This window comes from Lycium barbarum, chromosome 8 (genome assembly GCF_019175385.1).
Source record: "Lycium barbarum isolate Lr01 chromosome 8, ASM1917538v2, whole genome shotgun sequence".
Taxonomy (NCBI): Eukaryota; Viridiplantae; Streptophyta; class Magnoliopsida; order Solanales; family Solanaceae; genus Lycium; species Lycium barbarum.
In genome coordinates, this window is record NC_083344.1 from 86,019,965 (window position 1) to 86,092,053 (window position 72,089).

The 72,089-nt window shown below is 38.5% G+C and overlaps 2 protein-coding genes and 1 long non-coding RNA gene across 3 annotated transcripts; 2 read left to right on the forward strand and 1 right to left on the reverse strand.

The window, feature by feature from the left end:
* Positions 1 to 26,172: 26,172 nt before the first annotated feature.
* LOC132607926 (uncharacterized) lies at positions 26,173 to 30,219 on the reverse strand. The gene is made up of 6 exons (XM_060322008.1): positions 30,021 to 30,219; positions 29,435 to 29,661; positions 29,233 to 29,304; positions 28,891 to 29,148; positions 26,599 to 26,697; positions 26,173 to 26,505 (listed from the first exon to the last, which is right to left on the reverse strand). The coding sequence occupies exons 1-6, from the start codon at positions 30,217 to 30,219 to the stop codon at positions 26,173 to 26,175; spliced, it is 1,188 nt and encodes a 395-aa protein (XP_060177991.1).
* Positions 30,220 to 35,974: 5,755 nt separating this feature from the next.
* On the forward strand, positions 35,975 to 40,544 carry LOC132606271 (uncharacterized). Its single transcript, XR_009569656.1, has 2 exons — positions 35,975 to 36,162; positions 36,254 to 40,544. It is a non-coding gene; the product is annotated as an uncharacterized LOC132606271 (long non-coding RNA).
* Positions 40,545 to 53,749: 13,205 nt separating this feature from the next.
* LOC132607927 (uncharacterized) lies at positions 53,750 to 54,229 on the forward strand. Its single transcript, XM_060322009.1, has one exon. It carries the CDS (start codon positions 53,750 to 53,752, stop codon positions 54,227 to 54,229), a length of 480 nt encoding a protein of 159 aa, XP_060177992.1.
* Positions 54,230 to 72,089: the final 17,860 nt, after the last annotated feature.

The following is a 72,089-nucleotide window of genomic DNA, read 5'->3' on the forward strand; positions in this document are numbered from 1 at the left end:
GACCAGATTTGGTCCAGCAACCTACAGAAAAGGTCAAGCTCATACAGGATCGGCTATTGACAACGCAGAGTCGCCGAAAATCTTATACGGATAATCGTCAACGAGATTTAGAGTTTCAAGTGAAAGACTGGATATTCCTAAAGGTGTGGCCAATGAAAAGTGTTATGAGATTTGGAAAAAGGGGCAAGCTTAGTCCCTGATATATTGGGCCTTATGAAATTGTACCCAAGATAGGCCAAGTGGCTTACATATTAAATCTACCTCTTGATTTGGAGTCAGTTCACCCAGTTTTCCATGTATCGATGCTTCATAATTGCATTGGAGACCCTTCCAAAATTGTACCAGTAGATAATGTCCAAGTCACCAAACAATTATCTTATGAAGAAGTTCTCATTGCCATTCTAGATAGGCAAGTACGGTGGCTCAGAACCAAAGATGTAGCTTCAGTTAAAGTTTTATGGGGAAATAATAACAGAGAGGAAATGACCTGAGAGGCGGAAGAAGACATGAAGTTCAGATACCCGCATTTATTTCCACCTCTAGAAGCGACTCAGGCAGAGACGCCAACATCCTTAGGTATGTAATGCTTTTTCTTAATGTTTTCTTGGTTGTGTGTGGCCATGGTTGTTGATGTTGTTGTTGTAGCCCTGTGAGGCGATGTATTTTGGGTTGCTGTGGTAGGTTGGGAGTGCCATATTACAGGACAAACTCTGGCAATTTTTTTATAGAATCCCCAAGCACCTAACATTCGAGAACGAATGTTCCTAAGGGAGGGAGAATGTTATATCTCGAAAATTTTTGGATTGTTGCCTTGTGAGTAGGCTAACGTGAGGTTAGGGTGATTATGAAACCCTTATGATATTAAGGGAAGTATTAGATAGCTTAAAGCGCAAATTATAAGATTTTGAAGTTATATGAATATATGAGCCTAAGTCTGTTGAAGGAAGTGAAATGTAAGTCGTGTCCGGAAAGGTTCTCGCTATAATTGAGCTAATATTTATTTGGTAATGTCTTGAGGGGATGCTATAGGGCCTATTGTATGGTTAATGAAGTGTTACATAAGTGCCAAGAAGGTTCCACGAGGATTGGAAGCTAAACGAGTCGACGAGAATGGAATTTTGAAATTCCAGTTGTACGACCATTTGAACGGACCGTATAAATTATACAGCCCGTATCCATAGATTTCTTCCAGAGAAGGGTGATCCCTTGTAATATTATACGGTCAAATTATACAGACCGTATAAATTATATGGCCCGTATAATCGGGTCGGGTCAGATTTTTATTTTATATACATAGCCGACACTTGCTTCTTTTTCATTTCCCATACTTCCTCCAAGCTCTCCAAAGCTCCAAAACCCTTCTCTAAGCATATTATACTCAAACCCAAGAGATAACAAGGATCAAGAGGCAAGAATCAAGATATCCATGTGATAGAAGTCTTGCTAGGGTTATTAGGCTACAAGAAATTCTTGAGTATTGAAGCTAGGGTTTTCACATAAGTTGATAGCTTCTCCAAAGCTCTTCTTATGAGATAAAGAGGTTAGTTTTCATGTTTATTTCATGTATCAAGAATGTTTAGTTGTTGAACAACTTGGCTAGAAGGAGAAAGTAGAAGATGATGTCTAAATGTAGTTTTCATGATGTTTTTGAGTAGTGAGAAAACTTGAATCATGATTCTTAGGATAATATGGACATAATCTTGTTATGGAAGATAATAATGATGATGAGGAAGTGTTGTATGAAAATGTGCTAAGGTTGTGTGTGAAGTTGTTAGAATAAGTTAAATATGAGAATGAATTTGGAAGACTTAATGGAATATGACTACTTGATTATGATACTGTGAATGTTATTATAGTTGTGTGGGAGTTGTTTGGCGATATGGTGGAAGTCAATAAAATAGGGGAAATGTTGCCCTATTTTCATTAACTCATGAATTATTTAGTTTGGATTTAAGGGTATCATTAAGGCTTAACTATGGTATGAATCCTTGTAAATTTAGATTTCTCAAGCTTCGACGGTGAACGTTAAGTAGATAAGAAGACAACGAGGTATGTAAGGCTAACCCTTCGTTCATTAAGGCAAGGTCCCATTGCTAAATACCTTCATATGAGTTCTATAACGTCTTCCAAATGACTTCATTCCTCGAATCGCTAAGGCTCATGATCCTTGATAAATCTCATAATATCATTAGACTCATCCTATGATAATTTATTCTCTAAGGAAGGATATAATGAAAATAATGATGACGACGATAATGTTGAGAATGTGTATGTACTCCTATGTATACATATTTATGTATTAAAGTATGACTACTAAGAACACCGAGCTTATATGGCCGGGTATGATACCTATCGCGCACATACCACTGCAGTTGGGTACGGATAACACTGAGCCTTGGTAGGGGTAGGTATGTAAAACACCGAACCTTATCACGGTCAGGTATGTAAGACACCGAACCTCTATGGTCGGGTATGATACTACTACCAGTATAAATGTATGAAATGGAAGGTTCCCATTAGAAAAAGGGTAAGTAAATACGATAAACATCGCTAGAGGTATAAATGGCTTCATTATCTCATGACTTCTCTATCCTATGTCATTTCTTATGCTTCTATTATGATGTTGATTATGCTTTACATACTCAGTATATTATTCGTACTGACGTCCTTTTGTTTGCGGACGCTGCGTCATGCCCTCAGGGGGACAGGGAGATAGACTTGATCCTTAGGTTGAATACCCTGGGATTGCTGAGAGGAGCTCCATTTGATTAGGAGCTGCAGCTTGGTTACTATTCGTTTGTGTATATATGGGCATGGCGGGGTCCTATCCCGTCCTTATGATGATGTTTCATACTCTTCTTAGAGGCTCGTAGACAGTCATGTATAGTAGATGTCTTTTTCCTTGTCGACTCATGTTTAGGTATATTGTTTTGTTATCCTCGTCGGCTTGTGTATATGTGTATGGGCATAGTCATTGACGCTGATATATAAAAGTGTTTTAGTCGTTGGAAATGGTATTATTGAGGCATAGAATTGTTAATAGGCCATGTGGCTCACCTAGATATGAGTGTGAATGTACGATGAGAGGTGCCCAGTGGGTTAGTTCCGGGTCCCCGTCGTGGCCCTCCGGTTGGGTCGTGACAAATTAATCAAGTACCATGTATCAAATAGTATCACAAGTTCAACAAGAAGATTATATTAACTTCTTCACTAATTTCACATCACAATATATGTCTCAGCGTATTCCAGTTCACTAGTACGTATGGACTATGAATAATTAGCAATATCAATGTCAAACACTTAAAGGCAAGTTCTACAAAGTGGTGGTTAGACCGACCCTATTGTACGGGGCGGAGTGTTGGCCAGTCAAGAAATTTCACGTTCAAAAGATGAAAGTCGCGGAAATGCGAATGTTGCGGTGGATGTGTGGGCATACTAGGAGGGATAGAATTAGGAATGAAGATATCCGAGACAAGGTGGGAGTGGCATCGGTGGAAGAAAAGATGCGGGAAGCGAGGCTGAGATGGTTTGGGCATGTGAAGAGGAGAGACACAGATGCCCCAGTGCGGAGGTGTGAGAGGTTGGCTATGGATGGTTTCAGGAGAGGCAAAGGTTGGCCAAAGAAGTATTGGGGAGAGGTGATTAGACAGGATATGGCACAGTGTCAGCTCACCGAGGACATGACCTTAGATAGGAGGTTATGGAGGACTCAGATTAGGATAGAAGGCTAGGTGGCCAATCCTTTCACCTTAGTATTTGTAGTTTTGCTCATTTGTTTATTGCCATTTGATTTGTGCATTTGATTGCTGCTTATATTTGTTGGGCCGTTGTACTTTGGTGGCCTTAGTTATCTATAGTAGTTAATGCTCCTTTCTTTTCGAACTGTTCTACCATGACTTTCTCGCTTTTGTTATTCCTTGCTTTCATATTGTTTTCGATATGCTTGATCCTATCTAACCTTTTGTCTTGTTTTCCTCTCTTGTTATCCTCTCTTGAGCCAAGGGTCTTTCGGAAATAGCCGCCCTACCTTTCAAGGTGGGGGTTAGGTCTGTGTACACTCTACCCTCCCCAGACCCCACATGGTGGGATTATACTGGGTTTGTTGTTGTTGTTGTTGTTGTTGTTGTAATGTCAAACACAAGGCATCAAGCCACAAGTCTCCCAAACCATTTCCATCATGTATGAGTGTATGAATACATAAATGAGAGTAAACATGGTAAATCAATGCAAATCAATAAAACAACTGTGAAGGTGCAAGTCACAAAGCCACAAGTCATATAAAGACTTGGATCAACTCAGCCATGAAATAAATCATACAACCCATCTCAACTATTAGTAAAGTCTATGTCCCTCTTTGCTTCCACACGTTGGAAGTACGCCTCACAACTAAGTCTTGTATCACCAAGAAGCTCCACTTTTCTATATTATCATCAACAGTAAATCATACATCAAGTTTTTATCTACGTACCGGCATAAGTTTATATCAAAATTTAAGCCTAAACTCGTTATCCTTCCTTTCTCCGATAATATGTGTCACAATAAGAGAGAACTGAGTACACCACAAATATTTAGGCAATAAGTCTAATCACAATAATAGGGCAACAAGCCACCATCAACAACAATGAACCTAATAGAAATCCATCCTGAATCACTACAGTATGAATACAACTACACCTCATATTTTAGTACATAATGTAATGGTGACGAGCCCACAAAATCAGAAGTCATACCAACCTAGCTAATATCCAACCAAAACACCATGTCCGAAGACCTAACCATGCTTTCTCCCGTCAATTCTACACGATACATACGTTTCGCTAATCAAAGTCTAATTAAAGTAAGCCGTAACCTACCTCTAATACAGAATAGGAGCCACGAGCTACTCCGCACGAGTCTTCTATTTCTGAAGCGCCTCATAATGGTCAAAGACTAACAATATAATGCTAAGTAAGCAGCAAACCATGTATTTAAATATGAACAACAATTTGGGGAAGAAGACCCACTTACTTCTACCTTTTCAATGGATGAAACCATCATTTAATGGTGAATTTATCATAACTTCTATCTTTATAATCATTAACCTTCAAATTCATGGGTTTTCAATCAATTTACCCATTCAAACAGATTTTAGGAAAAAAAATCCATTTTTATTAGAACCCTAAGTGTTATACCCCGTATTTTTATACGTCAAATGATTTGCAAGCAAATCGACTCAAGTTAAAAGACAGGAATATTTTCGGACATGAAAAAGGAACCTTTAATTTTTAATTTTAATTAGAACATAAATTGTTTATAAATTTTATTTAGTGTAGAAATATTATTGGAGATTAGGGATTAATTAATTGTGATTAGATTATTAAATGAGGATTAATGATTTATTAAAATTAATTAATTTAATTATTGAAAGTGGGCCCCACCCGTTTTAAAAAAAAATTAATAACAAGTCAAGAAAACATTTTTGGTGAGTCATCATAGGGGGTAGACGTGTCAACATGTAGAAAACCATATATAAGCAATTGGTTAAGGAGTAATTCAACATTTGGTTTCATTTTCATGAAATTCAAGTTAGAAAAAAAATAAGAACACTCACGGCCAGCCATGGTGTTGGAGAAAAATGTGTATTGTTGAATATTTTGATCAAGATTCGAGTGGTTTGCAAGTTCAAGGGGCTGATAGCAACATTGGATATTAAGTTGGAGAAGAAGAAATTGTAAAATTGGAGCAATTGAGCATAGAAATTCATCCGAGAAAAATTTGGTAAGATTTTCTTATTTTATGGTGTAATTGTGTTAATAGTGTTGGAATAGAATTATAAAAATTGGATTGGACGAAATTGGAAGTAAGAAAACATATGGAATTGTTATTATGTGAAATCGTGGGTTGAAATGGATTTAGAATTGTTATGGGCTGAGTTGTGAGAATTTTATGTGTATATTGCTGTTGTTGGTATTTCTGTGTTAACGGGAGAATAATTGAAAATTCGGGTTAGGCGAATATATAGGGGAAATGCTGCCCGATTTTCGTTAAGTCCTTAAATAATGAAAAACCCTTAACGAGAAAGTATAAGTTAAAGAATAAGTTTTATAAGTGATGAGCTACGGATTTACGAACTAGAAAATATAGTTACTAACGATAACGTTACTTTTATATTAAATAGGCTAAAAGAGCGACAGAGCGAACGGGTTTACGAATAGTCGTTAACAGGTATGTAAAGCTGTCCCTTCTTTCTTTTGGCATGTCTTAGATATAAGTGACGAATGATATGAGCCTTGGGGTAATTCTATTCATAAGTCTCGAGTGTGATTCATGATTCCTATTCACTTCTTGATGTTAGAACTCTTAAAATGATTGAGCTTCCCTCTCAAATTTTCTATGCGTTTGATAGTAGTCGATATATATAAGACTCTATTCTTAGAGAGTGTAGAGATATTTGTATCACTGGCCTCTTATGTTAATGTCCATGATTCCCAGAGACTTTTCATGTTAGCTTCTTATGTCACCAGAAGAGTTCAGAGTATCCTTTTCTGAGTTTTACATGCATGTATATGTATTATATTATATTACATGTGTATCGGGCCGTACGTTCCTCGGCACTAACATATTATATTACATATGGATCGGGTCGTACGTTCCTCGACACTAACATATTATATTATATATATGGATCGGGCCGTACGTTCCTCGGCACTAACATATTATATTATATATATGGATCGGGTCGTATGTTCCTCAGCACTAACATATTATATTATATATGTGGATCGGGCTGTACGTTCCACAACACTAACAGTTACATTATAATCTATGCCAGTCATACGCTGTAGAGTCAGTTTCTGTCCTATAGAGTTATGCAGATATTCTCATATGTTAGCCATAGATGCATTATATTATTGAGGCTGGTTTTCATGATTCATCTGTACTTGATGTTCTTATGCTTTATATACTTAGTACATATTCTGTACTGACCCCCTTTCTTCGGGGGGGGGGGCTGCGTTTCATGCCCGCAGGTACAGACGTTCGATTCGGTGATCCCCCAGCTTAGGATTTCCATCCAGCTGTCTCGGAGAGCTCCGTTGTTCCGGAGCCTAGATTTTTGGTACAGACCTTTTGATGTATATGTATATATCTGTTTGTCCAGTGGTACGACGGGGCCCTGTCCCGTCATATTTCACTATTGATACTCTTAGAGGTCTGTAGACATCTATGTGGGTTGTATATAGATTATGATCAGTCGTGTCTATATAGTTGTTGTGGGTGTTTCTGTTCGTCGTAGCAGCCTTGCCGGCTTGCATATGTTATCAATACTTAGTGGCAGCCTTGTCGGCTTGCGTAGTATATTGATATGTAGTGGCGGCCTCGTCGGCTTGCGTATTTATTACGTTATGATTGATTGGGAACCTTTGGGTCTATGCCGATTCCCATGTTGTCTTTAGTGTCAGTCTGATTATGTCTAACAGGTACATATGGGTGCTCAGCTTGGGAACTAGTCATGGCCCATGGGGCTGGGTCGTGACAAAAGTGGTATCAGAGCAGTTCATCCTCGGAGTGTCTACAGACCGTGTCTAGTAGAGTCTTGTATATCGGTGTGTTGTGCACCACATCTATAAACAGGAAGCTACAGGACATTTAGGATGTCATCTTTCCTTCTTATCCTAGATCGTGTGATAGAGCTATATTATCAGGATAATCCCTTCCTAACAAACTATTATGTTTACAGCTATGCCTCCAAAGAAAGCGACAGCTGCCCAGAAGGGCAAATCGGTAGCAGGGGATACTAGCCAGACTCGGAGGGTTATGTTAAATACCGCATTTTGTGCATTCGGATAATTCACGATGATCGCGGGAAGATTAACAAGCAAGGCCTTATTCTTATTTTGTTTGGCATATGAGTTGTTTATGAAGAATTTAGAAGCGGAAATATTAAGAAAGGCTAGGGGCAAAAAGGTAAATTTACAATATGACTCGTGGAAATATGGAGGAAGGCGAAGGGTAAATTTGGAATTTGGAAAAATTAAAAGTTGTCATGAAGTGCAAAACAAAACACAAAAGAAAAGTGGGCTTGATCTTTTGGGCCAAGGTTGGCCATCCACCCTCCTTATTGGGCTAAGCCCATGTAGAAATTAAATAAATGAGTTTAAAAGATGACTAATTAGTCATCTTATTCATTGAATTCTCTAGAAATTTCAAGACATGAAGAACAAAAGACAGGGAGAAATAAAGACCAAGGCCATTTCGGCCAAGATCAAATCCAACAAGAACCTTGGAGAAAATTTTCTTTAAAAATCATTTTCTACTAATTGAAGGGTCCTTAGCAAGTTGGAGTGGTCATTGAAGCAAGAAAAGCACATATTCATACAAGTTGTGAGTTCTAGCCAAGTGAAAAATTGAAGAAAAAGGTAAGGTTTCATCTCTTTTATGTGTTATGGATGGTTTGTGAGTATTATAATGTGTGAAAATGGATGAAATTCATGAAATATATGCATGTTGGTTGTAGCCGTGTGGGTGGTTGACTTATGTAGAAGTGATGAATTAATTTTACTTAGTACCGTGATTGTTGTGGTTATAAATGGTTCATGCATGTTGTGGTATGTTGAAGTGAATTAAACTCGTGAAAATATGTAGTGTGCATGTGTGGCCGTGTGGTGCTAGAGAGTGAGCAAAATTTATCTTGTATGTTGGTTGTTGTTGTAGTGAAATCTATGGTGGAAAATGGAAGCTTAATAATTTTAGTTTAGGTGGTAATTGTTGGAAACTTATTCTAGAAGTTTATGAAGATTGAATATGATGTTCTTGCATGTATGGCATATAAGGTTGTTAGTATGGTGTTGTTGGAATGTATATTATAAGGTTGTTATTGTTTTTATTGGAGTTGGAAGGTTTTGAAAGAAGTCGTAAATTGATTAAGTTGTTATAATGTATCTTGGATTGAATATGGAAATTGTTGGTGTGGTTGTTGAAATTATGTTGATAGTTTGGCCGGGTTGAATTCCCGGATTGTCGTTGATTAAATTTGCCAAGTTGAATTGTTGGGGGATGGTGTATTTAAAAGGGAAATGCTGCCGAAATTTCGGCAGACAAAGTGTTACTTTAAAGAATCAACTTCTAAACGCTCTAATCAATGTTTGGTAAACTTGACCAAATTGTAGATTTTGGCGGATTTGCAACTTGAATTTGGAGTAGCATAAGGAGCAGAAAAAGGTATGTAAGGCTTTACCCTTCCTTCTATGGCATGTCTTAGACGTAATATGTTGGATATGAACCTCGGGGACAACTCTACCCTCCGGAATCCGCGCCTAAAGTTTCCCCTTTTTCATTCAGTGGAATTGAATTAAAAATTGTGTGAAACGTTGGAAAAACTTCTTGAACCTCTAGAGCTTGCATAAATAGGACCCAACTTCCTTAAAACCCTCACAAGTAACACCATGACATGTAACATATGCAAATTGTGTACGCTACCTCATTCGGCCCGAGGTGGGCCCGTAGCTCCCGGATTTTCCTTATGGCTCCGTTTGACCTATTTTGGAGTAGAATCCAAAGAAAGCTTTTGATCCTTGTTCCGTTTATCCAACGACAAATACTGTACCCATTCTAATGAGAATAATCCTATGATGATAGTGATAACAATAAATGAAGGAAGAGAATATGTCTATGATAAGTATGACAAGAATGATTCCATGACTACGGGTCTTAAGCTAAGGATGCAATATGAGTATGAAAGTATCAAAGTAGTTCTTGACCTTAAATTCTAATCCTTGGTTATGACACCATCTTCTAAAGATTCCAAAGGCATGACCCCCAAGTCGTAAAGTCTCAAACGTTTTTCTTATATCTTCATTACTTGCAAAAGCTATATGTCTATAACTCCAAGGTATAAGTCTTTTCCTAATAGTTCATAATTGTTTCTTTCAAAATGTCCATATTTTCCGAAAGCCAAGTTTTAAGAGATAGGAAGCTCTTATGACTAGGATGATGAATATGGTCTTACGATGACAACGATGAAGTCAAAGACGAGAAAATGTCTATGATAGATATGTTGACGATATGTTCCTACTATGTATATGACAATGTTAAACTATGTCTTGATATCTCAACTCTATTATGGGTAATGACTACTTTAAAGGTTCCGAACATATGAAACGATGCCTCATGACCCTATTTTATATTTTCTCATAATGACACTCTTCATTGATAGTCTCGCCTTATGATACTAGTTCCTTCAAGGTGAGACTAAGCGATCACGGTTATTCCATAATGTAATCGGAGGTCACCGACCTTACGTCACTCCGATGGATACATGATTTTTTTGGGCTCTCCTGCATGCTTATATGACATATGTATATAAGATATGTATATGCACATGGGGTGGGGGAAGGGATACATGGGGGATGGGAAGGGAAACATGTTTCATTGCCACCTGGTCAGCTGGCTTATCATCCCGGACGCGGGATATATGGGCGAGCCGACGTATTTCGGCGCTATGTGGGCGAGCCGACATTGTTCGGTGCTATGACATGACATGATATGATATGACACGACATGATATGACATGACATGCTATGACAAGATATGCTATGACACGACATGACATGACATGATATGATACGATATGATACGATATGAGATGATATGATAAGATATGACATGACATGACCAGATAAGTATGCATGGTATCCGCCCTCAGCGGCACTCATATGTACAGGTTACTCTTTTATTCTATGACATGTTTTATGTTTCCATGCAGTTATTATTCACACGCATATTTCTTACTATGTTACTATTCTTGCCTTACATACTCAGTACATTGCTCGTACTGACCCCTCTTCTTCGGGGGCTGCGTTCATGCCGCGCAGGTACCTCCAAAGGATGCGAAGTTAGCATAGAAGATGTTCCAGCGGAGTTGGTAGGCTCCACTTGTCCTGGAGTGCTGCCACGTCAGAGTATATGTACTATGACGCTATGTTCGAGGTTAGAGACTTTGCAGACAGAGTCGTGGGTATAGAGTGTCAGCTTTGTAGACGGCTTCGCCAGTCGATATGTTATTATGTCTCATGTCACGGGTCCCACATGATTATAGACTTTACTTATGAAAAGAAAAAGAAAAAAAAATTGGAGAGCTTACTATGTATTTATTTCTTAATTGGTTCAAAGGATTATATGTGTAATAAGAGTCAGCGGGTTCGCTCGACTCCGAATGTGGGGTCGAGTGCCCATCACACCCTAGTAAAGTCAGGGTGTGACAGGTTACTAGGGCTCATGCCCAATTTATGCCTGATATTGTGTTCTAGTCCGCGAGTTCTGCTACGCCGCCACTTCCAGAGGAACCTAGGGCAGAGACAGCTCCAGGTCAGGGGGCGGCTCCACCGCCAGCTCCCGCGGTTCCAGTACCTGAGCCTCCAGCTCCTCAGCCAGGGATGGAGGATAGAGCCATGAGAGATGCAGTTCAGTTTCTCACCAGATTAGTGGCAGGACAAGCTCGCAGGCATGGACTAGGGGCTGACCAAACGGATAGACATGACAGTTTGAAAGCCCGTGACTTCCTAAGTTGTAATCCTCCAGAGTGTTTTAGGTCGAAGCCCGAGGATGACCCGCAGGAGTTCGTTCAGCAGATGCAGCGTACATTGAGGATAATTAAGGCTTCTGAGACTGAGTCTGTTGAGTTAGCTTCGTATCGATTGCGGGATGTAGCTGTTAATTGGTATGAGTTGTCTAGGGGCGAGGATGCTCCTACAGCAGTATGGGATGAGTTTGTGGAGGTCTTCCTTGGCCACTTTCTGCCTCCAGAGATGCGACGAGCTAGAGTTGATAGATTCCCACAGCTGAGATAGAATGGCAGGAGCGTTTGAGAGTACAGTCTTGAATTTGACTCATTGGCTAGATATGCACCTACTATTGTAGCTGATATGGCTGATAGAGTGCATCGCTATGTGATGGGTCTGGATCGTTATTTGATTGATGGTTGTATGGCGGTGGCTCTTCAGCCAGGTATGGATATTGCTCGGGTACAGGCATATGCACAGGGGTAGAGGATCGGCACAGAGGACGCCAGCCAGATAGAGATCATGATAGAGGCCAGCATAAGAGGGCCAGATCGGCTGGCTATCTTGGTGAGTTTCGAGGCGGGCAGCCTCAGCAGCATATTAGATATCTGTCCCAGCCAGCACAGAGTGCACCTCCACAATTCACAGGTAGAAGGTTTGACATCACAGGGTATTCAGGAGCCAGTCAGAGCTCCAGGACTTCGGGTTCGCAGTTGAGCAAGGGGTTGAGTCAGTCGAAGCCACCTTTGCCTCGGTGTTCTCGGTGTGGTAAGCATCATTTTGGGGAATGTTATCATGCTGCAGGTGCTTGTTTTTCTTGCGGCCGTCAAGGCCATCTTATGAGAGAGTGTCCATATAGGGGCGGGTCAGGTGGTATGGCTCAGCCTACGGGATCAGTTGCTGGTTCATCTTCTTCTGTGGCTATGCGCCCTATGGGGAAGGGTGTTCAGGTACCAGTAGGCCGTGATAGAGATCGTGGCGGAGTTTCCAATTCTAGCGGTCCTTCGAACCGCATATATGCTTTGGCTAGTAGACAGGATCAGGAGGCGTCACCAAATGTGGTTACAGGTATACTATCAATTTTCTCTCGAGACGTATATGCATTGATAAACCCAGGCTCCACCTTATCGTATATTTCTCCCTTTCTTGCTAGTAGAATTGGGATAAAACCTGAATTGATAGAACCATTTGAGTTAGCTACACCGGTAGGAGATTCTGTTATAGCAAGGCAGATATATAGAGATTGTTCGGTGATTATACATAGTCGTTGCACCAAGGTGGATCTGATAGAGCTAGATATGACTGAGTTTGATGTTATTATGGGTATGGATTGGTTAGCTTCTTGTTATACTAACGTTGATTGGAGAAACAAGATAGTTCGATTTCAGTTCCCAGGAGGGCCAATTATAGAGTGGATGGGAAATACAGCATCACCGAAGGGTAAGTTTATTTCATACCTCAAGGCAAAGAAGATGGTCAGAAAGGGATTATGTAGGAGTAGTGTTTTCCGAAGGATACAGGAGTAGCAAGAGATCCCTCGTGCACAAAATAAAATATGGACATAGACTGGAGAAATGAAAGGAATACTAAAGGAAGCACCCAAGACAGACGTAATGAATTGAGTATGAGTATAGGATAAAAGGGAAATATATACCTACGAACTTAAAGTGTAGTATGACGAGAAGGTGATAAGACAAGACCACTATTAAGACGAAGTTGATATGATTTTAAGTAATTCAGAAGTTAGCGTTGGGTATACAACAAGAATGAAGGAGCATGAGGCATAAAGGAGTACTTCGTGTATGTGACTTCACCTCAGAAAATAGTGAAATCCTTAAAGGATAAGGATTGTAGATTTGCGAGACAACTGATGTATTGTGAGTTTATTAGAAGAAACAGGTGATATCCGTTGGGATAGAGATAGTGTTACAAGAAAGCTTGGGACGTTTATCATTAGAATATAAGTGCTACCAAATGGAGAATTTGAAATGACTATAAGCACTAGCTAATTATTGATCGGAGTAAATGGGATGTGGCTTTGGATAAATTGCTACATTAATTATATTACTCAAGTGCCAACCGTCAGATGAGATTTTGTACTATATGTCGAGAGTTCTCATCGCCTCGTGATTGTGGTAGGGTTTCATACATGGGTAATCTAAATTATAGATGATATAAAGGAAGACATGGATGTGGTGCAGTATACCAAATGTATTAGAAAAGAATCACATGAATTTGAAAATTTGAAAGTGGGTACGCCCTAAAGGGGGGGAAGCGGATGAAAGAGATGCAAGTGTAAGATGAAAACAACCGACACTACAACACGTTTAATGCGAATACTTAAACTTTAAGTAAGATCCCTTGCTGAAACAAGTTAGTGAGATTTGAAGGCCAGCGATAAACGAATAAAATCCAAGATGGTATCTGAGTACAATGAAGATGTTGGCAACGGAGTTGTATGTTAAGGATATTGTGACTTATAAATAGCAAAGAGGAAGAGAAAGGAGTATGACGAAATGGATAGCAAGTTAGTGTTAGTACAATAATATAAGTAAAGCAGAATAAGCCAGGAGAAGGAAAGACTACGACTAAGATTAGATGCACTTTGTACAAATTGTACACGAGTAATTATACAACCTACGAATATTTGATGCTAAGAATGAGACCAAGTAAGTACTTGATAAGAAGGGTAAGAATTTAGTAATAATAATGCGATTGCAATATTTTGGGTACACCAAAGAAAGGTGTAAGATAGTTTGTGGCAAGACTACAGAGATATAATTAGTACTGAGGGCAAAAGCCAGAGTTGAGCCTTGATATCAATTGAAAGATATAAGGGAAGAATATAGGGTCTACATAAGGACTAGCGAGGCAACGCTAAGATATTTTCCGGGCTAATTTGACCACCTACACATACTCTTGTAAAGATTGCAATAGGATGTGTGGTAGGAGAACTAAGAGCAAATTTGAATAAAGGGGCAATAGAAGAGTTTGAATAAAAAATAGAGAAACGACACGAGATAATATGCCTAAAGTATTACCAGTTAGGGTAAGGGAAATTATGAAATGATTTAACCGAGACAATCAGAATAAGCGGGTTACTGGTTACTGGATGGCAGTAAAGTTATAATATGAGGGGACCCTAGCGCTATTTGGTAGCCAACCCTAAAGATTGAGATCAAGAAGTAAAAGCAAGTGATAGTTAAAGACCTTTAAAGGAAAGTCAGAAAGTAACACATGATGCTGAGAATTCCAGAATACGGACTGCGAAGTAAAGAGGAGAGTAAAGGCAATTACGTGGAATTATTACCTCGGGAAGCAACAGAAAGAGGAAATATTAAAGGAATGACTATGTAGAGGCCTAGAATGCATTATAATGAATTATAACGAATCGACAAATGGAAGAGGTATGTGAAGGGCGTAGTTAAATAAGAGAACACTTGAGAAAGTATTGGGAGTTCAGGACCAGTTTAACATTCGAGGACGAATGTTCTAAAGGGGGGAAGGATGTTATACCCCGTATTTTTATACGTCAAATGATTCTCAACCAAATTGACTCAGTTAAAAGACGAGAATATTTTCGGACATGAAATATGAACCTTTAATTTTTAATTTTAATTAGAACATAAATTGTTTATAAATTTTATTTAGTGTAGAAATATTATTGGAGATTAGGGATTAATTAATTGTGATTAGATTATTAAATGAGGATTAATGATTTATTAAAATTAATTAATTTAATTATTGAAACTGGGCCCCACCCGTTTTAAAAAAATAATAATAACAAGTCAAGAAAACATTTTTGGTGAGTCATCATAGGGGGTAGACGTGTCAACTTGTGGAAAACCATATATAAGCAATTGGTTAAGGAGTAATTCAACATTTGGTTTCATTTTCATGAAATTCAAGTTAGAAAAAAAATAAGAACACTCACGGCCAGCCATGGTGTTAGAGAAAAATGTGTATTGTTGAATATTTTGATCAAGATTCAAGTGGTTTGCAAGTTCAAGGGGCTGATAGCAACATTGGATATTAAATTGGAGAAGAGGAAATTGTAAAATTGGAGCAATTGAGCATAGAAATTCATCCGAGAAAAATTTGGTAAGATTTTCTTATTTTATGGTGTAATTGTGTTAATAGTGTTGGAATAGAATTATAAAAATTGGATTGGATGAAATTGGAAGTAAGAAAATACATGGAATTGTTATTATGTGAAATCGTGGGTAGAAATGGATTTAGAATTGTTATGGGCTGAGTTGTGAGAATTTTATGTGTATATCGTTGTTGTTGGTATTTCTGTGTTAACGGGAGAATAATTGAAAATTCGGGTTAGGCGAATATATAGGGGAAATGCTGCCCGATTTTCGTTAAGTCCTTAAATAATGAAAAACCCTTAACGAGAAAGTATAAGTTAAAGAATAAGTTTTATAAGTGATGAGCTACGGATTTACGAACTAGAAAACATAGTTTCTAACGATAACGTTGCTTTTATATTAAATAGGCTAAAAGAGCGACAGAGCGAACGGGTTTACGAATAGTCGTTAACAGGTATGTAAAGATGTCCCTTCTTTCTTTTGGCATGTCTTAGATATAAGTGACGAATGATATGAGCCTTGGGGTAATTCTATTCATAAGTCTCGAGTGTGATTCATGATTCCTATTCACTTCTTGATGTTAGAACTCTTAAAATGATTGAGCTTCCCTCTCAAATTTTCTATGCGTTTGATAGTAGTCGATATATATAAGACTCTATTCTTAGAGAGTGTAGAGATATTTGTATCACTGGCCTCTTATGTTTATGTCCATGATTCCCAGAGACTTTTCATGTTAGCTTCTTATGTCACCAAAAGAGTTCAGAGTATCCTTTTCTGAGTTTTACATGCATGTATATGTATTATATTATATTACATGTGGATTGGGCCGTACGTTCCTCGGCACTAACATATTATATTACATATGGATCGGGTCGTACGCTCCTCGGCACTAACATATTATATTATATATATGGATCGGGTCGTATGTTCCTCGGCACTAACATATTATATTATATATATGGATCGGGCCGTACGTTCCTCGGCACTAACATATTATATTATATTATATTATATATATGGATCGGGCCGTACGTTTCTCGGCACTAACAAATTATATTATATATATGGATCGGGCCGTACATTCCTCGGCACTAACATATTATATTATATATATAGATCGGGCTGTACGTTCCACAACACTAACAGTTACATTATAATCTATGCATGTCATACGCTGTAGAGTCAGTTTCTGTCATATAGAGTTATGCAGATATTCTCAGATGTTAGCCATAGATGCATTATATTATTGAGGCTGGTTTTCATGATTCATCTGTACTTGATGTTCTTATGCTTTATATACTCAGTACATATTCCGTACTGACCCCCTTTCTTCAGGGGGGCTGCGTTTCATGCCCGCAGGTACAAACGTTCGATTCGGTGATCCCCCAGCTTAGGATTTCCATCCAGCTGTCTCGGAGAGCTCCGTTGTTCCGGAGCCTAGATTTTTGGTACAGACCTTTTGATGTATATGTATATATCTGTTTGTCCAGGGGTACGACGGGGCCCTGTCCCGTCATATTTCACTATTGATACTCTTAAAGGTCTGTAGACATCTTTGTGGGTTGTATATAGATTATGATCAGTCGTGTCTATATAGTTGTTGTGGGTGTTTCTGTTCGTTGTAGCAGCCTTGCCGACTTGCATATGTTATCGATACGTAGTGGCAGCCTTGTCGGCTTGCGTAGTATATTGATATGTAGTGGCGGCCTCGACGGCTTGCGTATTTATTACGTTATGATTGATTGGGAACCTTTGGGTCTATGCCGATTCCCATGTTGTCTTTAGTGTCAGTCTGATTATGTCTAACAGGGGTGCTCAGCTTGGGCACTAGTCGTGGCCCACGGGGCTGGGTCGTGACACTAAGTCTCAACATGCAATTTCAACCATACGATATCAAATTCCCTTCCTAGAAAGTGATAATCTATACTCCTAGATGATTAATCAACAACAAATTCAACAACCCACCAATTATTTAAGTGTTTACAAATACTAGGGTTCTAGGATTTTCACCCACCATTGATGGACCTTAAAATAATCATGGAACTTGAAAAAGAAAGGAAAAGGAACAAATAAAGATGGGGACTTACCCTTCAAGATGCTTTCGCCAAACAATGGAATGAATTTTGCCTCTTTCTCTCTTGAAAACTAACTTTTGGGTCTTGGGGGTAATGGTTAGGAGTTGGAGTATAAAAAGAAGACATTATGCCCCATCGGTCACTCACAGCGGTCAGTTGGTCGCTGCGGCGTTCCCGCTATGGCGGCCCTTTGGTTGCTGCCAGCGGACCTGCTGGAACAGTCCGCACTATAATGGTCTAACTCCCTCATTCGGAGGTGAAACACGACGATTCTTGTTTGGTATAGCTTCGTAATTTTGATACGGATCTAATGGTTCAAACCTAACAAACAAAAAGGTCATTTGAGCAATCTGGAGCCATTTCCATCCACAAACCTACGGCGAAAACCTCGAATACGAGCGCGACAAAAACCCAAACCCATCTGAAACTCTTCGGAACCTTACAAAAACTTGTGGACAAGCTCAAAATAATCATATTAACATGTTGCAACTTCCAAAACATTGACACGGGGTCATCCTAACCCGACGTTGACCGTGGCCAACTCTAACTTGCTAACTTAACTAGCTTCTCCATTAATGACTCAATTTACACTCGAACCTTGCGGAAACTAACCCAATGACTTCATTAAGTCATAGATCATACTAACGGGACTTGGGGAAAGGGTCAACAAGGTTAAATGGGTCAAAACACTATAATAACTGAACGGGTCGTTACAATACTGGGCACCGTCTGCTCGACAGGGGAGCTATGCTCGTAGATGCCTCTGTGAAATAGTAGTCAACAAGGGACTGTCGTGTGGCTCTCTTTAGTTGGCTCTCATCTAAGTCATTTAGGTCCAACCCCTTACTATCACCCACAGATCTCGGCTTCTTACCTCTATCTTGGACTAGGGACTCCTCTCTCGACAGGCGCACAACTGGCACCAAGGTCGCCAAATATATCGGCATTGCTGGTTGATGAGGGTCTGCAATCACTCCTCCCTCATTCACTTGTAGCGGAAGGACCTTGCTCTTCAGTTGCTCAATATCGTTTCTTCACCGTCTTCATCCCATTCACTTGCGGCACCTTTTCTAACTCAGGGACTCTCCTCTCAATGCCATCAATTTAGCAATGAATCTGACGGTGTGAGTGGATGATGGACTACCGTAATGGCTCCATCTCCTTCCAGACTACCCGTGCTATTACCCTTTCCAACTCCTCCAGCAAGCTAGCAATCTGCCTGTCAGCTCTGTCCATCTTTGCATAGGAGTCATGGAAGTTTTTACTGTTAAATGGAATAATGACACTCCCATTAAGTGTTGTATATGTGGGGGTGACCCTGCGAGCAGTCAGAACAGTCATGGTAGCAGGCTCAATATAGTAGTCTCAGGGGCTGTAGAAATGGTTGGACCCGATAAGGATGCGAGGACATCTATGGCAGTTGGTGCTTCCATAATGGCAGTCTCGAGATCCTCATAAGTCTTCTCAAGTGTAATACCCTCCTCATCATTTTGGTCAGACTTATACTGCATATGTGTTGGTGCCACTACACCATCTCGGGCTACCAACAATGCAGCTTTAACATCTGGGTCCTTGCTCTTAGTTAAGCTATAGAAATGCTTCGCCTCAACTCTGTGGTCCTAGTAGGGGAAGTTCTGAACCCCTGCCTTTTAACAAAGACCCGTAATCAGGCACGGGAATACCAAAGAAAGCCCAAGCTGGGTAACCCGCTTATGAATCTCATGTACGATCAACTTCCCTATATCTACTACATACCGGGACATGATAGAAGCCACCAGAATTGACCTGTCAATATTAAGCTGATTGTCCGCCTAAGTGAGGAAGATTCTATTCATCAAGATGCTCTACCAGAACTTGACATCAACCAAGAGATCTAACTTTTTGATAGGCACACTAGAGTTGGTACGCCACCCGGGGTATCTCGTTCAATCACCGAAGCTACCTATGGTAACTCATTCAACTGATCAGGTCTGTTTCCCCCTATTCTGTAGTCCAATTCATCAGTATTTACTGGTGGTTCATAGTCATCCAGTAATGCCGGTTGATATCTTTGCTGGAGATGTCAATCCTCAATCCCCTCATCGTTACTTTCTGAAGACGTATTGGTGTCTTAGCCTGTTGGACTAGCCTGTACCGGATGTTTAGCTCTGCTGCATAATTGGCATAAAACTCTCATACAATGGCTAGGATATATATACCAGGTGGGTGGCTAATGAAGTGTCAAGACCCAATTTCACTAAGTCATGCGGGCACCTACCTTTTCTACCTCGGTAGGCGAACTCTTAACCCAATATTCACAAATGATAGAAAATAACGGAAGAAGGTAAAACAACATAAGTCTCACAAATATAATATAAATAAGTGCGGAAGTAAATAAAATCCACCCTAATATCTGTTCTGGTGATACAAGAGCATCTAATCCAATTACTACAAGTCTGAATAATAATACATAAATAGTCTCAGAATCATGTGTCAGAATGGAATGCAAGACATAATAATAGAAAGGGAACATCTTCATGCTCACCCTGAAGAGACTAGAATCGGCAATCCTCGAATATCAGCCACGAGGGGTAGAACTGGATCCAACCTGGTACTATGCATTTATAAAAGAATGCAGCAAGTGCAGGTCAGTACAAACAATAAGTACTGGTAGATATCATAGGCCGACTAAGACTAGCTAACATATATAAAGACAACAAAGCAAGATAAACACGTAAAACAACAAGGTACAAGTCAACACGAATCCATATCCACGGTACAAGTCATCACCTATGTTATAGCATCTAAACCCAACTGTTCCAAGACTTAGTATAACCAATCCGAACCAGTACATCACAATCATATCACAACAAGTGATCACATATGTTATAGCATCTAAACCCAACTGTAACAAGTCTCAGTATAACCAATCTGAACCAGTATATCACAACCATATCTTAGGAAATCAAAAGGTACAATGCAATGCAATAATGTATGAATGATGAATGCAATGCATATGCACCGTACACATGTACTCCGACCAATGGAACATCACATCTCGGTAACACAACCGATGGGGGACCTGCGAAGTCCATGTACCACTCATCCCGGCAACAACCTCGGCGACGAGCACTCTCTCAATCTCGGTAAAAGACCTCGGGCATCGAGCACTCATTCGTTCCCGGCAAGAAACATCGGGCAACGTACACTCATTTCGCTCCGGTAAATTACCTCGGATCACGTACTCTCATCTCTCTTTTACGTTCTCTGGCAAAGACCTCGGAGGCTACACTCTCTCACTTATCATCATCAGTACCATCACCATGCAATATCAATGTATCATGGAAATGAGTATGAATATGATGCAATGTAATATCAACAACCAATTCAATCCCAAACAGTAACACACATGGCACACAAGTAATATCAATAATAAGGCTACACAATAAGCCATAATGAAATCACAATTCTCATCTCAATATCAATCAAGTAAAGTACCACAATATCATAGCCATGATATATCACTAATCACTAATATCCGATGTCTCAATGTGGCAACGTGCCAATAAGTAAATAGAACATGATAGGTCAACAACGCAACAGGGTGGCTAGCCACTAAATCACACAACAAGGCCCAACCTAAGACAATATCCAACCCAACTTCATACCCGAAGGTTTACATACATTCTCCGACAATATTATCTAAACATATGCTTCGCTAATCGAAGTCTCACCATAAGGTAAATCGTAACTGACCTGGAAAGCCAAACATCAAAGTCTCCAATAGTCAAACCTTAGCCTTTCCCTTCCTTTGAGCCTCAAAATAATGGAAGTCTAATCATATCCGAATCATGAAATTAAATCAAGAAGAAACATCATTCAAACCTTACTTCTGTTCAAGACCCAAATCCCAACCTAGGGAATGGGGTTTATGAACTAGAAAATGGAATAAGGAATCTATAGGTCTCAACATGAAATTAATGTTCTAGGTGATCAACTCCCATCAATTATAAGCTAGAAGAACTAACAAATCACTTAAATTAGGATTCTAGGCAAAACCCCCAAATTTGGGTATGAACCCTAACTTCCAATTCCATAAATTATCCACTAATTAGGAAGGAATCATGCAATAATAGATTCTAATCATCGATTCCATGCTTGATGAAGCTAACCCAATTAATAATCCAACATTTAATAGCCTAGAACGAAGAACCCACAAAATCCTCTTTTAATCCTCAAGCACTTAATGAAACTAGCATGTTTAATGGATTCCTAAGGTGAATAATGTAACATGGAATGGAAAGGAAGGTGAAGGAACTTACCACAATGATTTCCTATGAAGAATAGCCTTGAATGCTCCCAAAAAGCTTAAAAATCGGAATGGTAATGAAAGACTTAGGGCTTTTAACACTCATATAATGAATCTAACTGCCCGTCACCTGCTTCCACGCTCAGATTAGCGCTTCAGCGGTCTCGTGACCACTTTCGCAGTCCACCAGAATTACATATGGCCGCTACAGCGGCAGGGCCACCACTTGTGCGGTACCGCTGCCGCGGTCCTGGTGCCGCCATAGCGGGCACCAGATACCAGAAACTCCCAAGTTTCACTAATTCGATCAGAAATCCCGACTATCACCCTAGACCATCTGCTCACAAACCATATATGTGGATATACATAAAAACACGCAACGAACGTACTCGTGGTCTCGAAATTTCCAATAGTGGTCTCGTTGACCGAGCCAACCCCCGATACCTTAAAACTAACTTCCCAACCCAAGTTCTAAAATGCACCTGAGTGCATTGGGAACCGAACCGAATATAAGCACAAGTTCTAAAAGATCATCCGGACCTTTTGAAATCAACGGATTCCTAAAAAAGGTCCGTTTACCCAAAAGTCAACTTTGAGTCAACTCTTTTTGCTTTAAGCCCAAATTTCGTACAAAGTCACCCAAATCATATCCAAAGACCTCAGGAAGCGTGTCAACATTCCCCTTGAGAAATGTGATCGAAACAAGCTTGGGAAAGGGTCAAAAGCATTGAAAAAGTAACAACGACCAAACGGGTTGTTACAGGAAGCCCCATCCATGGTGACCAATGACGGCCTGAATGTTTGGGAAGCGGTCCACCCCATCAAAACCGATTCACCTCTCTTCATAAATGCTTCGGCGGAATCCCTTTCCTCTTTCCTTGGGCTCTAGCCCTTTCTCGTAGATTTTCTTTGACCCCTGCACCGAGAATCGAACAGCATTCTCAGACCTCTCCTTTATTTTATTTTCATTTTGTCTTGCAGCTTCCTCAGAATCAGACTCCTCCGGCCTGTTTCTTGCCTCCTCCTGAGTGGGCAGTTCTGGAGACCTAGATGATTGTTCTCCATCACAATTGGAGTCAGAGTTCTTCGATGAGGTCCCCTCTTCAGAATGGGGGTTTTTCGGAGCTCGGGCTGGTCTTTGCTACCTCGTGAGTCTTGCTAGAGGGGTGCGATCCTCTTCATTTGAAGGATTAGGAGACTGGTCACGAAGTCTTGATCTGATTTGTGGCTGACCTCGTTCCCTGCCCTGTCCTGTTGCTTGGGCAAGACCCCGTTCTCTTCAGTGCTATACATGAGAAGTACATATTAGTATATACAACAATGAAAATACAAACAAGGTTATAATCTTACAAATAAAGAAAGTAATTTTTTAAGAAGTACGGACCCGAAAGATACGGTCCGTAAAAGCTACCGTAAATTAGCAACAATGATGTATTGTTGTGGCAAGGGTATTTTACGCTGAGGCTTTATGGTCCGTAAAATTTCTATGGTCCGTAAAAGCTACTGTAAAATCTGAACAGAAACTTGGGACATGGGAAAACCATTTTACGATACAAGTTACGGTCCGTAAAATTTTTATGGTCCGTAAATTGTATCGTAAAATAAGAACAGTAAGATTTGTTATATATAAGAGCATTTTACGACACAGATTTACGGTCCGTAAATCTACTCAGAAAATACTCTCTATATAACAGTTCAAGAAAAATTCCCAATTTATTTCCCTCGAGTTTCTTGCATTCCATAGTGATCAATTCTTCACCAAACACCACTTTTATTCTCATATTATGTCGGGGTTACTCAGACTTCACCCCAATTCATACTTTTCCTCATTCAAGCATTTAATCGAATAGTTGGTGGGCATAACGAATTGTGACATCAGCTTTGAAATTGACAATCGAAATGCCCACCAACTCGATGGGGGTTTCGATTACTCGTTCCCCATAAGTCCAATGTTTTGCACAACTAAACCAAATTCACGCCCCGACTAAATTCATGATTTGATTCCCCATATGATGAAAACACATAAATTTGCAAGCAAGGTCATAGGAGGACGAATATGTGTTCGTCCACCTCGCCAGTATGCATGACTATGTAACAACTAGGGCATGAAAGAATTAAGAAACCTAGAAGAAGCGTAGTTGGTCAGTTGGAATATTAAAAGTACAAGCAAAAATTAGTTTCCTCAGTTTTTAGTCTTCAACTCAAATGGGTATGGTGTTGTTGGTATAGTATGGTGAAGGTGAGTTGTGATTCTTTTATTTGGGATGAAGAGTTTGTAACGGGTGTAGGTGTTTGAGGTGAAATGGGAATGAGGAATGGCGGTTTGGATTATTAAAACCCTAGCCGTCGTATTTTTTTTTTACGCTGCTTATTTACGACCATAGAATTTTTACGGTGAATTCTATGGTCACTTAACTGGAGTCATATTAATGGCATGGCAACAGATGGGCCTCCTTTACTTACGCTTCCATTTACAGTCCGTAAACAGACCATAAATTCTGGCGTAAATACTGCAACGGTGAGTTCACTTGACGATCCTTGGTTTACGCTTCCATTTTCGGTCTATAAATTTTGTACGGACCGTAAATTATTGCTTAAATCAAGAACAGAGAGATCTCTTTTCTTGCCCATAATCTACGCTTCCAACTATGGTCCATAAAAGTTTTACAGGCCATAGATTCTAGCATAGATCATAAACAGTGAATCCATATTTTTGCTACTTCAATCCACAGTTCCATCTACGGTCTATAAAAAATTTATGGGCTGTAGATTCTGGCGTAAATTGATTCCATGAATTTCTGCAGTTTCTCCACTTCAGCCTTTCTCCAACCTTGGTGAATCCTAGCACACAACAGAACATCTAAATAATCTAAGAATAAAAATTTCGCAAAAAGTGAACATGGGTTACCTCCCAAGAAGTGCTTGGTTTAACGTCGCGGCACGACAGAAGTACCATTTTACTCTGATTCAAGAGTGTATCCTCATGACAGGCGGGAATGCTTCGGGTTAAAATTTGTTCCCAGATGCTTCAACCGGTACCTGTCAACAATCCTATCACCATCAATACAGCCATGGTAGTGCTTCACCCTTTGGCCATTCACCTTAAATGTCTGAGTTCCATCTCCGAACTTCAATTCAATTGCCCCATTGGGAAAAGCACCTACCACCTCTAAAGGTCCAGACCACTTTGATTTCAACTTGCCTGGTAGTAGCTTTAGTCTGGAATTATATAGCAAGACAAAATCGCCCATGTAAAATTCTCGCTTGAGGATCTTTTTGTCATGATAATGTTTCATCCTCTCCTTATACAAAGCTACACTCTCATAAGCCTGGTACCGGAATTCACCCATTTTGTTGAGTTGAAAAAATCAAAGTTTAGTTTCTTCTTCCCAATCCATATTTAGCTTTTTCAAGGCCCACATGGCCTTATGCTCAAGTTCGACTTACAAATGGCACGTCTTCCCAAAAACCAACCTGAATGGAGAAGTCCCGGTTGGAGTTTGGTAAGCAGTCCGATAGGCCCAAAGAGCATTATCATGTTTCGAGGACCAGTTGGTCCTATTTGCATTGACTGTCTTTGCCAAAATACTCCATATTTCTTGATTAAGGACTTGAACCTGCCCACTTTTCTGAGGATGATAAGGGGTTGCCAACCTATACTTCACACCATACTTCTCCATCATCCTTGCAAAGGCTCTATTGCAAAAGTGAGACCCACCATCGCTGATTATAGCCCTCAGAGTACCAAACTGAGTGAATATGTTTTTCTTCAAGAACCCCATGACACTCTTGGCTTCATTGTTAGGTTAAGCCACTGCTTCTATCTATTTTGACACATAATCAACAGTAACCAAGATGTATTTCATGCCACATAAGCTCACAAAATGCCCCATGAAATCAATTCCCCAAACATCAAATACCTCCACTTCCATCACGAAATTCATAAGCATCTCCTACCTCCTACCAATATTCCCTTGTCTTTGGCACTGGTCACAAGACCTTACTAACAAGTTTGCATTATGGAACAGAGTGGGCCATTAATATTTGCACTTAAGAAATTTGGCTACAGTCCGGGTCCCACTATGATGACCCTCAATCGGAGAGTCATGACCTGCTTTCAGAATCTCCATTACCTCACACTCAGGAACACAATGCCGAATGATGTTGTCAGCACATGTTCAGAATAAATATGGCTTGTCCCAGTAATACTGACGAGAATCTCTCAAAAACTTCTTTTTCTTCTGGTATGAATTAATCTCATCTGGAATAATGCTCATCACAAAAAAGTTGGCGATGTCTGCATACCAAGGTGTTATCTCAGCTGTCATTTCTAGAACCCGCTCATCTGGAAAAGCATCATTAATATCCAACTTCTCTGAAGGTCTCCCAGCTTCTTCAAGCCGTGAGAGATGGTCAACAACCTGATTTTCAATCCCCTTTCGATCGTTTACCTCAAAATCGAACTTTTGCAACAGCAGGACCCATCGAATTAGCCGCGGATTCGCTTCTTTCTTTTATATTAAATACCTCAAAGAATCATGATCAGTATAAACCACAACTCTTGACCCCAACAGATAGGCCCAAAATTTCTAAAAAGCATAGACTATAGCAAGCAGCTCTTGCTCAGTCACTGTGTAGTTCATCTGTGTCGCATTCAACATTTTGCTGGCATAGTATATTGGGTGAATGATTTTGTTGTGCCTCTGCCAAGCACAACATCAATAGCAAAGCCACTTGCACCACACATCAGCTCGAACGGTAGAGACCAATCAGGAGAAACAATAATTGTTACACCCCTTGTTTTCGTAGTGGTAGAACTTATGATTTCCTAGTTGGGTATGCCTTGGGAATTGAGACCTGAGCCCGAGTTTTGGAGATAGAAAGTGTCCTACCCCGTGTGCAATGGTACCAGCAGGAATTCCTGGTGAACTACGGGGTTAGAAGTTGAACGAATCGAATCGACGCGATCTGAACCGAATTGGAAAAGTCTGCAAACACCAGTCAAGATCGACGGGTCGTCGAACCTGTCGACGGGCCGTCACTGTGCGGCGTCGACAGGGTTCCGTAGCTCTGCATTCTGCAGGCGCAGGTCGACGAGCACGTCGACGGATCGTAGACACGTCATCGGGTCGTCGACTCGCTCGTCTAACCGGACCACTGAAGCATTTAATTCTCCGAGTATAAATATGTGGTCCACAACTTTATGTCTTATTTCTCTCATCCCCAGATCAAAAAACCCTAATATTTTTCTCTCCCAACATTTATGGCATAGTAGTGAAGATTTGATAAGACCCGGACCCCGTAAACCCGAGTTTGTGAAGAAGAAGGTTGTTTCTATGGTGTCTCTAAGAATGGAAAGCTTAGGGAGTTGAAGTTAAAGTGATTCTTGGGATTCTTGACCCCTCAAGGTATGTAAATGATTCCTACCCTTGTATTTCAGTTTGCTATCAAGAGGGTATTTGTGGAAGTGATAGATTGATGAAGGGTAAGGTAGTGGCATGAGACTATTTTAAAGAAATGATTAGGGATGGATTTACGTGTATTTGGATATATATAGGCGTTATCATTGTAAGCTTATAAAGGAGATGGTCGTCTATGATTCGTTAAGCTTTATACGTTCTTGGGGATGATTAGTAAGCAAAGCAAGTAGCCTAATTAAGTCTTATGTTATCTTAATTGTAGATTTACAAGTTCAAGAAGTAGAAGTTGGGCGATTTGATATACACCAAGGTATGATAAGGCTTTCCCTTTCTTTCATTTTGGCATGGTCATGTGATATGAAATACAGTTTTGATGTTCCCGTACCCCGGCTATGGTATTTTCCCCATATACAGATCTTATGATTTCCTGTCCTAGTAGTATGAGTTCAGTAAGGCCCATGAGAGGAAAACTATCATTTTATTGTTTGAGAATCCTGTCGTTCAATTTTACTTGTACTACGCCTTTACTTCCAATTCTCAGGGGTATGAGTGAAAGGCGCACTTGACAGGGGGTGAAGTGAAGGTGTGACCTATGATATTACGTTTTATATGTGAAAGGCACACTTGACAGGGGGTGAAGGTGTGGCCTATGATGTGGGGATATATATATATACATGAGAAAGGCACGCTTGACAGAGGGTGAAGGTATGGCCTGTGATGTAACGATGAGGTGTGTACCTACTAATATATATATATATATGCATGTCCATGTTTTTCGACATACAGATTTAGTCAGATGTAGACAGATACTAGTTCATACAGATTCATGCAGATTGTTATTTCAGCTTATGAGTTCAGATCTCATTCATGATTTCTATATATATGCATGTTGTCTTTATGCCTTACATATTCAGTACACTATCCGTACTAACTCCCCGTTGCTCGGGGGGCTGCGTTCATGCCCACAGGTACAGGTAGAAAGGAAGGTGGTCCAGCTTAGTAGGACCCTTATCCAGCAGTGATCAGTGCACTCCATTCGATCCGGAGTTGCAGTCTATTTTGGGAGGCAATTCTTTTGAGATGTATATAGATGGGTACGATGGGGCCCTGTCCCGTCCTTTCTACAGCTTCCATTCCAGTAGAAGTCTGTAGACAGTTATATGTAGTAGTCAGACGTTGTAGCCTTGTCGGCTTATATTCTTTTGTATACAGTATATATAGCAGCCTAGTCGGCTTGCACTCTTCTTCCGCATGTTGTATGTATATATATATATATGCAGGTTGTACAGAGTTCGGATGTTTTCTCTTTATGAGATTAGTTTGTGCCATTTATGGGCTATTGATGTTCAGCATGTTTCAGATAAGCGTTTAGGGGTGTTTGGTCGCTAGAGGTCAGACCCCTTGTCACGGCTCATCGGTTTGGATCGTGACAATAATGGGAATAGAAGTCAGACGCTCCTTTAATTCATCAAATACCTTTCGGCACTTTTCATCAAACTCGAACTTAGCCTCTTTCTCAAGAAGCTTGCACATAGGATTCGAGATTTTGGAGAAATCTTTGATAAAGCGCCTATAGAACCTAACATGTCCCAAGAAACTCTGGACACCTTTAACTGAAATGGGTGGAGGAAGCTTTGAAATCACATTAATTTTAGCCCGATCGACCTCAATCCCATTTTCAAAGATTTTATGACCAAGAACGATCCTTTCCTTCACCATAAAATGGCACTTCTCCTAATTCAGCACAAGATTAGTCTCCTCGTATCTTTTCAGTACTCGACCCAGATGGTCAAGACAATCATAAAAAGAGTTACCAACCACAGAAAAATCATCCATAAAGACCTCCAAGAAGTCTTCCATCATGTCTGAGAAAATCGACATCATACACCTCTGGAAAGTAGCCAGTGTATTACAAAGACCAAATGGCATCCTGCTGAAGGCAAACATCCTATAAGGTCAAGTGAATGTCATCTTCTCCTGGTCTTCAAGAGGAATATTAATCTGATTATAGCCAGAATACCCGTCTAGGAGCAATAGTAAGACCTTCCCTCCAGCCGATCAAGCATCTGATCAATAAAAGGCATGGGAAATAGTATTTGCAAGTTGCTAAATTCAACTTCCTATAATCCATGTAAACACGCCACCTAGTAACAATACGAGTCAGAATCAGCTCGTTTTTAGCATTAGGTACCACTGTGATACCTCCCTTCTTTGGAACGCGTTGTACCGGGCTTACCCATTTGTTGTCTGCAATAGGATATACAACTCTAGCATCTAACCATTTAATTATCTTCTTCTTCACGACCTTTTGTGCTCATATATGCTGGAAAGGATGCCTCGAATATTTGCAATAGTCTAGCCTATAGCATGCTTGTATTTTCTCAATATATCTAATAATCTCTTTGTTTGCTCTTCATTCAGTAATGCAGATATAACAACTGCCAAAGTGTTGTCTGGGCCTAGAAACTCATACTTCAGATGTGTAGGCAGTTGCTTACGCTCAAGCTTAGGCGGCTCAAAAATTGATGGTTTTACTGGTGGTGTCTTTCTATTTTCAAGATCAAGATCAAGCTTCTTTGGGTGGTAAGAATATGAACCCAACCCACCAAGAGAATTCACCGTCACCACATAGCCCTCCATGTCATTAGCATCAAAATTTACTAGAATAGCAGTAAGAGCTTCTCCCAAACATTCTTCTTCCATTTTGAATTCCACAGTTTCATCAACAATATCAAAAGAATCAATCACTGAAATGCTCTCGTAAGCACTCGGTAACTTCATCCCCTTACTTTCTTGGAAAGTCATCACTTTATCATTGATTTAGAATTTTATTTCATTCTTTTCTGAATCGATAAGAGCCCTTTCCGTAGCAAGGAAAGGTCTCCCCAGAATAATGGGATTATCATGATCAACAACACAGTCAAGAATCACAAAATCTGCGGGCAATAGAAAATCACCAACCCATACAAGAGCATCATCAACCACGCCAACTTGCCTTTTAATAGATCTGTTAGCCATTTGTAATCGCATAGTCGTCGGCATAGGCATCCTTAATCCTGATTGCTTATAAACAAAAAGTGGAATTAAATTCATATTAGCCCCAGTATCACACAGAGCATGAGCAAAATCATGATACCCGATAGAACAAGGAATAGTGAATTCCCCAGGATCTCCCTTCTTCTGGGCTGTTGTTGTCGAAATAATAGAACTCACAGTGTGAGTCAAAATCACAGTTTCACGTTGCACAGACCTCTTCTTCATAAGAAGATCTTTTAAATACTTCACAAATCCAGGCATCTCCTTGACAGCATCCAAGAATGGAAAGTTCAATGACAATTGTTTCAGATAATCATAAAATTTCTAAAACTTAGCACCTTCCGTCTTCTTCACTAACCTTTGAGGAAAGGGAGGTTTAGATTTGAAAAGCTGAGTCAAAGGGCGGAAAGCCCCCTTTACAGTCTGCTTGCTCTTATCGTCAGCCATCTTCGAACCCTCTGGAATATCTGCCACTTCCTCCATAATTGGAATTTTTGTGGGAACCTCTTCAACAATAATTGGTGTATCAGATTGCACCTCTTCTTCTTTAGCAACTAGCTCGAGATCTGTCACCTTCTTTTTAGCTCCTTGAAGTACTTTACCACTCTGAGTACTGATAGCATAAACACGGTCTACACCACCTCCCCCATTCTTCGAATTCCGAATAGTGTCACTAGGAAGTCCTCCTTTTTTAGGGGGTTGCTGCTCTCTGAAAATATCACGAATTTGTGACTCGATCTTCTGAATGGAAGCTGTATGAGATCCCACTATTTCAGTCAGCCCAAATAAAGTCTTCTCAGCCTTGGTTTGATTTGCTAGCACCTTCTCAAGCATATCCTCCAACCACGAACTACCTTACTCATTTAATTTCCCCTTTGGTGGAATATATGGATTGGAACTCTTATTTTCAAAATTGTTGTTGTTGCTGTAGTTCCCCTGGTTATTGTTGTAAGTACCTTGTCCCTGCTGTGGTCTCCATTGATTTTGATTCTGATAACCCCCTTGGTAGTTTTGCCTTTGGTAACCCCCTTGAGAGTTGTTTACATAGCTAGCATCTTCAACCTGCATAGGAGGTCCCTCTAGATATGGACCCTCTTCAACTTGGTAAGTCCCCTTAGGCATCCCTTGAGCTTCTTCACAAACATTCACCATTTTAGTCCCCTTCTCATCAAACCTCTTGGTCAGCAAAGAAATATTTGTTGCAAGATGAGCCAACGTCTGTTGTGTCTCATGATTCTATTTCACCATAATGTGGATCATCGTACCCCCATACGGTAGACTATCAGCATTACCCGAGTGCCATGCCAGATTATGTGTAGTCAATCTGTCAAGCATATTAAAGATACAAGTGTAAGTTTGTGTGTTGACACCTAATTTTTGACCTCTCATAATTTATTTTAATTATCCAGAGTCCTCGGATATCAAACAGAGTGAAATAGGTATTTTCTACAAATCAAAATGATTTTATAAAATTATTGGATAATTTTTACCATTCTATTTGGTAAAATAACCTCTATTATATTATTAAATCATTTTAGGAAATAACTTATATATTTTTATAATTAAATATGGAAACATTTGCTAATTTTAATCAAGAAAGAAATGTAGAAAAATTATTTATTTAATTGTTGGAATTATCAAGTATTTTACTCTGTTTAATTCAAGGAATTTTATTAACTAAATGAATTAATCATTTTACCATCAATTCTTTATTTTTTTGCATATGCATCTGTACAATTTATTAGAATTAACCATAAAACTAATCGAGAGTTTAATTGTGGTTAAATTCCATGAATGTTTTACTGCATGGCTAATATTGGCTATAATTGAAATGATTAATTGTTAGTCTAATTATAGCCTTAATTGAAATAGCCAAATTCATTGGTTCAAGTCAATTAAGGTCATTTTTACAAAATTAGCCTTCAATTGGATGATTGAATTAGGTGTGGCCATAATTGGCATAATCAATTTCATGATTTAAGTTAGTTAAGGACATTTTTGCAAAATTAGCTTTAATTGGTCAATTAGTTATAATCTGGTCATAATTGAAACGTTCAATTAATGGACATTGTTGCAAATTTGGCTACTTGTTAAGTATACATATATCCATGGATATACACCTGTGTGTACATATACACGTGTATATCACACGTATACATGTATATCGGACTCATCCCCTTTCCTTCTCTTTTAAATCAGCCGGGCCCGGTCCATTAAGACCGCGACCCAGCCCAAGTTACTTTCTAAAGGGAGTGATACCCCTTTTCCTTATTTCATTTCCCGCCAAACACACTCCTTACATTTCCCTCTTAAGGTTTCTAAAAACCCTAGCTGCTGCCTGCCTCTCACTTCGCTCTCTTTGTCATCTATGCTAGATTTAGCTAAGACGAGGGGCTACCTAGTTTATACAGTGTGAGGTTGGCCGAGAATAGCATGAGCATTAAATGCTCTGCCATTTCTCACCTATCACCACCCAAAGGACACTCCAAACGCGATATAACTCTCTTTTCTCTTTACTTTTCTACGAATCAATGGTCAAAAGCTCTGAAAATCCTAAATGGTTTTTTGTTTGCATGCGTTTGAATATCGATTTTTCATTGGTTCATAAGGAACCACTCGGATTGACTTCGATTAGGTCAAATCTGACCGTTAATTTTTTTGTGTGTTTGTTTCCTAGCCATTAGATGTGGTGTTGAGAGAAGCAAATCTTAAATTTGCTATACTCCCACATCAGTTGTAAACTAGGGTTTGAGAATATAGGGGGTTCTATATAAAGAACCTCATTCTCCACTATTTGAACAACTTGGAGCATATTCAAATACCACTATACTAAAAAAGGTCGAGTTACCTAGGGTTTCTACTTTTTAAGACCTTTAGTTAATCGGCTAAGTCAAATTTTAAAGTTTTAACTGTGTTCTTGCTTGTTTGTGGCCGAGTTGTTGGTTTGAGGAGAAGAAGGAGTTCTTTCAAGTCCATTCTAGATCAAGGTTGCGCCCCAAAAAGGTATACATACTTCCTTTTTCCTTTATTTAGCTTTATGCTTTCATTTCCTTGAATGGTTATATTTGTTTAGGTATGTTAGTTTCTGGTTTTGGTTCTGAGTTTATAGTGCTTATTTAGTTCTATTGTTTAGTTGGTAATTTAGTCTTCATTATGCCATTAGCATAGTTATGCTTTGCTTTGGTTTAATCCATGTTTGAATGTTGTTCTATTAGGCTTAGTTTATGCCCTTGTCTGATCCACAATTATATGTTTAATGTATTAATACATTAGTGGATTGGTACATGATTTGTTGGATCAAATGTTTCAGTAACTGAATAATAGGTTATTAAAGATTAGCATCAAGTCTTTTTTTTTGGGGGGGGGGGGGGGTATATCTATTATGACATAATTAGAACCTTGTGTAAATTTAGAATAAACCTAAAAAATGCTACTAAGGATAACTGTGTAGGGTATGTCTGAACTGTGGTAGGGTCATGTATGTTCAAGAACTTGTTTAAAATAGAATCTAAGTATCTCTGAATCTAGTTTAATCTCATTGTTAGAGGTATGTTGTGCATTATTTGGATTTAATGCTTAGGGTGGTTGTGTTAGATGTGGAGGTTATTAACTTGTGAACTTGGTATATGTGTATGAAACATGTTTAGATATAGTATAATGAGCTAGTTCCTCTATATTTGAACATAGCATCCTATCTCTATACTTGTTAAGTATGTCTATTGGCTGATATGAATAGGTTTGTTGAAGGCTGCTGCTTTATGAGTCTATGTTGAGTCTAAAACAGTCCTGATACTCTTAATAAACTTGACCATCTCCTTCATTGAGTGAGTTACATGAGGATTACTATTTGTTTTCACTTATTTTGTCTGAATATAAAATCCACATAAGCTCTAGGCTTGTCAATTTAATCATCATGGGCCTTGTGCAGGATTTTTCAAACCTAAGTTAATTGCATGACCATCAGTTGTATGCTCCCATGTTGCCTTCTATTGAATCTGGACCTATTTTTTCATCTCTGCATATAGCTGCTATCTTTAAAATGTCACATGAGCATGCTAAGTTCATATTTTTCTCTAGAAACCCTATTTAAACCTAAACTTTAATGTTTGTTAGACTAATCTCTGTGCTTTGTTATGGCTATATGAGAATAGATCACCTAAATATGTATGTCTTCATGTGGGGAAGTTTTAGGATCTTGTCTTATACTTGCCTGCATGTTGTCAGTTAACAGCGTTAACATTCATGCCTACGGTTGTTTGGTTTATATAATACTACATCTCCCTCTGTCCATTGAAACTTGCTGATACTTGGCTGGGCTGAATGTTTCTCTCAAGAATAATTTGGACACTTTGTGTATATAGTCATGCTAAGTGTCATGTATACATCACTGAATCTTGTCAATACCTGAACCTTGAATATTGCGTATACCTGTTGCATTCTATCTTTAAAACTGCCTCTATGTCTTGTCTAAATGTGTCATGACCTGATGAGTAGCCAAACTGGGCCTTCTGTAAAGTCTACATAATTGTTTTACTTGAATATAAGTTGTGTATATAGAAGGTATACCAATGTATACCATGTTGACACCTAATTTTTTACCTTCCATAATTTACTTTAATTATTCAGAGTCCTTGAAGTATTAGGCAGAGGGAAATATGCTTTTTAGAAAGTCAAAATAATTTTCTAAAACTTATTTAGGCTATATTTTTGCCAATTTTGTTTGATTTGATAATTTCGATAATATTTTGAATTAATTTAAGTATTTTTACAAATATTAAAATCTTGTTAAAATTAACCAAGTAGAGAATGATAATTTTCCATGATTACTTCCTTTAATTGTCTAAGTTGTTAAAAGGGCATTTATGCAAAGTGTTCACTCTGTTTAAATTCAAGGAAAATTGATCAATCAAGTAAATTGACCATTTTACCCCTCAATTCTCATTTTACCAAATTTGGCATTTTTTCATAATTAAGTGAGTTTTAAGTGTAATTAATTTGGAAATTGTCATTAAGCGGCTATAAGTAAAGTAATTAATTATTAGCCAATTAAGGCAACTGGCCAAATTTTGTTAAGCTCTTTTGATAAAAAGAAAAAGGAAAAGAAAACTTAGCTACTTTTATTATTATTATCTCTTTTAAAATCTTAGTTACCTTTTGTTATTATTATCTCTTTTAAAATCTGAGTTACTTCTTATTTCTTAATTAAATTATCTGGATTATTTTATTATTCTCTCTTTTAAAATCTGGCTAATTAGTTTCAAATTGGCTTTTTATTATTTAATGGACTTCTTTTCAAAATGAGGCTATTTATTTAAAATCGTTGTATCCATCCACATATACATGATATATACACAATATACATGTCTATGCATGTATATCATGTATATATATACACATAAATTGGGCCCTTTTTTATGGCTTTAAAAAATCAGACAAGTCCAGCCCAATGAAGGGCCAGACCCGGCCCATCACGCCCCAACATAAAAGACTAAATCCTTCAACCAAACGGACCCCTACGGGGTTGTTCGTGTTTCTCAGTAAAAGGGTTTGGAAACCCTAAGTGCCGCCTAGAGGCGGCCTTCTCTCTCTTGCGTCACTATGCCATTTTTGTCATAATTTCAGAAAGCTTTTGCTTTCCCCAGGGTTGTATCACCTCAAGGGGTAACGCATTAAATGCATTCAACCATTCTTATCATAGATCAACCAAACAAGGTATATCGTGCTTTATTTTTCAGTTTTTCTTTGTGATTTGCTGCGATTTCAAACGGTCAACTCTGAAATCTTTAATTACATTTGTTTGTAGGCATTTGAAAATTCGAATTTGTGATTGGTTCTTGCAGAACTTTGTGGACTAACTTTTTGGGTTAAAATCTGTCTGTGGATGTTTATTTTAAATCAATCCTGACCCTTAAGATGTGTGGAGGAAATCCCAATTCTTGGATTTATCCCACATCGGTCAACTAGGGTTTGTTGGTTTTGGGGTTTCCTATATAAAGGGCCTCGATTTTTCATTTTTGAGGGGGAGAAAAATTTATTTTCACGAAAAATAGAGGCTTAAACTCAGTTTTGGCAACATTTGCTTTGAGATTTAAGTTTAAGAAGTTAATTTTAAAATTATTATTTGGGTTTGTGGTTGAGTTTGATTTGGGAAGGAAGAATCTCCAAGTCCAAATCTCAACTTAAGGCTACTCCAAGAAGAGGTAATTCCCTATTTTTTACTAAGTTTTTTCTTTTTATGCATTTTCTTTCTATTTTAGCTGATTAGTTTTTGATATGTAGGTATTTGCATACTATTACTTTGGGTCTATATAGATAATATGATTATGCATTAGTCTAGTTCATTTAAGTAAATTACATTTTTGCTTTATATTAATAATGGAAATTAGGCATTAGTGTAGGTGGATGTTTGAGCACATGTTGATCATAATTACCTTATTAATGTCCACATTTTGATTAAGGGTTTGAAACCTTTTTGGATTGGACTTAGTTTGGTTTAGTTCATGTTGATTGCTGTTGTTTTTTTTTTTTTCCATTTTACCTTAAATGAACTTAAGTTATGGTTGTCTTAACAATTTTGATACATAAGCATAATTTGGATTAGGCTTATTTAGCAGTCCATTAGCTTCATGTAAAAGTAACTATGGCCTGTGATTAGAGTGTTCTCTAAACCTATACTAGTTAAATTTATTTAGCTTGATATCTGTGTCTATGTGTACTGGTTATTCTTATGTTTAGTCCATTTGCTATGTTTACTTGAGTTTGTTGCTAGCAAAAATGATGTGAGATAGGAGTGCACTTCTAACTAAACCTGCTTATTTGGTTAAAGCTCTATGTTTACTTGAGTCTATGTGTTTTGAGAAGTTTGAGCTTATGCTGTCATTTTACATGCTTAAGTCTCAATCAAAGTCTAAAGTGCTGAGGAAATCAGTTTAAGTGAAGTGTCTGCTGACCTTAACTTGACCCTATCTCAAGTGATATTCTCATGTGCAAAAGGAACACTAATCTATTAATAGGAGTTGCACCCAAGTTAGGCATTTGCTATATGATTTATTAAGGATGTTGTATGGTTGAGACACTGTTGAACATGTTCTATGCTTGATTAATCTTTGTTATGTCTATATTAACTGAGATCATTTGGTCCCATGTTAGTAATGTGAAACATGAAATCCATAAGGGCTCAAGTAGGCTACAGTTGAGTTCATTTGAGGCTTCATAGATAGTTTTTGGAGAACTAGAGAGTCCAAGTCCCTATACTTGCTCTATGTGCTTGGTTTTGGACCCAGTTAGTTGAATGTATGGTCTCTATGTAAAGTGTTGAAACTAAATTTTTCTACATAGACTCTAACTGTTGTGATCATGTTCTTGTTTTGTGGTCCACTTGATTGTCAAAGTCTACCTCTACATGGATTATTTTCCCACTCTTTAAAAAAAAAAAAAACTAGTTGTAACTGAGAAACAAGTCAGTACAAACATGATTGGTGTATCATCTTGCTTGATTAAATTCTTATACATAGCTGCATCTAAAAAGGAAATGGTTTTCTCTGTGAATCAAGTGTTGTGTTATAAATTTTCTTGCGTTTAGAACTTATATGAGTAAACTTTTTGTGTTTGGGTTGAAATCCTGTTTTAGTCCTTCAGGTTTTTCTCTTTGTATATTCTCTTAAGTTTGTCAATACAATCTGTTGAGACCTTTTTTTTAGCTTTCTTACTGTGCCCCTAGTTGTCCTAATATACACCTTGTTAAGCCACTACTTAAGTAAGAATCTGTGTGTAGAATGAGGTATGTCAATGAGCAGATGAGAGTTTTATATGAGTGTTCTCATTTATGTAAGAATCTGTGTATAGAATAAGGTATGTCAATGAGCAGTTGAGAGTTCTATATGAGTGTTCTTATTTATGTAAGAATCTGTGTGTAGAATGAGGTATGACAATGAGCAGCTGAGAGTTTTATATGAGTGTTCTCATTTATGAAGTGAATTTGTGTGGATATATGTTGCACATAAGTGATATACACCAATATACCAAGCCCGTATAATTGTCACATGTTCTATAGCACATGGGGATTTATATGCTTGGTATATGATGGGTATATCCTCCATGTGAGGCTTTTTTTTTTTCTTTTTCTAAGTGTTGATTCAGCTGCTAAGCTGTTTGGTTTTGAATTTGCTTCTCCATGTCTTGTTTGAACCTTATTCTTATTTAATACGAAACACTTTAGGCAGCAGTTCCAGGCCATAATTGCCTTAAATTAAAATTTGTTTAGCTCTATGTTGTTTTCTTTCTAAAAGTATATGATTGGCATTTGAAACTTGGGCCATATATGTTTGGACCAGACCTTCAAGCTGCATTTGATTTATCATTGTGTGATTGAATACCAGTGTGAGATCAGTATAGTTAGCCTTTTATTTTTAACTTGGCATGCAAATATTGAACACCACCTCTCCTATATATTGTGAGTTAACACATAAATGGAGATGCCAAATAGCACTCAAGGATTAAGCTTGAGCCTTCCCTATTATTTGCCATGCCTGGGGTTCCGAGAAACCCCTTGGATCTTGTGCAACATCAGGAATGAGAGAGTAAAAGTTTTCCTTTTTGGGCTATTTTAGCATCTCCATGGGTGTGTATACCCATGGTATATTTTAAAAGATGTTGGTGTATATTTAGTTGCATGGCATTGTTTATCCTATAAAAATTGGTTTTCTGGACTTGTTTGTTATTTACGGATAATTGGGCCTGTTTCTACACTGTTTTAACTTATATGGGCTTTGAGGAAGCGAGCCCATGATTATTTGCAATTTTTTGAGGAGGCCCACCTATTTGCTAATTTTTCATACTTAGTTAAATTTCCATCCCATCAAATAATGTATATTGAAGTTATCCGCCTTTGCATATATTTGCTATATCAGTTCTTTTACCTTTATGCATAGTCTAAAATTTCTTAATTATTATCTCCTTCCTTTTTTGCTTGCATGAAATGCCATCGTTGGGTGATCTCTCTTGCATAAATCCATTGGGCCAAAGGCCCAATAGTTTCTTTTGATCGAGTCAGCTGAGAAAATAAAGGGAAGCTAATATTTACATTTGAAGGCCCACCTATGGGTAAAAATAGGCAACTGGTCGGCTTAGGTAGGCCCACCAGCCTAAATCTCCTCCTTCCTATTTATTTCCATGATGTAAAATGTATTTGTAAAACATATGTAAATATTGAAACCCTTTATGCATGCTTAGAATGTAGGGAAAACGTAGTATTATTAGGAAAGTCGCCTGAAAAAATGTCTTTTTACTTACTCAGCTAATTCCCAAGTACATGCATAAAACTGGATTAAGCGTTTCTAAAGACAAAGAGGTTTGTTTTAAAGTTGGAAATCCGGTGTAAAGTTTGGTTAAGTAGGCAAGAATTTGAAAAGAAATTGACAAGGGTTATGTGTTTTGGGCCTTCAGCCCCCTTTGAAAGAATTTATGAAAAAAAGGGACAAGTGTTTTGGGTTGTAGGGTCTAGTCAGAAATTGAGTCCATACTTATAAATTTTTGGGCAAAGAGTTGGATTCTTTTGATAAAAAATGGACTGAAAAAAAACGGATGCAAAGTTTAGTTGGGTGTAAACTTGGTTTTGATAAATGGCTCTGGACCAACTCAGTTTCAGATTTGGGAAAAATCTTGGGCCAAAACTCGAATTTGAAAGTACAAAACATTATAATAAATGATTTTATTTGGACCATGATAAGGAAAGTGGTTTTGGATATGAATAGGATTTGACTTGTATGAGCTTCAAATAAAAAATAAAAATGGATTAAGAGACAAACTTCTTTTCCCTTATATATTTCTACTATTTAGAAGAGTGAGTTTTACTCACTCTTCATCGTCCGTCGTGGGCCCCCCCTATAAATTAAAAAAAAAAAATTCCCCCCCCCCCCCACAATATTAAACATGCCCACAAAAATAAAAAATAAAAAATGAAAAATTGTAAAAAAAATAAAAATTTTAGGCTCCCCCCCCCCATAAAAAGTGAAACCCATCACATCCAAACTCACGGGAAAAAAAAAGTGAAACCCAAAATAATAAAATCAAGCAATATTAAAAAAAAAAGTGAATCTCGTATTAAAAAGATAAACAATGTTAAAAAACAATTGTGGGCCTCATATTAAACACCATGCGAATTCGTAGCAAACATTAATATAATAAAGTTTTAAATACATAGCACAAACTACAATGTTTTTCACTTTTCGTCGTCCGTCTTGGGCCCCTCCATAAATAAATAAAAACAATTCCCCCCCCCCCCCCCCCAAGCAATATTAAATAGGCCCACAAAAATAAAAAATAAAAAATTGTAAAAAAAATAAAAATTTTGGGCCCCCCCCCCCCCCCCCCTAAAAAGTGAAACCCATCATATCAAAAATCACGGGAAAAAAAAAAGTGGACCCCATATTAACAAAATCAAGCAATATTAAAAAAAAGTGAATCCCGTATTAAAAAAATAAACAATGTTAACAAAAAAATTGTGGGCTCCATATTAAACACCATGCGTATCCGTAGCAAACACTAATATAATAAAGTTTTAAATACGGAGCACAAACTACAATGTTATATTAATCGTGTTTTGAACATAGTATCTCATATTGACAAAATCAAGTAATAAATAAAAAAAATAAAAAAAGTTAATCCCATATTAAAAAAATAAACAATGTCAAAAAAAAAGTTCAGACTTAGTATTCTTAGCAAACACTAATATAATAAAGTTTTAGACACGGAGCACAAATTACAATGTTATATCAATCGTGTTTTGAACATATATATATATAATAGTGCAAACTAATAATGTTCAAAAGGGTGGGCCCCGTACTAAACAACACCAAGCAATATAAAAAAAAAAAAAAAAAAAGAAACTATATAAAGCATGGGTTTAGACCCATGCTTCATCGTCTGTTGTCCCTTCAAAAAACAAAGGGTGGGCCCTATACTAAATAACACCAAGCAATAAAAAAAAAAAGTGAAACTCACCACATCCAAACTCACGGGAAAAAAAAAGTGGACCCCATATTAATAGAATCAAGCAATATTAAAAAAAAAGGTGAATCCAATTAAAAAAAAAAACTATATAAAGCATGGGTTTAGACCCATGCTTCATCGTCCGTTGTCCCTTAAAAAAAAGGGTGGGCCCATACTAAATAATATCGAGCAATAAAAAAAAGGAAGAAAAAAAAGTAGAACTCACCACATCCAAATTCAAGGGAAAAAAAAGTGGACCCCATATTAATAGATTCAAGCAATATTAAAAAAACAAAGGTGAATCCCATATTAATAAAACAAATAATGTTAAAAAACAAATGCTTAGAAAATCAAATAATTAAATCAATAATGATGGACTCATTGCCACATGCGTATCAACCCATTAGTGGGAGCAAATGAAATTATTATACAGCAATATACTTAAAATACTTATATATTAAAATAAGATAGAATTTAATTACTTTTTCATTTTTTCCTTACTCTAATAAATGTGAAAAGAGATTAATGTCATAAAAGAAAAAATAATATTAAATGGAAATCAAATAATTAATAAGCTAAATTAGTGAAATTATAATTCTAATTGACGTTTCCTTAAAAACCGTGTAAAAAATAACATGACAAGTAAAATGAGTTAAACAAAAAATATTTACTAAAAATTAAAAAATAAGAAGTTCTTCATGGCCCCATATTAAACATCAATCAGTATTAAAAAAAAAATGAAACCCACCACATCCAAACTCTTGGGAAAAAAAATGTGGGCCCCATATACATTAAACAACAACTAATATTAAAAAAAATGAATCCCATATTAAAAAAACAAACAATGTTAAGAAAAAGTGCTTAGAAAATCAAACAATTAAATCAATAATGATGGATTTATTACCACATGCGTATCAACCCATTAGTGGGAGCATATGAAATTATTGTATAACAACATACTTAAAATACTTATATATTAAAATAAGATAGAATTTAATTACTTTTTCATTTTTTCCTTACTCTAATAAATGTGAAAAGAGATTAATGTCATAAAAGAAAAAATAATATTAAATAGAGATCAAATAATTAATAAGGTAAATTAGTGAAATTATAATTCTAATTGATGTTTCCTTAAAAAACATGTAAAAAACAACATGACAAGTAAAATGAGTTAAACAAAAAATATTTACTAAAAATTTAAAAATAGAAGTTCTTCATTTAAATAGAAAATCAAATTTCTACTTCGTTTCATCTTAAACATATAAAATTAATATAATAATTTGAATTAGAATTATCCAAATCAAATTTTGATTAAAAAATTATATGTATTACTTTACTATTACTACTATATAGAAGAGCCAGTTTATAGAGGCAACATCGTCGTCCGTGTTCGGTCCTATTTTTTTATTTAAGAGTAAAAAAAAATCCTTTGTGGTCCCACCCACTTTTTTATTTAAGGCAAAACAAATGACGTTTTATACTTTATATTACCAACTCTTCTAAAAAGTAGATAGCAATACTTTATTATATTTCTATTTTTCTACTATATAGAAGCATCAGTTTACCCATGCTTCGTCGATAGTCACTCTTAAAAAAAAAAAAAAAAACAACTGGACCCCACCCTCCCCAAACTCATGGAAAAAAAGTGGACCTCACCCTCTTCAAAGTCATGAAAAAAAAATGGACCCCATATTAAAAAAAAAAAAAAAAAAGGCAACGTCAAAAAAAAAAAAAAAAACGTGCATCCCATATACTAAAAAATCAAAAAATATTCATATAATTCCCAAAGTATCCCCATCAAGTCAATAATAGTGGATTAATTGCCACATGCATATTAACCCATTAGTGAGAACAAATGAAATTATTGCACAGCAAAAAACATGGACCTCATATTATTACTTTTCTTCAAAATATTTAATTGCTGTATTTTCTATTCCTCCATGTCATTTATTTATTATGTTTATTAGGACTAGACTAGTAGCGACTCTACTTGGGAGGAACCTCGGGTGTGTCCTAGTCCGGCAATAAAGTGAGTTGAATATTTACGTGGAAGCCATAATACGAATAAAAAATTAAATGACATTTTGCGGAATTTTTTTTCCTGGAAGCCATAATACGAATAAAAAATTAAATGACATTTTGCGGAAAATTAAACACTTCTAAGCAAATAAATACATTAATCACACATTGAAGCTCGTAGGTCAATCGTATTTTACGGATCTTTAATACTAGGGTGCGTAAAACCTTTCTTAGGGGATCACTAGAACCCTTACCTCGGACTTTGATCCTAAAGATTTTTATGTAAAAATCTTTAACCCGATTTTTTTAGTTTTCCATAATAAGTTAGGTGCTGACTCTAAAATACTAAAATTTTATTAAAGCACCAACAATCTCAGATTACTTTTATGCCTTAACCCGCGTAAAAGCGAACCGTAATAGAAGGCGACTCTGCTGGGGATTTTTTAGGTTCTAACCATAAGGTTTTCAATATAATGTGATCTTAACTGTATTTACTTGCCTATGTGTTTAATTTTCGTAATTTTGAACTGTCATTCATTCTATCATATCATAAACTCCGCCACTCATGGAAAAAGCATGATTTCAAAGGGGACACGCGCGATTGCGGTCTAGCCTTCACTAAAAAATCTGAAACACCTTTTGTTTGGAACACAATGAACATTAAATTGGTGTGCGGTCACCCAACGGCCGACAACGGTTCACCCCGAGTACTCCGCTCGGGTCCAAGGTCAATTGGAAAAAATCCACTCTTGCTTAAGCCTAAGATAGAGCTAAGCCAAATCCAAATGAGAAGTAGACAGGGTGGTTTGGATATTTTAGACGTATCCAAACCCAATAAGGAGACTATCCCGTGTCGAGCACGGTCTATGACCCAAAAAACGCCGCATATCATATTATGTGCTATGTGAAAACTTTTAAATGTGCCTATGAATGAAACTATTGCCTTATTGGGGGGGGGGGGGGGGGGGGGTTCACATTGGGTTTTGTTTTGTAGATATCAATCAATTTAAACTTTGATATGGTCCTGACCACACCTGAGCTGCTACGGATTTGGTGGGGCCAAATGTCCCCGGAAGAGAAAAGAGGAATCTCATGTCATTTAGGAAATTTGACATCCATTATGACTATGACCGGTTGTAAAGATTTGATAGAAGTAATTATCGGATTCTGGGATAGAGACCGGATGGTTTTTCGATTTGGGGATGACATTGAGATGACACCGACACTGGAAGAGTTGAGGGATGTGCGAACTAGCATGGGCTCAGGGTTGAAAAGAAGAAAGAAACCCGACCAGAATGCTTTGATCCCAGAAAAACCCACCTACTCCCAAATTTGTAGGATGTTTTCTCTAAATTATGCCAATTGGGCTCATGGCCCCACCATACCCTTTAGAGAATTACACAGAAGGTTTGGCAGCCCGAGTGGATTTACGGAACATCCCGGAGAATTCAAGACTTATGTCGACTGGATGACTACCAAACCCTTGGCCTTCTCCATTTTCATTTTGAGAACTATGGTCTTTCTCAGAGATTGGTCCTTAGCCATAGATACCCGAGTTATTTCAGTCACTCATGCCATCTTTTACAAAATAACCCAAAAAGTAGAAACTAAATACTTTGACATGACCCCGATCATATTAGCCGATTTGTACCGAGCCCTAAGTCTCTGCCGGAATCATTACAAATACTTCCAAGGCTGTAATTTACTCCTGCAATGGTGGATCCTTAAGCATATGGTCAAGGCTAGGGGTGAACAACACTTGAGTAAGCCGACTGAAAGGGATAATCTTCGGGATTTTTGCCCGGACTTCGGAGAACAAAACAGACAAAGTTGGACATTCACTTTTTCCAGATTGAATGAAGAAAGCATTCAATGGATGTTCCATGACTTCGTGTCTACTGAAGTTATAGTTTAAGGAAGAAAGTGTCTATTTTTGCCACTTATGGGAATTAGAGGGATTCACCCTTATGCCCCTGCCCGGGTTTTAAGACAATTTGGGAGAATCCACGTCGTACCCCAGATTGGAGGCATAGGAGATTTCATCATCGACTACGACATTGATAGGCCTCCGAGAGCTTTGGATGGTGTCCAAGAATGGAAGGGACGCATGATTTGGGGTCCCGACACTTTAGCCGAAGATAGGTTTCGTCCGGGTTGTGTTGTAGAATATAAGGATTGGTTAAGGGCCGAATTACAAGGCACACTTCCTCCTAGGATTATTCTCTATAGTTGTGTCCAAGACAAGGATTCACAGGCTAAGATCCGAACCCGTTTGATACAAAGGAGAGCTGACGACAGGGGTGCTAAGTATTTGGAGAAAATTGAGCATGATAAGGCCGTCATAGAGAGTCTGAGGCATGAGTTGGAGCTTACCAACGATTGTTTGGTTGAGCTAGACAACCGAATGCCGAAGATTCTAGACGATGTCGCTCCACTGACCTTCACACAAAAGGGGTTTCTTATAGAGGCGACTCTGACGTCAGCCCATCTCCATATCTAGACTACCCTTCGGAAAGCAAAGAAAGCCATGACTGATAGAGATCGGGCTTCATCATCCACTACTGAAGGACATTTTTGCTGATTTATTTTTATGCACTATCTTTACTTTATCTTTTGTACCCCTACGGGGAAGAATATTACTATTAATGATTATGGGGTAATGGTTTAATTCAACTGACACATTTATGTTTCAAACGTTTAGTTATGTTTAAGAACGCGCATAGTATAATCTTGTGAACTGCTTTGTGTGGTTTTATTTGCTTCCATATGTTTCGTTTAAATGCTCAATTGGTCTCGAATACTATCCACTCACCCAAAGAAAAAATGAACAAAATACCCGCACTAAGCCCAACAATTTTCTCAGAATCTGAAGATAAACAACAAAACTGCGCCTGAGCTCGAGGTCATGCAGAAGAATGAGGTTTCGCTGTGATGGAAGATTCAAGATCTCGAGAAGCAGATGCGAATGGTAAAAGCCAAGTTTAAGGAGGCGGATGAGTTGTTGGATTTGCCGGAAAGCTCACCCGAAAAACCTGTCGAAACTCAAGGAGAAAATGTCCTTGACAAGGGAAAGGGGATTCTTCCCGAGTACATCCCAATAATAGAAGAGTCCGAGGAAAATTAGATAGAGTTGGACCCACAGGAGCCCACATGGCCATCAAAGGGGGCTGCCTCCGCTGCGCCTTCAAGCATTAAAAGGGAAGAAACCTCTGCTGCACCGCCAAGCCCTAAAGGGGAAGGAGCTTCTGTTGCGTTATCAAGCCCTAGGGAGGAGCCCATAGAGAAAATGGAGTATGCTCGGCCAGCTTCACCTGAATGATGGGCTATTGCAGTCAAAGCATTAGATTGTCCCAACCGAGTCTCGCCTCAGCAGGTGACGAATGAGGAAATGATGATCAAATTCCGAAGCAAAGGAATAGTCAATGTCTTCTTTGATAAGTTACTGCCTTCCCCTATGGTCTTCGCACCTAAGAGATGCCCTTATCACTAAGATCAAGCAAGGCATACCCTCAATGAATGCTTGGCTTTCAAAAGGAGACTCATTAGGTTGATAGATGAGAAAAGTATCATCAAGACGTGGGGCCCGCATTCACTGTTGGTCCATGACAACATCATCCCAACTGAAGGGATTACCCAAAACACTCGTATTTGGTGCTACGACTTCACGGTATTCAGAGACTCTTATGCCAGCATCTTCCAGAAGTTGGTCAGTATCAGGAAGATTAGCCCCATCAGAACCAGAAGGGCAAAAACCCAAGGAGTTGGCCGCTGCAGAATGTGTCTGTATCATTCTGGAGCTTTAGGGCATGACATAGAAGAATGTGATGTGTTCAAGTTTGAGTTGGAAAACTTTGTCCACAAGGGAGCCCTTTGGTTGGTACTTCCTTCTCAGTATTAGGATTCGGGAGCCTTAGGGCGAGGAAAGGTTGAACGGACAAACCACCTATATTGACCTCAAAAGAAAGGTCGCTTATTGGGTAGTTTTAGGGGATCCCATTTTTTGTATTTAACATAGATTTGTCCCCCCCCCCCCCCCCCCCAATTTTGTGTAAACGGAACTGCGCTGACCTGATGTCCCTAGGAGGGATACGTAGGAAGCCTCTATCAGGCCTGGTAACGGGTAGGTTTAAGATTATTTTGATGTAAACTGAACTACAGAAGGGCCTGACTTCCCATAGAGGGATACGTAGGCAGTCTACATAAAACTCGGTCCCTATATATTATAAATATTATATCCCCTCACTCAAACAAAGCCCAAGTACCCCAAACCCGGTACAAGAGATCAATTGAGCATTTAAATCAAACATATGACCATTTACGTGTTAAATGTTAAACCGCCATTTATATGTGATATCTTGCTTTTCTTTCCTTTATTTTGACGAAACTAAATTTTATTTGCCTTTAAGTTATTCTTTTCTTATAGAAAGAGAAGTTGATTCGTGTACACACTAGCATACTTCACACGGTCTATAGCTACAATAGCATCCTTATCCCTACAAGTCAAAGGCAAAGAGAAAATGACTGGTACTTCGGAGAACGAAACTACTCCTACTGACATCGCTCTCAGGGAATCGCCTCTGCGCAAGCTGCCCGAATCATCACCCACTGAAGACGTCATGAAAATGATGTTTGAAAAAATTGCCCATCTTCAAGAAGAAGTAGCGCGAAACAAAGCTGCTAATGCTGCCCGAGAGGCCCCTGCTGAAGAAAGAAGGCCTCCGCTGTTTTTTCCATCTCTGAATTCACCATTACCAGATCACTTCCCCACTAGGTCTGTTATGACCACCATGCCATTTACCCCAATCGATGGACACATTGGTGCCTCAAGCCATATCCCACCACCACTTAACACCAATCAAATTCACGGGACCGCCCACTCTATCCCTTTTACCCAGCACCACAAAATACCCACCGTGGCGTCACTATACAACCAAGCATCACCCCGTTACCAACTAACAAAAGCACCCCGATTGCTCAAATTCGCCCTGTTGTTTCTTTCCACACGACTGTCACACCAGGTACCATCTCGCTCGATCAAGAAATTGACCACTATGAAGAAATGGAAAAGGCATGGAAGGCTAAGTAGGAAAAACAGGAAGAAAGGCTTGAGCGGAAGATGACCGAAATGTTGGAATGATCTATGAGGTCTACCCTCACTGGCAGAGGTCTGAGCTATGATGATATGCGTATGCATCCCAATTTGGATTTACCCGAAGGCTTCAAAGTAGCCCGGTTCGAATTGTTTAACGGGACGGGCAATCCTATAGCGCACCTGCGGGCCTACTGCGACCAGTTGGTCGGTGTCCGAGACAATCAAACGCTCATCATGAGGTTGTTCAGCTGGAGTTTGACAGGGGAAGCCTCAGAATGGTTCAAGGCACAAGATATACGCCGTTGGGTCACATGGGAGGTCATGGCTGCTGCTTTCATGGAAAGATTCTGCTTTAATATGGAGACGGTGCCAGATACATATTATTTGGAGAAAGTGAAACAGAAATCCACCGAGAACTTCCGCGAATATACAAACCGGTGGAGAACGGAGGCTGCCTGAGTACAACTTTATATGGGCGAGGGAGAACTAGTGTCGATTTTTATCCGCTCACAAGAGACGGACTTCTATGATAGAATGCTTTCAATGGTAGGGAGACCCTTCTCGGAATTGGTCAAAATAGGCGAGGCCATAGAAGATGGTTTCAAAACCGGCCGAATCATAATCATGTCTGGAAACTTTGCCGGTTCAAGTTCACCCGGGTTCATGCGCGAGAAGAAAGAAGACGTGGCTAGCATATCCCACACCCTTGAGCCTAAAAGAAGGGAAGATTTCCCGATGGAAGCATATGCTTCACCTCCTCCAAACACCTACGTACCCACCCCTTACAACACGGTGCACGTATATTACGCGCAACCGACCTTCCAATCACCACCCCAAAACTACCAAGATCCACCAAATGCCTTCTGATCACCTACCCTAAATTACCAAGCTCCACAGCCAAATTATCAAACTCCTCCACCCATTTACCGTACCCCACAAAATAACCAATCCAACATCTACCAGAATCAACCTCCACCAAACGCCTATAATGCACCACGTCCGAATTTCGAAAAGAAACCTCCCTGGGTGTTCACTCTATTGATGGAATCTCGGACTGAGTTATTCAAAAGGTTAAGTGTGGCTGGGATGATCCAGGTACTACCACCAAAGGTCGTTGACCCAAAAAATCAATTTTACCGAGCTGATTGGATACGTACCTATCATTCCAATGGTGTATGGCACAGTACTGAAGATTGCATCAATCTCAAGTACAAAATACAAGACTTGATTGACCGAAAGGAAATCAGACTCCAAACAGCTCCTCCGAATGTGAACACCAACCCTTTTCTAAATCATGGCAACAATATGATTCACATGATCGAAAGAGAAGAAGATTGGGTTGCAGGGAGGACCACAATCCGCTATTCTATGAAAGAACTGGAGCGCACAGTGGCGTCATTATCCTTACAAGAACGCCCGAATTTCAAAGTATTAATCCCAACGCCAGTGACAGTACACGTTGCTCAAATGACTCCAGCGCCACCTCGCAAATAGTTTGTAGTCCAAGTTGCTGCCGCACACGGTATCACAAGATCAGGGAGATGTTATACTCCTGAAGACCTAGCCCAGGGGGCAACCCAAAGGGAGGGTAATCAGAAAAGGACTATCACTGAAGGTAAAGCCAAAGACTTTTGGCGCTGAATGCAGCCAAAGGAATACTCTATTGTTGAGCATTTAAAGAAGATGCCAACCCAAATATCAGTGCTAGCTTTACTGCAAAGTTCACCCCAACACCGCCTAGCTCTAATGAAGGTGTTGGAGGAAGCTCATGTCCCAGCTAGAACAAACAGTGAAAACCTGGCCGAAATAGTCGCCCACTTCATGGAGGAACATCAAATTGCCTTCACAGAGAAGGAATTGCCCAAGGAAGGCATAAATTACAACAAAGCATTGCACATCACTATCAAGTATCACAACAAAGTGGTAACCCGGGTGTTGATTGACAATGGGGCAGGACTCAACATTTGCCCCGAATCTACCCTGACTCAGCTGAGGCATAACCTGGGAAAGGTTCGTCAAAGCCAGACTAACATAAGAGCATTTGACGGAGGACGTTGTGACGCCACTGGAGTACTTGATTTGGATGTTCAAATAGGACCTGTTGAGTTCACCACTGAATTCCAAGTCATGGAAATACGTACCAATTACAATTTTCTTCTGGGAAGACCATGGATTCATATGGCAGGGGCGGTACCATCCTCGCTCCATCAATCTGTAAAATTTGTCTGGAAGGAAAAGAAGTGGTGATCCACAGAAAAGCCAGCATGCACAACTATCCAGACAACTCCGTACCTCTCATTGAAGCCACACCCAAAGGAATGAATTTCCATGTCATGGAGTTAGTTGGAGATGGCCACAAGATAGACTCCCTGGAAACTACCATGCCAGCGGTTTATAAAATGATTGCTTCCACCGTGATTCTAAATGGGTTTGAACCCGGAAAAGGTTTAGGGAAGAATTTGTAGGGCATCACTGAGCCCATTCCTATCCTCCAAGGTAATTTTCGCTTTGGGCTTGGCTACATTCCAACAAAGGTAGAGATACTTACCAAGAAGAAACAAGAGGTTACAGATCTCTGCAAACCCATTCCAAATCTGTACTAGTCATTTCCCCACAGAATGTCTATGCCTGAGGATGCTGACATTGAAGAAGGGATAAGGATGCTATTCCAAGAGGAAGATTGCTTCGTGATCCTAGAATACTGTGCCGAAGCACCTAACATCAGAGAGGCAAAACCGGGCAAGCAGCTGTCTAACTGGACCTTTATCCCGCTACTGGCTCTTAGGTAGAGAAAGATGAATTTATTTTTGAAAATAGGGAGAATCGGTCGAGGCCCAATTACTCACCCTCTTTGTCACTTACATACCTCGAAATCTTTTCAAAAACAGAAATGGCTTGTTCTAAGCGAGGACCACAGTTTGTACACCTAATATTTTTAAATTAATGAAAGCCTCGATTTATTAAAACTGTTTTATTTGTTTCATGCATGTTTTATACTAACATATTTCACCTTGAATTTTCTTTTTAGTAATAAAAATAATAAAGCAACCTTAAATGTCATGACATGTTGCAAAAAGAATGAGTCGAGCAGCGTAGATGAAGAAGAATATGAGGAATACAACGAGAGCACAAAGCTACCCGAGGGTCTCACAGAGGAAGTAGAACAATTGGAGAATGAGCAGAAGCTGAACTTGGATGAAATAGAAGCTATAAATCTAGGTGATGAAGAGGATATCAAAGAGACGAGGGTAAGTGCACACGTAGATACCCCTCTCAATGAGGAATTGACAAGTTTTCTAAGGGAGTACGCGGATGTCTTTGCATGGTTATACGCCGACATGCCAGGGCTAAGTACTAGCATAGTGTCTCATAGGCTACCCATCAATGAGGGGTTTGCTACAGTAAAGCATAAAACCCGACAATTCAAACCGAATCTTAGTATCCGAATCAAAGATGAGGTGGAGAAACAGATTGAGTCCGGAATGGTGGAAGTGAAATCCTACCCCACATGGCTAGCCAATATAGTCCTAGTACCTAAGAAAGACGGCAAGATAAGAATCTGTGTGGATTACTGAGATCTTAAAAAGGCTAGCCCAAAGGAAAAATTTTCGCTCCCGAACATCCATATACTCATAGACAATTGTGCCAAGCATGAGTTACAATCGTTTGTAGATTGTTTCGCCGGCTACCACCAGATTTTAATGGATAGAGAGCATGTCGAGAACACAGCTTTCATCACCCCATGGGGAGTGTACCACTACAGGGTAATGCCCTTCAGCCTCAAGAACGCCGGCGTAACATACATGAGGGCAATGACTACCGTTTTTCACGACATGATCCATAGAGAGATTGAAGTCTATGTGGACGATGTCATTATCAAGTCAAGGGAGAGTTCGGAGCATACCACACATTTGAGGAAATTCTTCGACAGACTCCGGAAGTTTAATTTGAAATTGAACTCGACCAAATGTGCGTTCGGAGTACTGGCTAGAAAGTTACTGGCTGGAAACTATTCTTTGACGGAGCAGTGAATTACAAAGGTTCCAAAATCGGAGCGGTTTTGATATCAGAAAATGGGCAACACTACCCCATGGCCGCCAAGCTCAAATTTCGCTATACCAACAGCATGGATGAATATGAAGCCTGCATCCTAGGTCTCAGAATGGCGCTGGATATGGATATCAATGAATTATTGGTCATTGGAGATTCCGACCTGCTGATTCGTCAGGTACAAGGCGAATGGGCCATTAAGAATGAAAAGATCTTACCATATGTGAACCTGGCACAGAGATTGTGCAAGAAGTTCAGAAAGATTGAGTTTCGATATACGCCAAGGGCTCAGAATGAATTTGCTGATGCACTGGCCACAATAGTGTCAATGATCCAGCATCCGGAAAGCAGTCGCATCGACTAGCTAAGGATAAGTATGAAAGAAGAACATGCCTACTGTTGCCATGTGGAAGCTGAGCCAGATGGCAAGCCATGGTACAGCAACATCACAATGTATCCCGAAGGCATTACCAATGGACAAAAGAAGACCATCCGAAGAATTACGAATGGTTTCTTCCTAAACAAAGAGGTACTGTACAAACGGACGCCTGATTTGGGTCTTCTTAGATGTGTAAATGTCGGTGAAGCCACCAGACTTCTAGAAGAAGTACATGCGGGAACATATGGACCCCAGATGAATGGATTCGTACTAGAAAAGAAGATTCTATGAGCTGGATATTATTGGATGACTACAGAGAGTGACTGCTAAAAATATGTGCAAAGGTGCCATCAGTTCCAGATCAACGGTGATCTGATCAAAGTCTTTCCGAGTGAGCTTAATGCTATGAGATCACCATAGCCTTTCATCGCTTGGGGCATGGATGTTATTGGACCCATTGAACCCGCAGCCTCGAATGGCCACCGGTTCATCTTGGTTGCCATTGATATTTCACCAAGTGGGTGCAAGCAACGTCTCACAAATCAATAACAAAGAAAGTGGTGGCGGAATTTGTTCGGAACCACATCATATGCAGATTCAGTATGCCCGAATCCATCATAACAGACAACAGAGAAAATCTGAATAGCCACCTGATGAAGGATATCTATGAGTAATTCAATATCACCCAGCGAAATTCAATAGCTTACCGGCCACAAATGAATGGAGCCGTAGAAGCAGCCAACAAGAATATCAAGAGGATATTAAGGAAAATGACTGATAATTATAAGGGTTGGCACGAGCAGTTGCCTTATGCTTTACTGGAATACCATACTACGGCCAGGACTTCAACAGGAGCGACTCCATACCTGTTGGTCTACGAAACTGTCATACCCGCTGAAGTTGAGATACTTTTCCTGAGAATCATTCAGGAAGCAGAATTAGATAATGCTGAATGGGTTCGAGCTCGATATGAGCAATTAGCCTTAATTGATAAGAAAATGATGGTTGATGTATGTCATAGTCAATTGTTTCGGCAAAGAATGGCAAGAGCTTTCAACAAACGAGTCAAAATCAGATTTTTTCAGATCGGGCAACTGGTGCTCAAAAGGATTTTTCCACCTCAAGAGGAATATAAAGGGATGTTTGCTCCAAACTGGAAAGGTCCTTATGTGGTCCGTAAATTATTCTCCGGAGGAGCAGTAGTACTGGCGGAAATAGACAGTCAAGAGTGGCCGAAACTGATCAACTAAGATGCAATCAAGCGCTACTATGCATGAAGAAAGAGCTTCTTAGTTTGTAATAGTACTCTTTGCTTGTAATCGATTATTCTATTTTTTGCTTGTATTAGTTGTTTCCTTTTGCTTGTAATAGATAGGCTAAATAAAACATCTTTTGTAATATGAACTAAGCAATGGCCTGATTTCCCTACAATGGGATACATAGGCAGTCCATTTGAGACCCGGTCGCTTTATTAGTAAAAACCCGAAGTCCATTATTTTTATTTCGGAACTACGTTCGACTTGAATTCCTGCTGCGACAGGATACGTAGGCTCTCTTTTAGCTCAGTCGCATAAAAAGAAAAACCCAAGAAAACCCCTAGGGAGCCTCAGAGATAGGACTTCATAAAGAAGCAGGGACTGCTGCATGCCCAACTGGGGCAGAATTTTTGTCACACCCCAAAACCCACTCTAGATGTGACCGGCATCCGATGTCATGAACAACATCGAAAGAACCTAAACGATGCAATAATAACACTTGAACCCGCCAGGTTCAACATTCGCCTCCAACAGTTTATTAAAATAAATGTAAACAGATCATGAATATATGAATTAAATCAGCGGAAGTATTTATTAATCAAATACTTAATCAAACGTAACAACATGCCCGAGATTTAATCAATAACTCAACAACTACCCACAAGAATGTATATTATGGAGCCTCTAAGAAGAAGGAATAATAGTTTGACTCATCGGGACGCAACCCGAAAAACTAATATAATGAATAAACAAATAAATAGGGTGTCCCACGAATGAACATGTGGGCTCACCAAATCAGCAGCAACAACATTTCTTTCCTAAACACCTGGAGTATCAAGAAACTGCTCTTCTCCGTCACCTAACATACCATCAAAAACCACAATGGTATGCCTGAGTTCTTCGTACTTAGTGAGTGCCTCGGGGACAATAAGTAATAAGAAAAATAGAGTACAATAACGCATAAAGAAACCAGTCCTGAAAATCATGTGAAACCAATGTAAAAACAGTTATTCAACTTGTGTGTCTTAATAAGAATTATCAAAACCGATTACAAGGCCTCTTGTCAAGGTACAACTTCAAGTATAACTTTCAATTGATCATAATTAAAAACAACAATGAGAAAATAAGAATATCACACATGTCAATACAGGCCCAAGAATCAAGCACATCGAAGGTGTGACCGTAGAGGTTCCCTTGTCACAGCACACTACATCGGAATATGAAATTCAACGGTGGCTATCCTTCCTCCCGAATAGCTAGGCATAATCACACCCCAGGTAGCGAACCCGGAAGTGGCCATTCTTCCTCCCGAATGGCTAGGCATTACCACACTAGGATCCATAGTGACTACCCTTCCTCCAGAGTAGCAAGGCCAAATACAACAATCAAATTCATAGCATAGAATCTGAATTATAGCATAGAAGCTAAATCATCACTTATATCTGGTAGTCACATCAGCAATTAGCATTCAAGTTCCAAAATTCGTTATAGGGTATTTACACGAGCCAATTAGTCTTTCAAGTATCAAGTTCAATCATCCATTAAGGGAGTTTCTAGAATCATTTGCTAACCTTTAGTCTCATTATTAACTATCTCTTATAGAGGGAAGCAATCATAAATACATATATAGAATGTACTACAACAAGGTATAATGTGGGCTTGTCCCTCACGCACACCAACCACAATCAAGTCATATATTTAGTTTCAATAGGTTGTGTATAATTCACCTTTGTAGTCAAAAAGAGTTTTTGAAAAGAGACATACCTTAATATGTTAAACAAAGTTTAACAATTCACTTTTCCAGTGAAAAACACCCAAACCCTAGCCTGAATCACTTTAGGAAGAATTATGTTGCAAACCCTAGGTTTTAGTCACAAGAATCATGTTAAGAATCATGGGTTTGATGTTAGGATTGATAATCAACGATTAAGATGTTCTTACCTTAGTGTTGGAGCCCTAGAGAGAGATTTTCGTCCTTTGGGTTTTTGAGAGTGAAAAGAATGGAAGAAAACTAAAATTTTGCAACTTATATAATTTCAGACCGTCAGTCACATTATATGGTACAAATGACGAAGCATCAAACAGATCGACAGAGCATCGATCTGCTCCATCGAATGGTCTTTGTGCTAGGTCAATTCTACGGTACAAACGACGGAGCGTTGAATAGATTAACGAAGCGTCGATCTGATCCGTCAAAGTCATGAAATTTCCAGTGAGCAACTTTCTCTTCCTTACTTTCTACGGTGCAAAGGACGGAGCGTCAAACAGATCAACGGTTCAAAGGACGACCGTAAAACCTCCTTTTCGTGAAACTGCGGTGAATTTTCATTTTGACCATCTCCTCTTGTGTCTTTAGCCTAAATTCATGCACGAAACCCAACATATAAGGTTGCAAAGGAATCATACAATGCTTTCACACTCTTTACGGATTTACGGGATGTTATAATTTTTTAGAGGATCTCAAAACTTCAGCTAACCCAGAACTCTAAACTGGGGCAGAAATTTTGAGAAGACCTCAAATTTTCCTGGAAGATTCGGCATAAGAATTGATGGATCAAAATTTAAACTGGGGTTGAATTTTTGAGAAAAGGTCTCAAAAATTTCGCGTAAGGAAACAAAAGCCCTAGTCACGGAAGAAGGGAACTCGCTCATTCAAAACGCATGTCATGACAATTAAAAATGCTTTTATTTTTTCCACAAATAGATACCCTTATAGTGGCATTACAAAAATAATTTTTCTGCATAAAGAAAATAGGTTTATCTTTTGAATACTGGAGCTAAAGGTGTTTTGGGTCCAGAAAGCCGAAGATGCGACAGCGCTGGCAACACATATCAACTTAAAATAGGAGAAAACTAACCCATTTCTGATGCAGGTCCCCAGGACATCGGGAGATGATCCTTTTTCTAACCTTGCTTCATGTGCAGGAAATGTTTTGCTAAAGAAGGTCCAGACCGCTGTTCAGATTCGGCTTTCGGAGTATATGTCCAGCCACGATGGCTGTGAAATATTTTAACTACCACCAAGGTCAAAAGCCACAAAGGTTAAGAAAAATCAGAATACCATGAAGGTAAAATATCTAGCCACGAGGGCTATAAGGTTTTGATGCCAAAAGGGCAAATATCTAGCCATAAGGGCTATGAAAGACTTCGAATGTCAAAAGGGAAAAATATTAAGCTACAATTGCTACAGAATGCTTGGAAATTACCACAATGGAAAAAGTTTGGCCAAAAAGGTCATAGTAAAAAGCGGCATATCAGACCAAGAGGGTCACAACAGGGATAAAGGACGAAAGAAAGACGATTCAGCCGAAAGGGCCATATCTGTCATTCACATCACTTCTTCTTGTTTGCCAAAAGGGCCATTGCACGTTTATTTTTCTGTTGCTAAGAGGGCCATTCATACAAACTGCCAAAAGGGCCATTGCATATTTATTTTCCTGTTGCCAAGAGGGCTATTCATACAAATTGCCGACAGGGCCATTCATACAAACTGCCAAGAGGGCCATCACATATTTATTTTCCTGTTGCCAAGAGGGCCACTCATAAAAGTTTCCAAGAGGGCCATTTATACAAACTGTCAAGAGGGCCATTGCATATTTATTTTCCTGTTGCCAAGAGGGCCATTCATACAAGCTTCCGAGAGGGTCATTCATACAAGCTACCGAGAGGACCATTCATACAAACTGCCAAAAGGCCATTGCATATTTATTTTCCTGTTGCCAAGAGAGCAATTCATACAAACTACCAAGAAGTCCATTCATACAAACCGCCAAGAAGGCCATTCATACAGACATGCCAAGAGGGCATTTTATTTCGATTGTCGAAAAGGCCCTGCATATAAATTGTGGGATGTAACAAGACAGCAAAGCAATGTTAAACAAGTCATGAGACCACAGTATTCGCTCAAAAAATAAGGCAATATAAATCTGTTCATGAGACCGCAATATTCGTCATCCAGAAATCGACATTGCTCAGCAAATGGAAGCAGATTGGTAGCCACCAAGGAGCAGGCTGATCAAATCAAATCCAGACAGATTGTAGAGAAAACGTGAAACTTTTTCTTACATAGCCGGTCGAGATAAGGTGCCCATGAGAGTCAAGCTCTCTGGCCAGGAGTTGGAAGATTACCCCTCACCATACTCAGCCACGCAAGATTGTTTATTGCTTATGTGCTTTATTTGTTTTTATTATTCCGCAACCGGTCGAACACACACTGGAACACATGAAGGCATTCCCACATAAGGGATACCCTTTTCCTCCAATTGAGTCGAACTACAAGTCACTTGATTACCAAGAACAGGGATATGTAGATAGACTCAATGCCAGAAAGGCAGTCACACTCCTACCAATCACACCAAACTTCCCAGCTTGACAGTCGGAAGACCTGAGAATTTGCTGTAAATTGCATTTAGAAGTCATTATTGAGTCAAACTATGAATGGCCTGAATTCTCATAAAATTGAGATATGTAGGAAACCTAGAAATCTGGGCCCGACCATATATTTTGAAAATTGCATGAAAATGAGAGCTGATATGACTTGGGTTGGTAAAAAATCAGGGTTAGTCAAACTTCGTTGCTCGAGAATGGTCCCTCCATCCCCGAACACCCAATGGCAGTTGTTGACACCTAATTTTTGACCTTCCATAATTTACTTTAATTATTCAGAGTCCTTGAAGTATTAGACAGAGGGAAATATATTTTTTAGAAAGTTAAAATAATTTTCTAAAACATATTAAGGCTATATTTTTGCCAATTTTGTTTGATGGGATAATTTCTATAATATTTTTAATTAATTTAAGTATTTTTACAAATATTACACTCTTGTTAAAATTAACCAAGAAGAAAATGATAATTTTCCATGATTACTTCATTTAATTGTCTAAGTTGTTAAAAGGGCATTTATGCAAAGTGTTCACTCTGTTTAGATTCAAGGAAAATTGATCAATTAAGTAAATTGACCATTTTACCCCTCATTTCTCATTTTACCAAATTTGGAATTTTTTCATAATTAATTGAGTTTTAAGTGTAATTAATTTGGAAATTGTCATTAAGCGGCTATAATTAAAGTAATTGATTATTAGCCAATTAAGGCAACTGGCCAAATTTTGTTAAGCTCTTTTGATAAAAAGAAAAAGGAAAAGAAACTTAGCTACTTTTATTATTATTTATCTCTTTTAAAATCTTAGTTACCCTTTGTTATTATTATCTCTTTTAAAATCTGAGTTACTTCTTATTTCTTAATTACTTTTATTATCTGGATTATTTTATTATTCTCTCTTTTAAAATCTGGCTAATTAGTTTTAAATGGGGTTTTTATTATTTAATGGACATCTTTTCAAAATGAGGCTATTTATTTAAAATCGTTGTATCCGTCCATATATACATGATATATACACAATATACAAGTAAATGCATATATATATATATATATATATACACACACCAAAATTGGGCCCCATTTATGGCTTTAAAACATGTGCCGAGTCCAACTCAATGAAGGGCCAAACCAGGCCCATCACGCCCCAACATAAAAGGCTGAAACCTTCAATCAAACGAATCCCTAAGGGGTTGTTCGTGTTTCTCAGTGAAAGGGTTTGGAAATGCTAAGCACCACCTAGAGGCTCCAGGGTTGTATCACCTTAAGGGGTAACACATTAAATGCATTCAACCATTCTTATCATAGATAAACCAAACAAGGTATATCGTGCTTTATTTTTCGATTTTTCTTTGTGATTTGCTGCAATTTCAAACGGTCAACTCTGAAATCTTTAATTACATTTGTTTGTATGTGTTTGAAAATTCGAATTTGTGATTGATTCTTGAAAAACTTTGGGGATTAACTTTTTGGGTTGAAAAATGTCCGTGGATGTTTATTTTAAATCAATCCTGACCCTTCAATGTTAAGATGTGTGGAGTAAATCCCAATTCTGGGATTTATCCCACATCGGTCAAACTAGGGTTTGTTGGTTTTGGGGTATCCTATATAAAGGGCCTCGATTTTTCATTTTTGAGGGGGAGAAAAAATTATTTTCACGAAAAACAGAGGCTTAAACTAAGTTTTGGCAATATTTTCTTTGAGACAGAAATTTAAGGAGTTAAATTTTAAAATTATTATTTGGGTTTGTGGTTGAGTTTGATTTGGGAAGGAAGAATCTCCAACTCCAAATCTCGACTTAAGGCTGCTCCAAGAAGAGGTAATTCCCTATTGTTTACTTAGTTTTTTTCTTTTTTCTGCATTTTCTTTCCGTTTTTAGCTGATTATTTTTTGCTATGTAGATAATTGCGTACTATTACTTTGGGTCTATATAGATAATATGATTATGCATTAGTCTAGTTCATTTAAGTAAATTTAATTTTTGCTTTATATTAATAATGTAAATTAGGCATTAGTCTAAGTGGATGTTTGAGCACATGTTGATCATAATTACCTTATTAATGTCCACATTTTGATTAAGGGTTTGAAACCTTTTTGGATTGGACTTAGTCTAGTTTTGTTTATGTTGATTGCTATTGTTTTTTTGTTTTGTCATTTTACCTTAAATGAACTTAAGTTGTGGTTGTCTTAACAATTTTGATACATAAGGATAATTTGGATTAGGCTTGTTTAGCAGTCCATCACCTTAATGTTAAAGTAACTATGGCCTGTGATTAGTATGTTAACCTAGACTAGTTAAATTTATTTAGCTTGATATCTGTGTCTATGTGTACTGGTTATTCTTATGTTTAGTCCATTTGCTATGTTTACTTGAGTTTGTTGCTAGCAAAAATGATGTGAGATAGGAGTGCACTTCTAACTAAACCTGCTTATTTGGTTAAAGCTCTATGTTTACTTGAGTCTATGTGTTTTGAGAAGTTTGAGCTTTTGCTGTCATTTTACATGCTTAAGTCTCAGTCAAAGTCTAAATTGCTGAGGATATTAGTTTAAGTGAAGTGTCTGCTTACCTTAACTTGACCCAATCTCAAGTGATATTCTCATGTGCAAAAGGAACACTAATCTATTAATAGGCGTTGCACCCAAGTTAGGCATTTGCTATATGATTTATTAAGGATGTTGTATGGTCCAGACACTGTTGAACATGTTCTATGCTTGATTAATATGTGGTATGTCTATATTAACTAAGGTCATTTGGTCCCCTGTTATATATATACATACAAATCGGAGATATACTCCATATTTTCATATTATATATGTATGAAAACCCATAAATACTAAACTCATTTTGGTAGGACTAGACTAGTAGCGGCTATACTTGGGAGGAATCTCGGGTGTGTCCTAGTCCGGCAACAAAGTGAGTTCAACATTTATGTGGACTTTTTTTTTTAAACCAAAACCCCTTTTTATAAAGGGGAAATTTTTGCCGAATTTTTTCCTGGAAGCCATGATACGAATAAAAAATTAAATGACATTTTGCGGAAAATTAAACACTTTTAAGCAAATAAATACATTAATCACACATTGAACCTTGTCAACCGTATTCTACAGATCTTTAATACTACGGTACGTAAAACATTCCCTAGGAGATCACCAGAACCCTCATCTTGAACTTTGGTCCCAAAGATTTTTACCTTCATTGAAAAAATCTTTAACCCGGTTTTTCTAATTTTCCACAATAAATTAGGTGGTGACTCTAAAATACTAAAATCCAATTAGAGCACCAACAACCTCGGATTACTTTTATACCTTAACCCGCATACAAGCGAACCGTAACATACCAAACATGTACAAGCTCTGTTTACCTAACGTATATATGAAACTGTATATCTAGTGTATATATGGTATACCACTTAGAAGAATTCCAAATTATGTGTTTTGTGTATCATGATGATATAATTTAGGCCTGGCTCCTATTTGACTAGCCGTGTTGGACTTGTTTTGTTTCTAGTCATGTACCCTTCTGTATTTGGGCCTCATTCCGTAGTTCTGTTTTAAGTTTGGGCCAGTCCACACTGGTTTAAAAGGACTAAGATTAAATCGGGCTTTTGTTTGTATTGTTTGGCTTAGTTTAAGGTCCATATTTCATTTTGTACTTTTTTTTGTTTACATACATGAATTATACGCACTTAATTAGTTTTGTACTTATTATAAACATCCTCCAATCCTTATCCGTTTATGTGTCTCATGTAAAACAAACAACGGGCCACTCGGGCCATTCTCTACATTTAAGCTTGTTGGGCCAGAGGCCCAACCCTCATCTTTTATCAAGTCCGAATATGAAAATAAGGGAAACTAATATATTGAAGTCCCAACCATGGGTGAAAATGGTAGAAGGCCCAGCTATGGGTGAAAATAGCCAACCGGTGGACTTAGGTAGGCCCACCAGCCTAACTCTCTATTTACATTCATTTTCATGTGTATATGTATTTGTAAAGACATGAAAAAATATTGAAACCCCTTATGCATGTGTAGAACTTAGAAAATGCCTAGTATTTTATGAAGTCGCCTAAATATTTCAAAAACTCAGTTAACATAACAGTTGCATGAAATTTGACACTTAATCCGTTTCTTCAATGAATTTTCTAGAAACTGACTTGTTATTGAATAAGGTTAAATATTTTCCAAAAAAAATGATTAATTAATAACTGATTTGGGCCTTTAGCCCTTTGTAGGACTTGTTAATAAACTAGTAGATACTTAAAACTATTTCAGGCCTTAAAGCCCAACTGCTGAAACTGAAAGTTACTTATTGAACTTCTAAAAAATGGAATTTGATGCAAAAAATGAAGGAGTAATTTAAAGGTTGTTTGGCGGAATTATTTTGGGTTAAAACACTTCTATCACTTGGAACAAAAAATTTGGAAATTTGAGGATAAGGATTTGTGACCGTTTGGCAACAGAAATGGACTCTTTTGTATTTGGACTTAAAATGATTTTTTGAACTGTTTGGGCTGAGAAGCTGAAAATACTATGGACTGAAAATAAAGGGAATTCTATTTGGACCGAGTTTGACGTAAGATGGTATTTGGATTAGATTATGAGTTGACCCATATGAGCTTCAAATAAAAATTGAACTTAATAAAAACTTTCATTTCTTATATATATGTATAAAATTTAAGATATACTCCGTATTTTCTTATATATATGTATAATAAAACCTATAAGTACTAAACTCATGTTATTAGGACTAAAACAGTAGTGACTCTACTTGGGAGAAATCTCAGGTGTGTCTTAGTCCGGTAATAAAGTGAGTTGAACACATACGGAATTTCAAACCCAAAACCCCCTTTTCTAAGGGGACTTTTTGCTAATATATTTATGATAAACAAATGACTCTGCGGAAAATTAAACCTTCTTAGGAAAATAAATACGTTAATCACACATTGAAGCTCGTAGGTCAACCGTATTCTACGGATCCTTAATACTAGGGTGTTTAAAACCTTCCCGAGGGGATCACCAGAACCCTTACCTCGAACTCTGATCCAAAAAGGATATTTCTCTTGCTTGATAAACCCTTTTAAACCCGATTTTCCTAGTTTTCCTTAAATAAATTCGGTGGCGACTCTAAAATACTAAAATCTAATTAGAGCACCAACAACTTCTTAGTAGCTTTTAAGCGCCCGCACAAAAATGAATCGTAATAGATGGCGACTCTGCTGGGGATTTCCTAGGTTCTAACTATAAGGGTTTCAATATAATGTGATTTTAACTGTATTTATTTGCTTATGTGTTTAATTTCCACAATTTTAAACTATTATTCGTATCATATCATAAACTCTGCCACTACTGGAAAAAAGCATGGTTTCAAAGGGGACATGCGGGATCGCAGTCTAGCCTTCACTAAAAAACCCGAAACATCCTTTCTTTGGAGCACATTGAATATTAAGTTGGTGTGCGGTCACATAACATCCGACAACTATTCACCCCGAGTAGTTCGTTCGGGTCCAATATTAAATCGAAAAACCCACTCTTGCATAATCGTAGGATTAGAGCTCAGCCAAATCCAAAGATGAATTAGACTGGGGGGTTTGGATATTTTAGACGTATCTAAACCCGTTAGGAAGACTACCCCTAATGAAGTATGGTCTATGACCCGAAAAACACCGCATCTCATATTATGTGCTACATATAATGTGCCTATGTGTTAAACCATTGCCTATTGGGGGGGGGGGGGGGGATTAACCTTAGCTTTTGTTTTGTATATGTCATTTAATTTGGAATTCGATATGGTTCTTACTACACCGGACTTACTACATATTTGGTGGGGCCAAATATCCCAAGAGGAAGAGAAGGGTATTTCATGTCATTTAGGAAATTTGACATCTATTATGACAATGAAGGGTTGCAAAGAGTTAATAGAGGTAATTACCGGGTTTTGGGATCAGGATAGAATGGTCTTCCGCTTCGGGAGTGATGTAGAGATGGCCCCTACTTTAGAGGAGTTTAGGGATGTTTTGACTTGTGTAGGTTCGGGACTAAAAAAGAGAAAGAAACCCGACAAAAATGCCTTAATCCCAGAAAATCCCACCTACTCCCAAATTTGCAAAATACTTTCCTTATCCCACGCCAATTTTGCCCACGGTCCAACCATACCCTTTAGAGAGTTGTACAAAAGGTTGGGAAACCAAGTGGATTTATGGAACATCCGAGGGAGTTCTAAACCTATGCTGAATGGTTAGCCACCCGACCCTTAGCCTTTGTCATTAGCTTTTTGGGAACCTTGGTCTTTCTCAAAGATTGGTCACTAGCCATAGACACCCGAGTCATTTCAGTTACCCATGCCATCTTCTACGGTATAACCCAACAAGAAGAAACCAAATACTTCGACCTAACCCCAGTTACCCTATCCGATATTTACCGAGCCTTAAGCCTTTGCTAAAACCACTACAAATACATCCAAAGATGCAACCTACTCCTACAATGGTGGATCCTTAAACACATGATCGTTAGGGGCAACCAATACCTAAGTAAGCCAGCCGAAAAGGATGGTCTCCATAACTTTTGTCCAAACTTTGGGGACCAAACAAAGCAGAGTTAGGCCTTCACCTTTTCTTGGTTGAAAGAAGAAAGTGTTCAATGGATGTTCCACGATTTTGTATCCGATACAGTTGTGGTCAAGGGTAAGAAGTGTCCATTTTTACCGCTTATGGGGATTCAGGGAATTCGCCCTTATGTGCCTGCTAGAGTCTTAAGACAGTTTAGGAGGAGCCAAATCATACCCCAAGTCGGAGGCACAGGAGATTTCATCATTGACTATGATGGGGATAGGCCACCAAAAGCTTTGGATTGCTTGCGTGAATGGAAAGATCGCATGACTTGGGGTTCTGATACTTTAGCTCCCGATAGGTTTCGTTTTAGGTGTTTGATGGAGTATAAGGATTGGTTAAGGGTTGACTTACAGGGTACTATCCCTCCCAGACCCGCTCTCTATGGTTATGTATAAGATAAGGATTTACAGGCTGAGATTCGAGCCCGATTGGTTCAGAGGAGAGCTGACGACAGAGATGCCAAGTATTTAGAGAAGATTGAGCACGACAAAGCCACCATAGCTAGTTTGAGGCATGAGTTGGAGTTTACTAATGACTGTTTGGTTGAGATTGATAATCGGATGAATAAGACTTTGGATGACGTAAATCCATTGAATTTTACAAAGAAGGGTTTTCTAATAGATGCCACATTGACATCGGCCCATCTTCATATCCAGACTAGCCTCCGAAAGGCAATGAAGGCCAGGACTGACCGAGCCTCATCATTAGCCACCGGAGGACACTTCAGCTAATTCATTTTATGCACTATCTTTACTTTATCCTTTTTGTACCCCTTCGAGGAACAATATTATTATTAATGAAATTTCATGATTATGGGGCAATGGTTTGATTCAACTGGCATGTTTATGTTTCAAATGATTAGTATGCCTTGGTTCAAAAAGGCTTAGAAACGCGATTAGTACACCTACACTTGTATAACTTGCTTTACGTGACTTGCTTGCTTCATATGTTCCGTTTAAATGCTTAATTGATCTCAAGTCCTGACCACTATCCCAAAGAAATACAATGAAAACAATGCCCATACTAATCTTAGTGACGTTCTAAAAATCTGAAGATGGATGCAAAGAACGTCTCAGATCACGAGGCCAGGAGGAAAGGAGAGCGTTCGCTCTGTCACAAAATTCAAGATAAGATCCGGGCATCCAGGGCAAAAATCAAAGAGGCCGACGAATTAATGGATTTGGCGAAAAGTCAGCCCAAGGTACCTGTTGAATTACAACACTAAGACGAGAATGTTTTGAACAAGGGAAAAGGGATACTTTCGGAGTACATTCCCATAGTCGAGGAACTGGAAGAAGAAGAGATCGAGTCTGACCAACTAGAACCCACGTGGGGATCAAGAGAGGCCGCATCCGTCACACCACCGAGCCCAAGAAGGGAGCCTGAAGAACAGGTAGATTTTGTCCGGCCTGCATCGCTTGAATGGTGGGCCATTGCGCTTAAAGCTATGGCTTGCCCCTACTATGTCTCGCCCAGGCACGTGACAAGTAAGGAAGTTTTGGAAAAACTTAGGAGTAAGGGGATAATTTGTGTCAGCCATGAGAGGTAGCCACCTTGTGCTCCGAATTTTACACATAAAAGGTGCCCTTTTCATCAAGAGCAAGCTGGTCATACTGCCAACGAGTTCTTGGCCCTCAGGAAAAAGATTTTGAGGCTGATAAATGAAAACGTATCACCAAACTATGAGGCCCGCACTCACTATTGGTCCACGGCAATAGTTCACCAATTGAAAGGACTACACTTAATACCCATATTTGGCGTTATGACTTCACTATTTTCAAAGAATCATATGCCAGCATCTTTCAAAAATTGGTCAGCATTGGGAAGATTAGCCAGTCAGAACTAGGAGAGCTCCTACTGAAGAAACCAATGGCAGGAAAATGCGTCTTTACCATTCTGCGGCTCTCGGGCATGACATCGAAGAATGTGAAGCTTTTAAGTTTGAAGTGGAGCATCTGGTCCACACATGCACCATCTGGGTGGTGCTCCCACCTCAATACTAGAATTTGGGGCCTTTAGGGCCGGGGAAAGGGTTGAGAGGACAAACAACCCGTTCTGACCTCAGGGAAAGGTCACTTGGGTAAATTTTAGAGGATCCCATTTTTTGTATTTAACACAGATTCCCCCCCCCCCCCCCCCCCCCCCCATTTATATGTAAAAGGAACTGAGCCGACCTGATGTTCTAAGGAAAGATACACTGGAAGCCCCTATGGGGCCTGGTCACAGGTAGGTTCTAAGTTAGGGAGTTTTATTTTATGTAAACCGAACTACGGATGGGCCTGATTTTTCGCGGAGAGATACGTAGGCAGCCTAGGTAAGACTCGGTCCCTACATATTATAAATATTATATTCCTCCACTCAACAAAGCCAAAATACCCGAAACTCTCTACAAGAGATCAATTAAGTATTTAAGTCAAACATATGATTATTTATGTGCTACGTAATTTAACTGCCAATTATGTGCGATATTCTGCTTATCTTTTATTACCTAATGAACTAACATTGTTTGCTTTTGAGTCGCTCTTTTCTTATAGACGAGAAAGTTGATTCGTGTTCACACTGGCATACTTCACAAGATCAAAAACTTCAATAGCTTCCCTATCCCAACAAGACCGAGGCAAAGCAAAAATGACTGGTAATTCCGGGAATGAGACTACTCCCACTGACATCGCTATCAGAGAGTCACCTCCTCGAGAATTAGCTGTGTCCTCGCCTACTGAGGACGTTATGAAAATGATGTTTGAGAAAATCGCCGACCTTCAAGAAAAGGTTGCGCGGAACAGAGCTGCTAATGCTGCCTGAGAAGCACCTACTGAAACAAGAAGGCCTCCAACGTCTTTTCCGTCACTAAGCTTACCGCTACCGATCACTTTCCCACTCAGCCCACTGTAACCACCATACCATTCATCCTAAATCCGATCGTTGATGGACACATTGGTACCTCGTACCATACTCCACAACCACTTAACACTACCCAAATTCCTGGAACCACTCACTCCATTCCCTCTTACCAAGCACCACAAAACACCCATCCCAGCATCACTATACAACCAAGTACCATCTCACTACCGACTGCCAAAACTATCCATATCCACTAAAATCGCCCAACACACCCAACAGTTTCCTTTCACACACCCGTAACCCCAAACACCTTCTCACCTTATCACAAAAAAAATTGATCACTACGAAGAGATGGAAAAGGCGTGGAAGGCCGAGCAGGAAAACCTGTCACGACCCTAATTACTGATCGTGTGGGCACCTATCTTATTATCACTAGTATGCAAATCCTTACCAGTTAACCCATTAATCATTAGCCAATTTCAACTTCTTTAAATCATTTATTAACAGTCAATAGATAAGTGAATGAATGAATAAATAAAACTAGTCATAATTAATAGATAATATAAGTGAGGAAGTCTTAACTATTACACCCCTAAGATCTGAAAGTCATCGTACAAGGACTCTAACTAACAATGTCTAAAGATTGAAGTATATCTGAAATATAATAACAAATAATATCTGGAATAAAAATAGACATCTAAAAGGAGAGATCTTTTGGTGGCATGGCATGGATGGAAGGTCACCCTCGGTCTGATTGAGCAAACTAGCTTCAAGCTAGAGATGTAGTCTGGATGAAATCTCTGAAACACAATCTGCACTCAAAAAGGGTGCAACAAGGTAGTATCAGTACAAACACTATGTACCGGTAATCATCATAGGCCGACTAAGATTAGTTCACGTATATAAAATCAACAAGATAAACAGATAGGCACTTAATACTCAAATTCAACTCACAAAATATCCCATAATTGAGTCACAACCTAAGATGGAGCTTCTAAACAACAAGTCTATCAAGTCTCAATAATCTCACATGATAATCACAAGTCCAAGTTTCGTCCCAAGGTAGACTAATCCACCACTTAACTCAGACAATAGTCATATTGATATCACAATAGACATTCAACATCCATATCAAAATCAGAACCAAACAAGCATATAATAATGCAGAATAAAATATAATAATGTGCAATGCAAAATATGATAATGTGCAATGCACTGGCCAATCACTCGAACTGCACACACATGCTAACTGATGTCATTGCTCAGTAGTCATGACCTGCAAGGGACTGATGAAAGATGAAGAATATCAAGAAATTCAAGAAAAAGAAAAGTCCAAGAAGCTCAAGTTTGAAGATTATTTCTCATTCTTGTTTCTTGAATCCTTTTCTAAATAGGTTTCTTATTTCTTGATTTATATTATAGTAGGATTTAATTTCCTATCATTAGTAGGATCTTTATCCTAGTTCTAGTAGGATTCTAGTTTTCTTTGTTCTTTTCCTTATAGAATAGGCATTTTACTTTCCTTGTTTTTAACTATTTCCTTTCTAGAGTAGAATAGGGATTTGTAGCCATAAAAGAAGAGACCCTAGGCCTATATAAAGGGTTCTCATGACTTGTAAATATACTATTCGCGTTTTTAGCATAAACCTAAGTTTTGTAATAGAGTTATTTTCTCTATTTCCTGTTCTTTATCCTTGTTTTTGGTTCCAAGCAAGGTGGTGATAGTCTTTATCTTGTTTTCAATAGCGTGTGGTGTTTCTTTATCACGTAAGTTGATTTCAAGTGGTGACTTAGGAACTTTATTTGTTCTTGATCGTTCAAGAATGCGTTTCTTGATTAAAATTCTTTCTAGTTTATGCCCAGAACCCTAATTTTCTTTCCATCATTCCGCCTTCAATACTTACTTGATTTAAACCATTCAATAGTTATTTTTATAGTTTAAATCGTCATCTTTCACATAGTTTTTGAATCACTTTAATCCTACGCCTACAACTTGAGATACATCTGTTTGTTGAATATGCCCATCAATCGCTTCAAGAATAAGATCCTGGTCGATTGGTTCTTTGTTAACTCGAAGAATCACATCAATTTGGTATCAGAGCACAGTTGAGGAGTAGGATGAATACGCAACCAAGAGGAGGACGTTTGGTTCAAGAAGATGAAAAACTATGGAAAAAGGAATCTCTTTTCTGCACTAGATGTACCTCCCATGATAAGGTATGTTCGGTAATCATTGATAAAGGAAGTCATGTTAATGTTGTTTCTAAAGAGATGGTTTCTAAACTTGGCTTTTCAACAAAACCTAATCCATATCCTTATAGCATCAAATTTGAGAATAATGGTGGTGGTTTAGAGGTAACTCGTCAATGCCTAGTTTCTTTTTCTATTGGCAAAATATATAAAGACGTTGTTTGGTGTGATGTAACAAAGATGGATGCTTTCCACTTATTACTTGGAAGACCATGGGTGTATGATAGGTGTGCTAAATATGATGAATATCATAATACTTACTCTTTTACAAAGGATGGACGAAAAATTAAATTGGTTCCCTTGAATCAAGAAGATGTTGCTAAAAACTCCAAGAATGTTGATGATTATTTTGCGACCAAATTACAAATCATTGGTCCCATAAATATGGAACAGCAAACGGAGAAGGAGAATGTATTGGATCCACAAGTGGAGGATTTACCTCCAAAGTTTGATGAGGATCCATTGAAGCATCCAACTATTTGTGAGATTAAGTTTCCACAAAGGGATTTAAAAAAGAATACAGATTTTGTTTCTTACTCCACACCAGCCAAAGTAACGGATTGCATAGGACCAATAGTCTATGAAGATTTGGAAGAGAAAGAGAATAAGTTGCTGAAAAAGGATTCTATCAATGAGATTTTAATTTATTATCTAATTCGAGCAAGATTTATTCCTCAAAAGGTTGAATCTTTGCAAGAAAGTGTAGATTTAATATCTCTCAATTTCATTGAGGTTAATGGCTATAATCATGTCAAATATGAGAGCATCAAAATCATCAAGGAGCTCATAAGAAGACATGATTTATTCTCTAACCCTGATCCAAAGGTACATGAATTTGATTTATTTAAAGGTTTTTGTGGCACTAACTCAGATTTTGCATGCAAATACCACATCGACACGGGAGTGTTCAAGATTCATGAAGATCAAAAGGAAATAAGTTGTGATCATGGTTTACACATTGAAGATCAGTTTAAGATGCGACGTTTGAGAATTCATGGTATAAAGTTACTACTACTAAGGAAGTGGGATTTAGTTCGGCCATATGTAAAGATTCCTTTCAACATGATGAAGCTCTATGACAAACTAGAAAAATGCAACTTAAAGCATGGTGGTATGGGTTGTTCTATTTTTTTTTGTTTGCTAATCTTTCACCATTTATGGAGCCTTTAGACTCGAGGACGAGTCTTTCTCAACAAGGGGAGAATGATGAAAGATGAAGAATATCAAGAAATTCAAGAAAATCAAGAAACACAAGACTGAAATTCAAGAAAAAGAAAAGTCCAAGAAGCTCAAGTTTGAAGATTATTTCCCATTCTTGTTTCTTGAATCCTTTTCTAATAGGTTTCTTATTTCTTGATTTATATTATAGTAGGATTTAATTTCCTATCATTAGTAGGATCTTTATCCTAGTTCTAGTAGGATAATAGTTTTCTTTGTTCTTTTCCTTATAGAATAGGCATTTTACTTTCCTTATTTTTAGCTATTTCCTTTCTAGAGTAGAATAGGGATTTGAAGCCATAAAAGAAGAGACCCTAGGCCTATATAAAGGGTTCTCATGACTTGTAAATATACTATTCACGTTTTTAGCATAAACCTAAGTTTTGTAATAGAGTTATTTTCTCTATTTTTTGTTCTTTATCCTTGTTTTTGGTTCCAAGCAAGGTGATGATAGTCTTTATCTTGTTTTCAATAGCGTGTGGTGTTTCTTTATCACGTAAGTTGATTTCAAGTGGTGACTTAGGAACTTTATTTGTTCTTGATCATTCAAGAACGCGTTTCT

Excerpts from the sequence above, each read along its gene's own strand:
- LOC132607926 (XM_060322008.1), bottom strand. The coding sequence starts at position 30,219 with ATGACTTTCCAAGAAAGTAAGGGGATGAAGTTACCGAGTGCTTACGAG. Across the intron at positions 29,662-30,020 it reads GGTGACGGTGAATTCTCTTG|ACAACAAATGGGTAAGCCCG; the intron begins GTGGGTTGGGTT and ends ATCCTATTGCAG. Across the intron at positions 29,149-29,232 it reads TTATGGATGATTTTTCTGTG|GAGAAGTGCCATTTTATGGT; the intron begins GTTGGTAACTCT and ends GTGCTGAATTAG.
- LOC132607927 (XM_060322009.1), top strand. The coding sequence starts at position 53,750 with ATGACTGATAATTATAAGGGTTGGCACGAGCAGTTGCCTTATGCTTTA.